Below are 72,089 nucleotides of genomic sequence, written 5' to 3' on the forward strand. Positions count from 1 at the left end.
GCAACAGGCTGTTTCCAGCCTCCAGAAGTCCTCCAGGGGGCAGGGGTAGCTGTTTTCGCCCTCCCCAGGCATTGAATTGTGGGTGTGGGCACTCACACATGCGTGATAGCACATGCCCACTCTTTTTCCAAAAAGATTCGCTATCACTGGCTTAAGTCATAAACCTGGGCTGTCAACCTTCCAGCCCACAAGTGTCTTAATTGCTGAGCCATTGCACCCCGCATCTGGTTTCAAGGCCACATAATATTGTGTAAAGAGAATCTGTCCAATTCTTCAAAATTCTTCATCTGGGGAAAAAACTGAAACAAAACCAAAAGTGATTAAAAAATAAAATGAGTGCTGAACATGGGATGGTTTTAGGTCGGATAAAAGTATTCAAATTTGATTTGTGCCACCTTTTAACCAATCCCTTTATTTAAAGGTATCAAGGGAAAATGAAATGTATGGAAAAATATTATTACTAATTTATTTGCCTAAAATTTCCTTCTGTTATCACAGATTATTGGTAAGCCATTTGATTTTATTGTTGGAGGTTTTTGCTTCATCGGTGCAAATAAACTAATAAAATCATAATCTATTAACCTCTTCAATCTGCACTATGATACCTTCTAAAAAGTATTTTCTGGATCAGATTTTATTGTATAAAAGGCTGAAAAAAGAGACTACTCCTGATCAACACTCCAGAGTAAGGGAGCTTCTTATCCATTATATTTACTGCGTTATGGGGCTGTGAGTGTTGCACATTTCTGGTGGGAGATACAGACACTGGGATGTATTTATTTATCTCTGCTACTTTTCAAAATGCCTGTCCTGAAGCTTGGACAATTAGGGGAAAATGTTACTGTGCAGAAGGAAATTTTGTTTCGTTTATCCTCCAGGAGGTTTATAGGGATAAATTCTGCCCAAAGACATTCTAGAGAATCGTTTTCACTCGATTTTCTTTGCCTTTGCTGTTGCAATCTATAATAAAACTGCATGTAAACTCCAGATGCTCGCTGTATTTAGTAAACACACATTTCATATAAACCAGAGCTACGTCAAAAGCGACAGCGCCCGAGCTGGGACTAGCCTGGACAAATACCCTCTCAGCAACCGTGGTGTGAATCCCAAAAACGAAGCAGCGTCCGCGCCAAAGAAGCGAAGCTTTTGCATGATCAATTAATTTAAGGGAAGGGATTACATCTCCTCGCGGAGGGTTACCCGTTTTTTTCAATCAGTGGACCAACCCATAAAAGCGTCCGATTGCCGAGGCGTCTTCTCGGGCATTTTGTGAACAGCTTTCGGATTGGTCGGCGGGACTCTGCAATGGTTGGCACAGAAGAGTCGGGCTCCTAGATTGGTGGCCTTGCACCCGCAATGCGTCAAGTAACGATGCTGTGGCATGAATGTGCCGGGGAGAGAGAGAGAGAGTTTTGTGTGAATGGCTGAACCCGAAGAGACGGGAAGAAGCGGGAGGAAATAGCTGCGGGCCTTGGGAAGCGCCGGCGGGTGACGGGGCGGGTTGGCCCCAAAAGCGCAAAGTGAAGTGCAGAGCCTCTCTGCGGCTGCACGGACGGGCGCGGGAAAGACCTCCCTCCCTCCCTCCCCCCCCGGGTGTTTGCAACAAGGGAGTTCGGGGCTGGGCTGCCTCCCCGACGGAAGGGAAGGGAAAGGCAGGGGTGTTCTTCCCTTCCCCGCCGGAGGGAAAGGCGCTCGTGTCCGACAACCGCCGGCAACTCCTCGCCTCGCTCCCGAAGCGGACATTTCGGAAAGCAGCCCCTTCGGCTTGAGAGCTGAGGCGGCGATTACAGACGAGGAGCAGACCCGTCTCGGTCTGCGGGACCAACCGTGGGTTGCCACGTGTTTTTTTTTTCCCGCGGAGAAAAACCGCGGCTTCGTGTTGAGAGTAGAGGCCGTGGTCAGTGTTTTCTCTAATTAATTTGGGGGGCGGGGGCGGAAAAGTATAGTGTCTGAGCGGCAGTCCCTTTGGGACTGGGCGGCACAGAAATAATAAATAAACAAACAAGCAAACAAAAAACCCATCCTGTTTTGCCTCAGAGAATTTCAAAATAAAATACTGTACTGTGTGTCTATAACAGTGAGCTCATAATAGGGCAACTCTTATCAATATCAAAATGCCACTTAAATAGTTGAGCTAGTTTCAAACTAGATTTTGATTTTCTTTCTCTCTTCCTTACTCCCATTCTTTTTCTTTCTCTTTTCCTTCCTCTCTTTTTTCTATCTGTTTCTCTTCCTCTCTCTCTCCTTCCCTCTCACTCTTTCCCTCTCGGCTTCTGGGCAGGTTTGGAAAACTGAGTTGATGATGATTTTTAAGTGAGCGATTGCTCACTGCTCAGCTTAGAGGGAACTATGGCCGTGGTGTGTGTGTATGTGTGGGGCTGTTTCTCTCCCGCGCTTGCATCTGCACAGCGCCAACTAAGAAACGCCTCAGCGTGGAAATGCTCTGTTGGTCGGACGACGCGTAACCGCGCCCGGCTGAGGGTGGCTGGCAGGCTGCCTGTTGTTCAGCCTGGAGCCGGCTGGGAATAAGACCGGACAGAGCAAGTTTTGAACAGAGACGAGGAATTAATTCTTTATTGTCCTTTTCGTTGTGCAATAATAGTTTAAAAAGGAGTCCTGCTTGTCTGGTTGCATACACAAACAGACAAAGAATCTCAGGTTGAGTAAAGGCGGGTCAGGAAATAAGCCCGTTGAATATTAAGACCTTCACTGGGGTTTTGTGACAATATGTATGTAAAACTCTTTGTATGATTAAAAAATACTTTAAAAAAACACAGTAACTGAATTTAAACATGCCTGGGATAAACAAATCCATCCTAAAATAAAATACAGGAAATAGTATAAGGGCAGACTAGATGGACCATGAGGTCTTGCCATCAATCTTCTGTTTCTAAAACAACCACCAGATGTGTTGTTTTAGAAACAACTGACGGCAGAAAAAGACCTCATGGTCCATCAGATCCACCAGATGTGTCTTGTAAATAATCCTAAATCGGATTGTACGTGTTAGGATTTATACCTTAAATGGTTCCGTGTACATATGCATAACTTGAATGTAAGTCAGACTCAAAAGATTTACTGTATTTCCTTTTCAGTATTTATTATTTGGTCTTGTCAGTTGGAAAATAGACAGCGGGTTCTTTTGTTGCTTCTCTACAGTCTCCCCCCCCCCATTCCCCTAGTAATTTACCCCCCATTCACCTAGTACAGAAGTATCATTTTATCAGTATATGGTTTAAAAGTTTAACTGTAAAGTGATCGTGGTAACACATTATTTCACTGGTACAAAAATGACATTAAAACCATAGATGCTTTTCTGTGTTGTCTTTTCCCCCCAAAGGAAATATTGATGAGAGATATAGGAGATTCCTGAAGGGCTGAAGGACTTGTTGAGAAGGGAATTGGCTGCAGTTTTTCAGAGACACAACTGCAGTGGAAAATGGGCCTCTGACATTTTTAACATTGGGTGCCATGGAAATTACCAAAATATGTTCCCATCTCTGCCAAATAACCTCGTTAACAGAATGTTAAAGACGAAGGAACGATGCTCTCTTGTCCAGTCACTAACAAAAAGGAAATGATGATAATACTGTATATAGAAGTGGAACTTGCAACAAAATTTTGCAATAAGGATGTTCAGCTATGACTTATTTCAGATAAACACCTGCTACATAGTTTGCAAGTTGAGATTTAGTCATTATATATTCAAAAGCATATGCCTCCAGAAAAACATGGAAGTATCCAATTTAATGTTTGTCATATACAGTGGAACCCCGACATAAGAGCTGCTCTACTTAAGAGCAACTCGAGATAAGAGCTGGGAGGGGAGAGATATTTTTGTTCTACTTACAAGCCCAAATTCGAGATACAAGCGCCAAGGAGCTGTCTCCTGAAGCCAAACGCTAACTTCCGCGTTCGGCTTCAGGAGACAGCTGCGAAGCGGCGCGCGTGTTTTAAAAGGTTGCAGCCGGCTTGGGGGGCTCGGGGGGTGCTTGCAGCTTTCTTTCTTGCTCTTTTTCTTTCTCTCTTTTACCTTCCCTTCCTCTATTTCTTCTTTTCTTTCTCCTTCCCACCTTCTTCCCTCCCTCCCTCCACTCATTCCTCTCTTACTCTCCCCTTTCATAAGTTTCCTTGCTTCCTTCCTCTGTTCCTGTCCCTTCCCCCTTTCTTTCTTTCTTTCTTTCTTGCTCTTTTTCTTTCTCTCTTTTACCTTCCCTTCCTCTATTTCTTCTTTTCTTTCTCCTTCCCACCTTCTTCCCTCCCTCCCTCCCTTCACTCATTCCTCTCTTACTCTCCCCTTTCATAAGTTTCCTTGCTTCCTTCCTCTGTTCCTGTCCCTTCCCTCTTTCCTTCCTTCCTTCCCACCCTCCGTCCATTCATTCACCCATTCCTCTCTTGATCGCTTAAAGCCGGTCCCTGGTGCAAAAAGGGTTGGGGACCTCTGTCCTACAGGATTGGGTGGCAGAGAAGTTGAACATATGTAAATTTAAAAGTTTAAGAAAGTTTACAAGTTAAGTGAAAGAAACTTCATTATTCATTTATATGTACATGTACATTTCTTCATTAAAAACATGTCTTTCTGCATAATTTAGACTAACTTTGTGAGTTTTTTGAGGGCTGGAACCAATTAAAATTATTTACATTAATTCCTATGGGGAAAAGTCGTTCGAGATAAGAGCTGCTCGACTTAAGAGCCCAGGTCCGGAACGAATTAAACTCGTATCTCGAGGTACCACTGTATTTGCATATAAAAGTTGTCACAATTTAGAATCTGCAGATTAGCTTGAATTTGTTTCACGGGAAAATAATTGAATGATCAAACAAAATTCATGGTAAAGTGTATAAGTATAAGATGTACCTTCATTGTGTCAAGCTGGTGAAGAAGTTGGAGATAAATTAATGGCTTGCCACACTATATAAGGCCTGATGTTTATGGGAACTTGGGAGGGGTGATTTTCATGAGGGAACAGATGCATCCACAAAGCATTATTTCAAGTGGTTCAAGGGCATTCTATGCCCACCCACCTGGGCAAAAGCAGAAGGGAGACTTGCCACACTGGCACAATCTGAATGGGTAACGTGACATGTTTATGGATGGGGGACAAGGGATGTGAACTTTCAACTCAGATTCAGGTTTTCCAGTGTAGGTGCCAGGATGGCTCCAGCAATAAATTAGAACTTTGAGGAGTACTTTGACTTGGACTCTGATTTAGTTTGGATGATACCTGGAACGTTGACATTTATTAGATATATGTAGCGCTACCATTTTATGGAGGCTGTTTCTGTTTGGTACTACCCAAACAGAAAATATAACAATAACATCACAATAATCCATTTATGATTGTCATTGGGTGGTTACTGGAACTTTACCCCCTATTTATGTTTTCAGAAAGATAACTCAAACTTCAGATTTTAGCATGAATGTTTTATGTGTTTGAATATCTTTCTTTGAATGCAATATTATCTTGTATATCAGAAGACTACAGTTCTTCAAAAATAATTGGTATTCAGTATTTTAATTTTCACAGTAAGAAACATTTTTGTAATAAAAGAGCTTTAAGCATAATGTTATAAAGCTAGTAGATATGACATATTATTTTGATGATCAATACAGTATCTGGATTGAGGAAGGTTTCCATTTTAAAGTGCTGAAGTTAGAGCTAAGTCTCATGAGTTCAACTGGCAATTATTTGACTCAAAGTTTTGAAAATTTCATAGTACTGAATAATATTTGCAATATATCCCGAAGAACTTAAGAAACAAAATTTCTTCTTTTTTTGCTGGAGAGGATATTAAGCACTAGCCAATTTATTTTAAAATATTTCATCTAACAATATAAAGTAGCTTTTCTAATATTAGCAGATTAAAATTCTGGAAAAAATGTTTTTCCTGCCAAAACAAAGTTTGTGCTTTTCAAAACTAAATCAAATCTTTCCACATATGTATGCTTCTCAGTAAACAACTATGCAAAGTTTTAAAAAGAAAAGCACAAATCTCACTAATAACCAAGAATGAAAAAAATGTGAAAATTAATGTTTAACTACCACAATAAAATGCAAAAATAAAAATGAAAAAGTGAAATCATCCAATAGAATCTTCATACAAATTTGCACCTTTTTAAAAATTCTATTTTGGCAGGGTCTGACTAGATATGATACTTTATTGTCTCATAATAGTTATTAATTTACATAGATATACCAAGATGATTGCAGTAATATCAATCATTGTTGTAATTGTCATTTTATACATTTAAGTTTTAACTGAATTTTCATAGATCACTGTTTTAAAAATTGCATTGCCTTTTAACTAACCATTACATCCCCCCCCCCCCAATTTAAACATGCCACGTGCATGCTCTTTGATTTTCTAGGGCCAGTATATACTGCTTCAGATATTTGGTAGCAAAAAGACTTGTCTGGTATGCGAAAACTACATGCATTTGATGAAGTAAATACTCTCTTTACAGTAGCTGTTTCTGCAGCAACATAATATGGCCTTTCCTCTCTGGAAACTACAAGGTCATGGCCCCCTGACATAAAAATTCAGAGTTGTTCTTTGCAAAGCAAGACAAATGGCAAATGTATTCATCTGGTTCTTCTGACAAGCAGTGGTAGCTAAAATTAATCTGCAATAATAAACAGTGCTTCAGAAACCTGAGGTTTCTGGCTTCTTGTTGCCCTTCAAAGTCAGTTTTGAATCAGGCTTATTTATGTATAAATTCCAAACTGTTTAGAAACTAAACCAGAAATCCTACTTGGGTGATCTACTACTATACATGTTACTTCCCTCCCCCACCCCACCCCAGTTTACTTGCTGATATTGTTTAAAAAGGTGAAAACACATTTGCAATGGATACAGCTTGTTTATAATAAGAAAGAATTTTCCACTGTTGGAAGAAATGTCCATCTGGTTCAGTTCCAAGTGGGGAGAAAAACACTGGAAACATGGAGACTGTTTGAAAAGATGATTTAATAATGGATAGGATCACATGGTTTTGAGGTCCTAGGCAAAAAAATCACATGGGTGTGAGAGAGATTTACTGTATACCCACTGTGGGGCTTTGAATTTGAGCTTGTATTCTGATTGGTTATTAGACTGCCATGAGGCCATGCAGGGGTAACTTTGTAGGTTATCTTTTGAGTCGCAAGCTTGGTTGAATCTTGCTGGGTTATATAATCTCCCCAGATGCCATGTGAGTTCTGTTGTTAGATGGGTAGAGGGCTAATCCTGCCTTTGTTGGATCTTGGGTGAGGGCATTTGCTTATGAATAGATTTAGCTATCTCTTAAGTGCTGACATCTGCTGTGGGCTATTGAGGGTGGGGACTATTACAAGTGTGTCTGCTTCCTGCTTAAAAAAACCCATGTTTCTCCATTTCTCATCCAGGGAAATATATTCTTCCTTTTTAATATTTTCTAAAATATTTCATTTTCCTAAGAGAGGAATGAAACTAATTTCCTACACCAGAAAATAGTCATTGTATCCACTCATCCCATATTTCATTAGAGGAAGATATTTTATTTTTTAAAATTGAATAAAACAATTTAACCAGTTATGAAACTAAGGACAAATGAGCTACAAATGTACATGTAAAAAAGCAAGTCCTTCTGAAATTCCACCCATTGGGTACAAAAATAATTTTCTGAGTCTGCACTCGGTGAACTTCAGAAGGAAGATTCTAGTTTCTATGCCCCAGAAATTTTTTGGCACTTTTCTTCTTCCCTCTAGCTGCATCGCAACCATCTTGGACATGCATACTACAATATGGAAAAGCTACTTTTGGTCTGTTTTCCCCACTAGCAACATTTGTTTACTAGTGACCTTTATCAGAACCCTGTGTTTGCTATGGTGATAGAAAGAACTGCCAACATAATAAAATACTGTGTTGTCTGTATTGAGTAGTAGCTTGCACTAAAAAACAAGTAGGATATAGATGTTTAAATCATAGCTTAGGGAGGAACCAACATCGCATTGTTTGGATGGAGTAAAATTGATGCTGGCAATCTATCCCAGTGACACTAAATAACTAATAAAGGGCAGTTTTTCAGGCATATAATTCTTTCTTAATGTGCAATTTATTCAAAAAGTTATTCAGAAACATCAGAACTCAACCTGAGAAGCATAAACTAAACCTTTAGGTAGTTTAGAAGTGACTTGTTTGTCACTTTCTACAGTTTCCTATACACCTATATAGAATGTTCCTGAATATATGTCTAAGCCAGTGTTTTTCAACTGTGGCAATTTTAAGATGTGTGGACTTCAACTCAGAATGCTGGCTGCAAAATTGGGAATTAAAGGCCACACACCTTTAAAGCTGCCAAGGTTAAGAAACACTGGTCTAGTCATTCAAATGAACTAACTTGAATAACATAGCATGTATTGTATATGCAGGAAGATTCTTGGCAGATTTGAATTTATATTTGACACTTCTGTCTTTGACAAGAACTATCCTATATTAGCTGTCTTTATAAACTGGTTGGTAAAAAAATTATATGACATTGGGCACAATTTCTTGTAAGATTGAAGTTAGCCTTTTAAAGTACACAATGGAGTAACTCCTAGCATATGGATTCTTAGAGTTAACTTTACAACCAAGTCTTATTTAACAACATGAACTCTTATAAGCTTTGTAATTGGTGGAGCTGTCAGTAGAGCAATGCTGGATTTTCAAGGCCTCAGAAGGCCATTCTCATCTGCTTCTCAAAAAGAAAAGACTACACTATCCCCCCTCCCCTTTCTCTTTCTGATGTTAGGGTGGCAAGTGTCATTGCAATGAACATTATGAGTGCATTTTGAATCTAAAATACAGTATAACTCATTTCTACTCCTTAATCCTTAGCTCCCCTTCATACTTCAAGGTTAGCAGAAAAGATGGCGGACACCATACTTATCATAGAAAGTAGAATTAAGAACTCTGGCTCAATTTCTGTCTCCATTTATGCTGATTAGGAAAATGAAAATAACTTATTTTTGACCCCCTATCAAGGCATGGAAATATACTTGGAAAAAATGCCCAATAAAAATCCTTCACAATTTATTAATCAGAACAACTGAAAATATATTTACAAGAAAACACAAATCACTACAGCCATGTATTTCAATAGCTCCCTATAATATAGCCAAGTGCTGTACATCTGTATAAAACATATTACTCTTAACAACAGCCAAACTGAATAAGGTAGATTTTTTAAAAAAACTTTACTAATTTACTAATCAAATAGTGGGAAGACAATGCTTGAACAAACCAAAAGCACAACCAATAATACCTAAAAGTATCTGCAGGGTAGGGCCCAAAAAGGTGAGGTGAATACTGATCAAAGTGCTTGTCTATTCCTCAGGAGATGTGTTTTTACTAATTATTTTACTAATTACTAATTATTATTGGGATAATGTTTCATTCTAGATTAATTATGTTTTAAATGGTTTTACTATCTCAGTTAATTTGGTTGTACAGTAGGGAGAATGTTCCATTTCTGTAAACTATTATGAGAAAATCTTACAAGAATGTTGGTCTAAAAATCTAATCAATCAATATTTGATGGTCAGATATATCAAAAGTGTCATCAAGTCTAAAACTATAGCAGTGATATAAAGTATTGAGATTTGCTTTCTAGGGATATCTTAGAAATAGTGCTGTCTCAATTGAATGGGCTGCCACAGACCTGATTGAAATAGATTGTAAGGTCATAGGAAGAGAACTGAGGAATCCATTTTATAAGAGTAATTGTCTGAAGGACTTTAGAATTAAAAAAATGAATTATGGACATTCGCCAGTATCTTCAAAATTAAGGAAGATCCAGAGAAGTTTTCTTCCACAAAGGCTGGACAAAAACATGCTTAAAACAATCTGGAAATCTGCCAGTACATAATGAACAATTCATCAGGTAGGTAATACAAGTCAGGACAAGAGGTTAACCGATTAGGATAAAGAGGGGAAAGGGTCAGTCCCCCATCAATACAAGTAGGAGTGGAAAAAATACTAAGACAACATTGAAATTATTAAAAAGAATATGTGCAGCTGGTAAAGAATGGATATGAATACTTAGCTACTACAAACACATGAAGGACAGTATGGTAATAAAAATTCATATAGCCATATTGAAAACTTGTAGAATTAAATGTGAAATGGATACAGGATGCAAATAAATAGAGGTCTCAAAACCAAGTAATGGTGACTGATGCCAAAGAAATATCACCAACGAGCAAACAAGCAATAAAGCAGTGTATTTTCTTGCTCCCTGAGCAAGCATTCTGTATCAACCATTTCATAGCTGGGTGCATAGCTGAGCAATAAATACTGTTGGAGGTTTAAAACAAAAACAGTGAAGAAGCTGCTCTCTGGCAGAGACCAATATGCTTTGGTAAAGTCACCTTGCTGCAAGCTTTATCTGCAGGAGACTTAATTAATATAACTATAGTAGCATCTTACTTTCTGACCCTTTTGGTATCATCTTTGCTGTACACAATTATCTAACTAATGCAGCAAAACCAAAAATAAATGCAAAGATTGAGAAAGCAAAGTTGAAGAGATTCTGACTGTGTGTAAACTTCCAATAGTGCAGCATTTTAGGGTTGGGGGGGGGTTGAGGGGAAGGGGGATTAGCTCAATGATTCTAATATGCTCCCCAACTGCATCTTCCCAACTTAACTTTCCAGGATACTAATGAAGTGAACATTTCCACCCAAAGTCTCTTTATCCTAGCCAAAAAGACTGGGTAAAAAGATTCTAGATAGGAAACATTTGTCTTATAATACATTTTGTATACTGCTAACCTAAGGAAAAAAACCTAATTATATGTTGAAAAAAATGCGGAATCCACTAAGGTCAGTTATATGAAACACTTCCTGCCCCAAAGAAGAAAGTTTAACCAATATAAAAGATTAATTGTTACATAAATAGATTGGAATGATATATTCCAGATGAATATCCAAAGCCAAAATAGTTTAATTTAATTGCAATTTTGGTAACAAAATATAATTAACAGTAACAAAACAGCAACAACAATAATAGTATATATGTGTATAGATAGATAGATAGATAGATAATATGTGTATGGATATACCATTGATCACAGTTTATGTGAATCACATAAGGTAATTTCTATTTTATTTCAGATGCATATATTTGAAATATATCCAGTTGGCCAACTTAACTGTTGACTCAGTTAAGAGCTAAAATATTAGAACTGTTTAATAAAATAGCTTGGGGGGGAAAATCACCAAGACTTTCAAAAAGCTGTTAGGAGCTTGTTGTGGATGCACAGTAATATTCAAATTAATTCTTTCTCTGCATTACAAATTTATGCCAGAAAAACATGTACTGCAATTCATTTAAATAAACCAAATGTACAGTGGAAAATAATTAAAATGTAGCACCAGGAGTGGGTCCCTCCTGGTTTGGACCAGTTCACTTGAACCGGTAGCAACCTGCTGGGGACATCACGATGATGTCACTGACTCAGTTTGGTTGGTGCCACTCTGTGGACACTGCATCTTTTTTCCCAATTCTTTTCTTTGAATTTTTAATGCACAGAAGCCGAGTTTCCAGCACTGTGCATCTGATCGCCATTTTGTTTTAGGCTTCCCCCTTCCCCGTTTTATTGGCACTGCGCATGTGCGCCCACGAGGTGCACCCACGCAGCATGGGAAGAAGTGAGCCACCAGCAAAGTAAGTAGGAACCCACCCCTGAGTAGCACCCTAAATAATAAATACAACTTTGCAATTGTTAATGTATTGTTAGATAGGAATTTTTTGAGCATAATAGCTAGTACAAAATTGTATTTTCAAAGGTAGACAGATTACAAAAAAAAAGGAATTTTACTGACTACCACTGATAATTTACCTAGTTTGGGTATTGAAACATTTGCAAGAAAATAATCATGCACCAAGAACCTCTCATTTCAACCCTGAGCTACACACATTTTCCTTTACTGGAAAGAACTATAATTTTATTATATCAGTCCCACCAGGATTTATTTATTTATTTGCATTTAATAGAGTAACATAATTGGAAGTGACTGGAGGTTTCCTAGTCCAAACTCTGCTCAGGCAGGACCCTATACCATTTAATACTAATCTCTTCTTAAAAATCCCCAGTGATGATGGAGAACCAACAACTTCTGACGGCAAGTCATTCATTCCACTGATTAATTGTTGTAACTGTCAGGAAATTTCTCGTTATTTCTTAGTTGCTTCTCATCTTGATTAGTTTTTATCCATTGCTTCTTGTTCCGCCTTCAGGTGCTTTGGAGCATAGGTGACCCCATCTTCTTTATGGCAGCCCCTTAGATTTTGGAAGGCTACTATCATGTGACCCCTAGTCTTTCTCTTCATTTTACTAGACATACCCAATTCCTTCAACTATTTATTGCTCTTCTCTGAACTCTTGCTAGAGTCTCAGCATCTTTTCTACACCATGGTGACCAAAACTGGATGAAATATTCCAAGTGTTCTATTACTATACCTTCTTTTTTATTATTTCTTAGATATATTTTACTATGAATATTTCCTCTATAACCTTCATCATGTATTTTACTATGTGTATATAGATATATACCCACTAAAATCCTCATTGTGTATTGGACAAAATAAATAAATAAAAAATAAATAAGTGTGGTCTTACTAAGGCATTACAAAGAGGTACTAAAATTTCACATGATCTTGATTCCACCCCTTTGCTAATGCAGTCTAAGATTACATTGGCTTTTTTGGTAACTGCATCACACTGTTGGCTTACCATTTCTTTGACATACAAACAGCTTAATTGTTATTTCCTAAGGCGCTGGGAAGTTTTCATTCCAGTCCGACAGGGAAGTGGAGTAGGAAAATTCTGATTGGTTCCTTGCCAGAATGGCTCCCTATTTAAACCCCTGCCACTTTTATGCCTTTGCTGAAGTTTTGCTCGATGTAAACAAATAAAGAGTTGAAGTCACTCCACCTGTCTCCTGTCTCTCAGTATCGGAACTCAACATTTATTTTAATAAACATTAATTTAAACAATACTATGCATTGAGCATTAGCTAACCCCAAAGAAAAGAAAAAAGATTTTAAGGCAATTTATTTTTTATTAAATGAAAATGGAGCTAACAGTGATTTTATTTTTTATTTTTTCTCTCCCATAGGTATAATATAGGTACAAATAATATATATATAGAATTCCAATATAAAGAAGAAAGGGTAAATTGCTGAAATGTAAGCCTAAAAACCTCAACCAATGTCAAACATGTTTGTTAATTATGTTTATTTTAATTGTTCAATAAAGTTTATGTTAAAAATTTATATATATTCAGCAAAAAAAACATGTGATATATATAATTCCATACAGCCTTAAGACATATTACAAGAAAAATGTAGTCTTTTGTGATCACACTTCAGAGAATCCAAAGCCTGAGCAACCCTCAAATTACTTATCCATTGAAGAACTGAGGTGCAAAGATATTCAAGCATTTTAGGCATGCTTATTAGGCAGGAAGGACTGCAAGGGCAGGCATACACAGTATGACTGCCTTTCAAAGAATTTGAAAGTAATCCTCTGGAGGGCTTAAATTTGAATCCACTGTAGAAGTTCCACACAGGCACAGCATTCCTAATTTGCTAGATGTTTTCAAGGATAGAAGTATTACTTCTTTCTGTCATTTTCCTGTCTCTTTTTAAACATTCCTTTTAAATGAAAATTGGGTGTGACACTTCCAAAACTGTGGGTATTTGGGTGTATTTTGAGAAGAAGCAAGCTATTTATTAAACATGTATAAATATTCATATCTTCCTTCCAGGAATCGTGACTGGTCTCCAGTCTCCTCTCCCTATCTTCAGAAATCTCCTTCAAGGGAGAATAGCTAGGAGCAAAAATAGTGTTTTTAAGAGAGGTAAAGGGGAATTCTGGGAGTTGAAATTCTCACATCTTAAAGCAGTGGAGGTTGAAAAACACAGCTATAAACAATGGTCAAAATGCCCATAGCTTTTATTGGTATTAACATGTTGTGTGGAAAGGGCTTATCAATGATTGGAGGGACAAGTGTTATGAAATGTTTAATTCATGATAGCAGGTATAAGTCACAAATGTCTTATTTGAAGAGGTCTGTTGACAGACCAGAAAATGTGCAAAGAAAAGCAATAAAGATGAAAACTGATGAAAAGTAGTTAGACCTCCTAAGCCAGGGATGTCAAACTCACAGCCCACGGACCAGATACGTCATACGCTGGCCACCGCCCACCCCCATTTAAGTGAAGGGGGAAGAAGTTGCAATACTTCACGTGACAATGTGTTGTTGTGAGTCTTCCTAAGCTGAAGAGATAATTAAGGGGTGGTCTGAGATCCATAAAATGGGGGCCCAAATTGTTGGGGGCAATATAAGTAAACCGCTTTAAACTCGACTGCAGGAAATACGACTTTTGTAACCCGAGTAGTTGATGCATGGAACACACTATCTGACTTGTAGTATCATCACCTAACCCCAAAAACTTTACCCTTAGACTATCCACTGTTGACCTCTCCCGATTCCTAAGAGGTCTATAAGGGGCCTGCATAAGTGCCTTTCGTCCCATCCTAATGTTTCTCTTTTACTAGTATCATGTATGTAAATATTATTATATCTCTGTATACCACCAATACATTTTGAAAAAACAAAATAAATAAATAAATAAAATATACTGATATTGTAAACCACCTAGAGTGTGTTGTAAAACATATGGGGTGGCATATCAATGTAAGTGCTATTGCTATTTGCTCATGAAATTTGCCCACAAATGAAAAGGAGCAAAAGGATTGCATAAACTGAGCAGGTGCCTAGGTAAGCAAGCTAATTTCTTATTATGGGGTGAGAAGAAATGACAAAACAGGTGTAAGATGTTATTTCTTCCATTATACTATGGCTACTAAAGACGGACCCCGATTCCCTATTTTTTGAAGTGTAAAACGTATCTCTGGGTTTTGGTGTTACTGATCAGAGCAGCATAAGAGTTTTATTCTTATAGCTTGAGACAGAGTTTGTCATAAATTTGAATTATGCCAATATGCGTAAAATGCTTTTGAGATTATTACTCTAAAACTGTATTTGGAAACAGCTGATAAGGAGATTTAGTCAAGTGTCATACAGCATTGCAGTTTTAAAAAATGAACTCAGCAATTTAGTGATTGCAGTAAATGCATGGGCTCCATTCCAAACCTTGAGGACTGCATCAATTGCAAAAGCTGAAAGGCAGGAAGCGCAGATGTATGAGTGCTCAAACACCCACAATATCTGACACGCAGGTTACACACTTTTCTGAGAGCCGGTTGATTTGGGAAAGGTCAGCAGCTGTTTTCTGATGGTAAACATAATGCTAATCTGTGGGCTGGTGAGAAACTCCCAAAGCTCCTGTCTGTATTTTTGGGGGCAATCATCCCCTTTGGTGGTCTAAATTACCAAACTAACAGTTAAATCTTATGATGATGTTTGGATGTAGTGGAAGCCAGGATGGTTTATGCAAGAATTAAAAAGTATAGAGAGATGTGGAGTGTGCAGTTGATGTAAACCAGATTTGTTAAGCTTCTTACTCTCTCCTTCCTATATGACAGTGATGGCGAACCTTTCTGTTGTTGTGTGCCAAAAATGGCAGTGCATGCATGCTATTACACGCACATGTGCCATTACCCATAATGCAACATGCCCCTCACATCCGCACGCAATGCTCCTGCCACCGAACTGTGCATGCACCCCACTTAGAATTTGCTTGATAAAAATTGCGGAGGTGCAAAGTGAATCGCAGCCGGTGCGACGCCCCCGCATAACCCCCACCATGCCTGCCGCCAGATGATCCGAGCCGGGGAAGGAGCAGAGGGTGGGCCATACAGCCACCCAGTGAACAAATGCTGCCACCTGCGCCTGAGCTGGGTCCCAGTGTTCCTTGTGTGCAACCCCGTCACCCCAGAAAACACCACCATGTGCAGGGGGAATCATAGAAACATAGAAGATTGATGGCAGAAAAAGACCTCATGGTCCATCTAGTCTGCCCTTATACTATTTCCTGTATTTTATCTTAGGATGGATATGTTTATCCCAGGAATGTTTAAATTCAGTTACTGTGGATTTACCAACCACGTCTGCTAGAAGTTTGTTCCAAGGATCTACTACTCTTTCAGTAAAATATTTTCTCATGTTGCTTTTGATCTTTCCCCCAACTAACTTCAGATTGTGTCCCCTTGTTCTTGTGTTCACTTTCCTATTAAAAACACTTCCCTCCTGAACCTTATTTAACCCTTTAACATATTTAAATGTTTCGATCATGTCCCCCCTTTTCCTTCTGTCCTCCAGACTATACAGATTGAGTTCATGAAGTCTTTCCTGATACGTTTTATGCTTAAGACCTTCCACCATTCTTGTAGCCCGTCTTTGGACCCGTTCAATTTTGTCAATATCCTTTTGTAGGTGAGGTCTCCAGAACTGAACACAGTATTCCAAATGTGGTCTCACCAGCGTTCTATACAGCGGGATCACAATCTCCCTCTTCCTGCTTGTTATACCTCTAGCTATGCAGCCAAGCATCCTACTTGCTTTTCCTACCACCTGACCACACTGCTTACCCAGAGAGAGGGAGCTGCAAGAGATACCTTCCATCTCATGCATACCTCCTCCTCCTCCCTCACATCCCCATCTTGTTATCAACTTTTGCCGATGCTGCTGCTGCTTCTACGAGCACACACGCCTGACTCATAAAAAAAAAACCAAATCAAAACACGAGGGGCGGGGTAGCCAAGCCAGCATTCTCAAAATAATAATAATAATAATAATAATAATAATAATAATAATAATTTATTAGATTTGTATGCCGCCCCTCTCCGAAGACTCTTGGGGCGGGTGAGTGGGGAGGCCAACCGGAGTGCTCTCATTTTAGTGGCCATGGTGGGGTTTGGCAGTGTCTTCCCACCTCAGGAGCCTGACTAGTGAACACAGCTTTTAGGGTCCCTTCTACTGGGTGGCAGCGGTGCTGGGAGGAGGAGGAAGGTGGAAGTGGCGGTGCAGCTCTGGCTCCATTTTCAGGCCAGCCGCCACCTCCTCTCCCCTTCCTGTCAGACTTCCAAGCCACCAAGAAGATGAAGATCAAAATCTGGGCTGCTAAGCACTGCCTGTGCTGTCTCTCACCTTCTGCTTCTTCCTGGTTGTTTTGCCTTTAGGGCTGGGGTTTCCACAAAGATGTTTATTTATTTATTTATTTATTATTTATTACTTAGATTTGTATGCCGCCCCTCTCCGAAGACTCGGGGCGGCTCACAACATGTAAAAAACAAATCATAAGCAATCAGACAGATTTAAAATATTTAAATATTTAAAAAGCCCCATATGCTAACAGTCACACACACAGACATACCATGCATAAATTAAACGTGCCCGGGGGAGATGTTTCAGTTCCCCCATGCCTGACGGCAAAGGTGGGTTTTAAGGAGTTTACGGAAGGCAGGAAGAGTAGGGGCAGTTCTAATCTCCGGGGGGAGTTGGTTCCAGAGGGCCGGGGCCGCCACAGAGAAGGCTCTTCCCCTGGGGCCCGCCAACCGACATTGTTTAGTTGACGGGACCCGGAGAAGGCCCACTCTGTGGGACCTAATCGGTCGCTGGGATTCGTGCGGCAGGAGGCGGTCTCGGAGATATTCTGGTCCGATGCCATGAAGGGCTTTAAAGGTCATAACCAACACTTTGAATTGTGACCGGAAATTGATCGGCAACCAATGCAGACTGCGGAGTGATGGTGAAACATGGGCATACCTAGGTAGGCCCATGACTGCTCTCGCAGCTGCATTTTGCACGATCTGAAGTTTCCGAACACTTTTCAAAGGTAGCCCCATGTAGAGAGCATTACAGTAGTCGAATCTCGAGGTGATGAGGGCATGAGTGACTGTGAGCAATGAGTCCCGGTCCAGATAGGGCCGCAACTGGTGCACCAGGCGAACCTGGGCAAACGCCCCCCTCGCCACAGCTGAAAGATGTTGTTCTAATGGGAGCTGTGGATCGAGGAGGACGCCCAAGTTGCGGACCCTCTCTGAGGGGGTCAATAATTCCCCCCCCAGGGTGATGGATGGACAGATGGGATTGTCCTTGGGAGGCAGAACCCACAGCCACTCCGTCTTATCCGGGTTGAGCTTGAGTCTGTTGACACCCATCCAGGCCCCAACAGCCTCCAGGCACCGGCACATCACTTCCACCGCTTCGTTGACTGGGCATGGGGTGGAGATGTAAAGCTGGGTATCATCCGCATATTGATGATACCTCACCCCATGTCCTTGGATGATCTCGCCCAGCGGTTTCATGTAGATGTTGAATAGCAGGGGGGAGAGGACCGACCCCTGAGGCACCCCACAAGGGAGAAACCTAGGAGTCGACCTCTGGCCCCCCACTAACACCGACTGCGACCGGCCAGAGAGGTAGGAGGAGAACCACTGAAGGACAGTGCCTCCCACTCCCAACCCCTCCAGCCGGTGCAGAAGGATACCATGGTCGATGGTATCGAAAGCCGCTGAGAGGTCAAGGAGCACCAGGACAGAGGATAAACCCCTGTCCCGGGCCCACCAGAGATCATCCATCAACGCGACCAAAGCGGTTTCCGTGCTGTAACCGGCCCTGAAACCCGACTGCTGGGGACCTAGATAATCGGCTTCTTCCAAGGACCGCTGGAGCTGGAGTGCCACCACCTTCTCGACAACCTTCCCCATAAAGGGAAGGTTGGAGACTGGACGATAGTTGTTAAGTACGGCTGGGTCCAGAGAGGGCCTCTTGAGGAGGGGGCGCACAAGCGCTTCTTTATAGAGTGATGGAAAAACTCCCCTCCCCAAGGAAGCGTTGGTAATCTCCTGGGCCCAGCTCCGTGTCACCTCCCTGCTGGCCGAAACCAACCAGGAGGGACACGGATCCAGTAAACAGGTGGCGGAACTCACAGCTCCGATGGCCTTGTCCACTTCATCAGGTGTCACCAGATCAAACTCTTCCCAGACAGGTGGACAAGTACGTGCCCCAGTCACCTCGACTGACTCGTTGTCAGTCGACTCTGTTACACAATTGGAGTCGAGATCGGCCCGGATCCGAGCGACTTTATCAGCGAAAAACGTGTTAAAATCCTCGGCACTACTCTGTAAGGGCTCCCCAACTCCCCCCTGGTTGAGAAGGGAGCGGGTCACCCTAAACAGAGCGGCCGGGCGGGATTCCGCTGATGCAATCAAGGCGGCATGGTACGCGCATCTTGCCGCCTTGAGCGCCACTTTGTAAGTCTTAATAAAAGCTCTTACAAGTGTTCGATCGGATTCAGACCTACTCTTCCTCCATCGCTTTTCCAAAGGAAAAGGGAAAAAAGGAGCCAATTCTCCCAGCAAGGAGAGTGAGATCTGACAGGCAGGCAGGCCTGGCCATAGCGTTCCCTTCTTCCATTGGCACCAGGTACTGACCTTTCGGATCTCGCTCTCCTTGCAACAACTCTGGTGCAGACAGGCAGACAAGCAGGCAAATAAGCTGGCCAGTGGTTCCATTGGGGAAGATCTCATACCAAAGGCAGCCGAGCCTGGGAAGAGCTGCCTCTCGGGAGCAATCAAAGGGACGCTTGGACCAGAGACCCAGTTTAGTGGGTGGGGGAAAAGCGCTGGGAGCAAGGTGTGCATGGCAGAAGCGCTGCAGGGGCTGGTGGGGCCAGAGCAAAGCACAGAGGGGCTGCTCTCCAACAGACCCCAGCCAAGCCCTTCAGTTGGGGTGGCTGAAATACTCCCTGCTTCCGCCAGCCTCTATTTTTAGCAACTCCAGAGGTGGCCAGCAATGAGAATGGAGGCTTCACCCAGCTGGTGGCTACTCTGGCCCCATGGATGCAGCCAGGGCACTGGGCAGTCTGGAGTGTGACGCCTCCCACCTCACAGGCGTGGCCGAGGCAGCTGTCAATGCTCAGTGCTTTTTGCTTGGAAGAGGCTGGCTGGACAGCCCAGATGCATCTCAAGCGATGAGTCCAACTGTGACACGCGTGCCATAGGTTCGCCATTACAACTATAGTGGTATCACCTCTACTTAAGAACTATTCTAGATAAGAACTGGGCGTTCAAGATTTTTTTGCCTCTTCTTAAGAACCATTTTCTACTTAAAACCCAAGCACGGAAATATTTCCCAGGAAATTTGAGAGTGGCACGAAGGCCCGGCCAGTTTCCTGCCATTCTCATTTAATCCCAGCCATCTCGGGCTTTCTGGGCTGCCAGAGGAGCCTTTTGGTGGCATTGAAGGAGGCTTTGGCAGCCCAGAGCAAACAGAGCACTTTCCTTTCTCTCGGCGCTTGGAGAGGGAATAAACCACTTCGCTGTGCTGACTCCCTCGTGCTGACTCCCACACACCTGGCATGAGGTTGCCTCCTGGAGCATCTGGACGCAAAAAGGCAAATCACCCCGGCTGAATCAACTCAGCTTCAGTCAAACCGGAGGAGTCACCACAGTGAAGGAAAGGCGTCGGCTACACAGCAAGCGAGTGAAAGAAGAGGAAGCAGGTAGCAGCAGCAGCAGCCACCACCTTTCGGTCAAAGGAGTGGGAAGTCCGCCCCTGTCACCCGCCTGGGTTTCTCTCTCTGGCGCAATATATGGGAGGTAGCCTCGCACCGGATATATGGGAGGCACATGCTTCTCCTCGCTGCTTCTTTTTTTTAAGCCTCGGTTTTGAATTTTTTTGATTCCCCTCACCTCACCTCCTTTGGCAGCGACTGTCCTCCTCCTCTTCCTCCTCCTCCTTCCACTCAAATTCCAAGCTTTTATTTCTTTCCTAATGGGCTTGCACACATTATTTGCTTTTACATTGATTTCTATGGGGAAAATTGCTTCTACAGTACTTACAAACTTTTCTACTTAAGAACCTGGTCATGGAATGAATTAAGTTCTTAAGTAGAGGTACCACTGTATATGATTTTATTTCCTACAATTTATTTATTTCTCTATGCACTGCATAACATTATTTAGCTTGCAAAGTAAACAGCTTTATGGATGTGCATATATAATAAGTTATATTATATACACTGAATACTTGGGAATCAGTCTATTGCAAGTTTACAAAAGAAATGGAAGAAAAAAATAACTTAAAATCTGAAACAAAATTTAAGTTCAAATCTATTTTGGGGATAGGGGGATTAGATATGCCATGAATTACATGCTATATATAAGGAAAATACTGCATTTGGGTAGAAAATAGTAAAAGGAAAAGCAAATTAAGCTTCAGAGTGAAGTAAAGGGCAATGTCAATGTTAAATGGAACAAAACAAGAATGGCATTTTGAAAAAATGTTTACACCTTTACATCGAAGAGAAAATTTGAAATATGCCAAAAAAGTTTAGCATTTTGAAAATGAAGTAATTTATGAAATCTAATACAGTAATACTGGAAGAGCCACCAAATTTTTAGGCCTTGAGTTAATAGCTTCGCTAGACCCTCTTTACATAATCGTGTGTATTATTTCAAATGTGAAATATCCAATTAACATAATTCTCCCCTTTCCTTGCCAATCTACTTCACATCAGTGATGAAAAAAAAAATCCTAGGCATATTGTTTCTCATTTTAAAATCCCTTTAATTATGGCATCATTATTTTTATCCTTTGTAAAAGCAAATGTGTGTGTGGGGATTGCTTCTGCTGTTCTGACCCTAAATACATTTACATTGTTAAATGTTTGCTGCAGAAAAGGATAATAAAATTAATAAAAAGAGCATCTGCTATCCTACAAGTCTGGCTACTTGCCAACTCTACTTTTTACACCTCTCATCAGTTGATATGCACAGCCCACTGGTTTACAACTTCCATGTCCACTTTTCTGATCTGCCTCAGTGCTTGGTTCTACAACACACTACATTGTGTAGTTTTCACACTGCACTGTGTAACTGCAGTCAAATTTACCATATTACATCTAATATGCAGATAATAGAGAAATGTGTGTAACATGCACTGTGTCAGAAAATTCTGGCTTAGACACCTGATAATCTGAACATGTTGTTCACCAGTAAAAACAATTTTCAGGCTTTCCCTTTAGTGAAAGTGAAGAAGCGGCTTAGGGTGGCAGATGTCAGAAGCAGAGCTCATTTAATCATGGTAATACCCATAATAAAATACACACAGGGAATCTAAGTAGTTTGTTCTATAAAAAGACAAAATTTTAAAACACAAGAAAGGAGACTCAGCAGATTTTGGGTTTTGTATTTGTGTAATGTAGCCTCCCTTTTTAAATTTTTTACCAAAGAAAAGGAAGTTGACAGCTGTTAATTTATGTCTAATATAAATATTAATGCAAATAGAAAAATCACTGGAAGTCATAAAGGCCTGACCTAAATCAGTTTTGTTGTTCTAACCTGTTCTGGGTTGTTGTTTTTTTAAAGTATGTATTTCAGAGGTGTTTTTTTTAAAAAAAGGTGTTGATTCTTGCAGAAATTTTTCCATTTTCTCAACACCTCAGAGTGATTTGTTATCACACTACAGTATACATTATTAAAGCTCTAAAAGTAACACCTTCATGAGCATAATTTTATATAGAAATTAATTCTTTCAAATTATTTCAACTGGATGCCGTCTTCTAACCTGTTAAACTCCTCTTATATACACTTTCGTTTGAAGTTGTTTAAAAATTTAATGTTACCTTCCCTTTAAAAGAAAAAAATCGATTTACTGAAAATTTATTCAACAATGTCCTTTTGATAAATCAGTGTCCTTCAACAGGCACACACACAGAGATTATAAATTATAGCAAAAGGATAAAGTTAAAAGTTTTTAATTATCTTAAGTTTTGCAATCCTGGTAACGTTCAACCTTTTTTAATACTCAAAGTTAAGATGTTCTGCTTAAATATATACCGATTTCCATTCACATAAAATAATTTGAAAACACGAAATTCTGTAGTTTTAGAATTCTACTTTAAACCCACGTTGCACGTAGGGAATACGAAGACTCTTCTCACGAATGAATGGAGCAGCGCCATTTTAAGCTCGCCGCTCAGCAAAACTACATTTCCCAGCATGCTCAGGAAACTGGGTTGGCGCCATCTTGTCGCCTTCCTTGCCCTATGGCTGAAGGCGGCAGCGGAAGTCATCGTTCTGGAGGTTTTTCGCGGCCTCTACGGTGATGGCTCTTTTTCCTGCTTTTGCCGATGTTGCTAACGCCGAGGACGTACAAGCAAGCGAAGGCTCGAGCAGAGGTAATGACGTTTGCTCTTATTGCCCTTAGTAACAAGCGGACAAAGAGGCTCCTCTTCGTTCGGACGCTTATTTTGTCCTTTGCAGCGTTCTCCAAGCTGAGGGCTTTCCGAATTGGATAGAAATACAACTCCCAGAATTCCTCACCGCTGAGCCAGGCTACGGTTACTCTAGCCGAGATTTTTGGGAGTTGTAGTCCCGACGCTTCTGGATTCCTCTGTGCCTGATAATTCCTTGGTATGTGCAGACAAGTTCCGAAACTATTAATTGACAGTACAGTATATTGAACATATAGAAAGGCCTGTCTGCTGCATCAGCCCAAAGTTACAATTAACTGGATCTGTTAACAAAGGAAACGGGCAGTTACAGCGTGCATAAGCGCACCATTGTGCCTACCGTCCCTGTCTTACTGCCCTATTGCTTAATTTACCTGTACCTACCTCGCTAATGTTTTATATTTATACCAATACCTACTACCTTGTATATGCTTGACAAAATAAATAAATAAAATAAATACTCTTTCCCTGTTAAGGTGTCAGAAAAGATCTGGCTCTTTTGCTGAAAGAGTAGTAGATGCTTGGAACAAACTTCCAGCAGACATGGTTGGTAAATCCACAGTAATTGAATTTAAACATGCTTGGGATAAACATATATCCATCCTAAGATAAAATACAGGAAGTAGTATTAGGGCAGACTAGATGGACTATGAGATCTTTTTCTGCTGCCAATCTTTTATGTTTCTAAACAGAAAACATGCAATGGGCACTTTATATTCCTCTGTTTTGTAGTTAGTCTATTTACAGGACTGCTCCTGCCACATATCTCCCTGAGACCAATAAGATTTTACAGAATCGGCCTTCTCTGGGTCCCGTCGACTAAGCAATGTAGGTTGGTGGGACCACAGGAAAGGGCCTTATCTGTAGCTGCCCCAGCTCTATGGAATCAGCTCCCTGCACCCTCCCACTCTATTAGCCTTCTGAAAGGCTGTCAAGACCTGGCTTTGCCGGCAGGCCTGGGGGCCCGTGAATCTTAACATCTATGTTTGAGTCATGTTTGATTGATAGATTGGACATGGGTTTTACAAGGTTTTTTAAAATATAATTTTAGTATATGAGTTTTGTACTGTTTTTTTAAAAATAGATTATTATTAATATTTGACTTCTTTTATTACTGTATTATATTTGTATTATTGTAAGCCGCCGAGTCCTATGGGATTGGGCGGCATAGAAATCAAATCATAGGTAGGTAGGTAGGTAGGTAGGCAGGCAGGCAGGCAGGCAGGCAGGCAGACAGACAGACAGACAGACAGATGAGTGAGAGCGAGACAGAGAGAGTGTCTTATAAAACTGTCACACGGTGAGACTTCTGAAAAATCCAGATGGCCAACTTCCACATACTTTTGGATTCAGAGAGGGCTTTTTTGAGAATTGGGTGCATTGCTGCTTCCTTAAAGATTGCTGGCTGCATTTCCTCTCACAATGAGCCAATAACAGCTGACAAGTTCGGGAAAACCATCTCCCCATCCCAACTGCATGAAGGAGCCTGGAAAGACAGGGTTTCAGTTCATAAGTCGCAGAGGACATCCTTACAAGTTCCCTTAAGAAATCCCTGGTGATCAAGCAGGAAGATATCCTAGTTGCCCTTGCCCAGCCAGGTCTCGAATACAAGCTCATGCATAGGCCTATAGGCATTGAGAGTGCAAGGGATTTGCAGGTTGATGCGTGTCATAAACAAGGAGCAGTACCGTGCAGAGCAGCATTGCTTTTTCTCCACAGATTTGGGGCTTCTTACTGTATCTGAAAGGCGCATACTCAGGTGATTGTCAGGGGCAACAAGGGCCCTGTCTTTTGGCTGTCAGGATACAGCAGTCCCACTAGCCAGATTCATGAATGGACATGAGTGGATATGATATTATTGCAGACTGAAAAACATATTTAGAATTGCTCCCTACCTTTGGTAAATCATAGCCTCACTAAGCTATCAATCTGTGCTGAAACAACTTAGCATTTAAGAGGCAAAGGAAAATAATAAAGATTTATCCGTAACTGTAAAAAAAACACAATGGGAGTTTTATTGTTATATTAACTATCTGTCTTTCTTCTGAATCTTTAGATTTGAACTGGCTGACAAATCAAAGTTTCTGCAATGAAGATGCACTGAGATTGCACCAAAATGTTTTAGAAATTACCCACTGTGCTTCTCCACTCCAAAGGTAGTATGATCTTTAGCTTTGTTGTTCATAAGGTACTTTTAAAACAGAAATGTATGATTAGTTTTATCTTTCAGTTTGGTTTCTTGTATATTAATAGCAGCATCTGCGGTGGAGAGTTGGGTTGTTCATCATGTGGGTCAGTCTGAGAAAAAGAGGATTGTGACATGTTAAAAGTGTCCATGCCCATGCTTTTATAACTGCTGTAGCATTTTGTATTTATACACACTAAATCACAAAGACTATTATTTTCAATTCTCTCCTTCCTTTAAATAAGATGATCAGTTCTAATTCTTTGGTGAAGATGGAACAATATGATCATTGGTCACTGCTGCTCAGATTAATGTTTTCTTCACTCTTAAAATGAACTCTAAATTTCATTTAAAAAAACCCAAAATCTTGTATCTTTGTTCCAGAGGTGAGACAAGTTTTAGAAGATTGGTGGGTGGAATAATTGGATTTCAGGTCTCTCAAATTAGGTCTCTCAAATATAAGATATAAAGACATGATTTTATTGCTTTGTATGAAAAAAATTGTTATGTAACCTAACTGTGAACTTTATAATTGTAGCCTAAATTTTCATATTTAACTTGTTTTGTGTTTGGAAAGAGAGAACTTTAAAGTATGCTGTGTAATCTGTGCCATCTTTTTCAGATTTCATCTTTTATTTAAAATATATATTTTGTAGCACACCTCCTAGATGTTTCTGTTTTACAATAGGTATAGGAATATCATTGTGATTTTTATTTGTTTTATAAGCAATACAGCCACCAGTTCTGAACTCCCCAGAGAAAATGAAGCCTACAAAAGTGTTCAAGCGTCACCTAAAAAAAGAAAGAAAAAGAAAAAGCAACGAGATCACAAGAAAAATAAAAAGAAAAGAAAGAAAGAATGGACCACTAGTGGTTCTGAATTAGAGGATGGGAGAGATGATAGAAATAATGAAAAAAGAGGAACAGAATTGAAGTACGTAAGTACATTTCATTTCTGAACTTGCACTTCTCGTAGGTCAAATCATTTCTTCCGTTTTCTGAATATTAGTGACAAAGACGATTCAGATATGAAAATAATTTATGCATATTTTGCCTTTTTGAGTCTGGTGCAACTTACTATTTCGGAGTATAAGACAGACCATCCCCGTCCCCAAAAGATGGTTGAAATGTTGGTGCCTCTTATACACTGAATACAGCCATTTTTGGCCTCCCAAAGGTCTGTCCCCGCATCCTATTTTTGCAAAACGGAATGCGCAGAGTTTGGGAGGCTTGCAGAGTGCTCCTCACCCCATTTTTTTGTTGTTGCAAAAAATGGGTAAAAAATTGTCATTTTTGCAAAAACTGCATTTTTATCTTTTCCCAGCCCCCAGGAGCACTCTGCAGGCCTTCCAAACCTTCTGCGTACCCCGTTTTTCACAAAAACAGGTAAAAAATGGGCCCATTTTGGGGGGAAACGGGGCAGGCAGAGAGTTTGGGAGGCTTGGAGAGTGTTCCTAGGGGCCAGGGAGGACAAAATGGTTTTTTCCTACTTGCCTCTTTGAAATCTTGGTGTGTCTTATATACCGGTGTGTCTCCTAGTCCGAAAAATATTTCCAAGTAAATGTGTACCAGATTGTGCTTCAAATCAATCAACTAAGCATGCGTTAAAATTATGATGTCTCCTATCCTTTCTTTTAGGGATGGATTGTAATGGAGTCAAAGTAAAAAAGGCAGTTTGTTTTGTTATTACATGTATATCAAGTCTTTCATCTGGGAATTCAAGGCATAACATTTAGGAGCAATCTGTTGCTTTTTGTCATCAAACTAACAGCTTTGTGATGTAGGATAGACTAAGATAGAGTGACTGGCCTGAAGCCAGATAATGTGATCAACAGTCAAGGTAGTCTCCCTAATCCTTAATACTTTTATGTGGAGATAGAAGTCCTGTTGGAGTTTGGAATTACTAGAATGGGAAAGAAAGAATGCAGGTTTAAATGAGATCAGTACATTCTTTTCAATATTTGGAGATGCTACTAGCAGTGTCTGTCCTCTGTTCAAAACGTGGAGCTTGGGGTTATTTCTCTCCTTCTCTCTTATTGCCATTGTGATATGAATAACAAATAGACACAATACATTATTATAAACTGACTTGACTGTCGAGATCAAGCTGTAATGATAGCCATTTAAAATAAGTGTATGCTGTATTATTAATGTTTAGAATAACTGGCAGCCAGTCTCCATACCACTGAAATCAATGAGTAATTGGCTGTAAATTTTTGAGAAGCTGTAATTTGATTAATATTAGTTAATCATTTAGGCTTTGGAATGAGGCACTATCATAATACTAAGTTATATTCTGTGAATAATAATTTTGGATTATTCACATTTTTGTGGTTATTCATATTAGGCAGAAATTTGCCATTGTCACAAGCAATAGAACTAAATAATAGAATGTGGCATTTATCATCAGCAGAATCTGAATTCCTGGTTGGAATTTTAAGAAATTGTTTTATCTTCTTTTGCTAACCAGAAATATATACAAGTGTCTAATAACATGTCTTACATTCTTTTGCAAACTCTTCAGATTAATATGAACTGGAGCAGGAAAAGTTTCTGAACAGATTATTTTGGATTTCTTAATGTATTAATTTAGCACTCATTTTAGAATTTCAGAAATTTGGATGATCTTTAACCTGCCTTTCTTTTCAAACTCTTTTCTGTAAATGTACTCTTTGAATATTTTGAAATGCCACATTTTTCACCCCATAAGATGCTCCTGACTATAAGACACATTATTATATTAGATTTATTAGATTTGTATGCCACCCCTATCAGAAGACTCGGGGCGGCTCACAACATCTAGGTTAGAGGCGGAAACAAGTAAAAAATACTGACTCTGCCTCCTAGTATCCATCCGGTATTCATCTGGTTAGTGTCCTTGCAACAAATAGCAAACAGCCTGTTTCCTCTGTGTCTGCTGCCTCCGCCAGGGAACACTGGAGCCTTCGCCTCTAAGCAGCTACTTGAGGGTTGGATCAGCATCCCGGAATATTGTCAATCAGCTGTTCCAAATGGTGGGGATCACTGCTGCTGTTCGCCACTGTTGCCTGTTGCCCATATTCGCTCCATAAGACCCACAGACATTTCCACCCACTTTTGGGAGGGGGAAAAAGTACATCTTATGGAGCAGAAAATATAGTAGTTTTTGGCACAATACTGGGAATGATTTCAAAATAAAACAAATACTTTCCATCAGTCATTTTATTCATGTTAAATGCATATGTACTATATATCAAGGTAATATCTCTTAATATTTCTGTCTTTAGCTTTGTGATCCTTTTGTAATATGACATTGAGTTGTCTCTTGTATTTCTTAGCTCTTGTTAATAACTGATTATTTATAAAATATTAGAAAAAGGTGTTGTGGTACATATTGTCCTTCTGCAGTTAGATGCTTCCACCCCCCCAAAAAATAATATATATTGATGACTCTAGATATATAATAACTCATAAAGAAAATACAGGGGGCCTTAAAATGCTAAGCCCCAGTACTGTTTTAAGTAACAGCGGAGGGAAGGTAATTATATTTGGAGCACCTCAATGCAAATCCAGCTAATTCTAAATAAGAGAATACAGAAATACCTACTTCTATTAATTTGCGGCACATTCCACTGAAGCTGATGTGGCTTTTTTCTGAGATACCGATAAATCCTACTGCTGACATGATGTGTAAAATTTTCAGTAGTTTCTTTCCTCTTTTCATTGGTCTTGAGGGATAAGAAAAAGCCAACATTTCAGTTGGTTTAAAATATATATACTGCTTACATTTTTTTTTAGATTTGTTTTGATTGGTACTAGAGGCAATCCTCGACTTATGACCACAATTGAGCCCCAAATTTCTGTTTTGCTAGACTAGTCAAGATGTTAAGTGAGTTTTGCCCCATTTTACAATCTTTCTTGCAATGGTTGTTAAGTGAATCGTTTCAGTTGTTAAATTAGTAGCACAGCTATTATGTGACTCTCGTTTCCCATTGACTTTTGTTTGTCAGAAGATGACAAAATGTGATCACATGTCCCTGGGACACTGCATTCATCGTATATACATGCCAGTTGCCAAGTATCTGAATTTTGATCATGGGACCGGGGTGTCACGGTTTGTAAATAATTAAAGTCCGTTAGAACTTTAATCACCGCGGAGGCGATAGATGTAAGCCCAGTCATTTGTTCAAAACAAGATTTCATTTATTATAAAAGTAGAAAATAAACATGTCTCGATGGACAACATAATAAAACATGTCTTCACATGATAGAGGTAGAATGGAGAATGAAAGTTAGAGTGAAGAAGAAGGATGTGATGTTAGATGTGGCAGGATATTACATCATAATAGGAGGATCTTAATAAAACACACACAGTTAACTATTTAATTACTGAATGTCTCTGGGGCTGACAATATTCAGTGTGTTTCAAGGGTGGTGTCAGCCTCCAAACTGCCTGCTTGCTTTGGCTGCCGTAGAAACGGGGCATGGGGGGGGGGAAGCTTAGGTATTTTGGTGGGGGAGCGGGAAATGTACTGGAGATGGCTCCACTTGTGTTTGATTAGGACAGTGATGGTGAAACTTTTTTCCCTCGGATGCTGAAAGAGCATAAGCGCGCACTATCATGCATTCATGAGTGCCCACACCCATAATTCAATGCCTGGGGAGAACAAAAACAGCTTCCCCAGTCCCCCGGAGGCCCTCTGGAGGCTGGAAACGGTCTGTTTCCCAACTTCTGGTAGGCCCAGTAGGCTCGTGTTTCGTCCTCCCCAGGCTCCAAAAACTTCACTGGAGCCAGGGGAGGGTAAAAATGCCCTCCCCCATCCCCCCGGAGGCTCTTTAGAAGCCAAAAATGCCCTCCCAATGCCTCTGCAAGCCAAAAACCAGCTGGCTGGTACACACATGCACGTTGGAGCTGTGTGGGCAACAGCTAGCATGCCAGCAGATATGGCTCTGTGTGCCACCTATGGCACCTGTGCCATAGGTTCACCATCACTGGATTAGGCGATTAGGGAGAAAAGTTCTCTTGGCATACTGCCAGGGTACATGGAGATGTTTACAGTCTATTCAAGGTCAACGACTGGCGCACCCACCTGAAATCATGGGACATGGGGATTGGATGAATTGCCCAGGGGGGTTATGAGGGAGGGTTTTGGGATTCTTTGTGAATGCATTTACCCGCCTTTTGCCTCAGAACTTGCTTGCCTTTCGTCACTATCAGTTCTTGGTTAGTAAAAGCACTCATCTCTATCAACATGGAGTTGGGCTTTTTCTTTCCTGGATTTTGAATGGAAGCGCCTGACAGGTGGCAAGTGTGAAAACAGGTCATGCCACTTCTTTCAGTATTATTGTAATTTTGAACAGTCATTTAGCAAATGGTTGTAAATCAAGGACTACCTATACTTATTTTCCCCTTCCCTCTTTTTTTTTTTTTGCAGCTTAGAAGAAAAAAACACAAATGTGCCCTATTCCTCTACTTGGCTTGATGACGTTCAGGGTTTGACAAACGAAGGATTCAGAACTGATAAGAAGCCAGACCCTGCAAATTGGCAATATAAGTCGTTATATCGAGGCAACATTGCAAGGTAATCAATCTGAATTGATTAAACAGTAAACAGTTTATATAATATTAGTGAGTTAAATATAATTTAAGAATACTAATAATCTCCGTTCAGGAAGAACTCGGGCCTCTTCTTTTTTCTAAAAATAAACTTTATTAGTTAAAATTACATAAAGAATAAATGACATTAAACAGAGAGTAATAAAATAGACAAACATAACATAGACTTCTATGGTGCATTTTTACAGAATATCATAACGTCAGTGAAGTAAGATTAGCTAGATAGGTAGGTATTTAAACAAATATTTATCCTATATATAAAATATATAATTTTAATTTTAAAAATTTCTATGATACATGTAGGACTAATATGTCAATTATATAGTTGACGCTTAATGGTAGTGACTTTAGTTGCGGAGTTTCTATGACTAATTTGCGTAATTCATAATTCTGTATAATTGTGTTAGTTATTGATCGTATATTTTATGGTTTATCATAGGTCCATATTTCACGATTTTCTTATTTGTATCTACGTTTTTTCTTTTGTCTTTTTGGAATTGAATGAGTAAAATCTATTTTTAGTTGATCATTTTTGGGGCCTCTTCTTTTATGCAATTTGTAGAAGGCTGAGCGATATTCTCTTCCTTTAGTCCCTCCCTCACTTATTTTGGCTAGATGCGAGAACAAACAGCCCGTGGGCCCTGCTCAATGTTGTGAAACAGAGAAGCTCCATGATCTGGCAGTGAGAGGGGAAGTTAGGATTTGGGAGTTTGCTCTGTAGTCACAATAGGGTTCTTGGCTGTGATATTTTTCGGTGCATTGTCCTGGTTAGTACTGATATTTAGCTGACTGCAGAATTAAAAATCAAAGCTAAGCTGCTGAGCATGGGGATGTTTTAAAAAGGATTGTTCTTTATTTTTAAAAAATGTACAACTTTTCTTTTAATAGGCAACTCGTCTTGCACATAACACAATCCCCCGAGAATCTTTCCAGATTTGTAATAGGCCCTTAAAAATGTTTTGAAGCCTGTTGTCACAGGAAAAGACATTTGCTCTTTAGTGCCATAATTCTGCCCAGTGAGTTCGTTTACTAATCACCACCTGAGTCCTGTTTTAATTCTAATTTAATAAGTTCCGACTCTGCAGAGACAACAGTCGAATGGATTTGCACCTGGCCATTCTAGCAACACAGTTGACTTGCCTGACTCTCACATCGAAGGGAGTCAAGTTGGCATCTGGGAATTCTCTATTGTTGATTGTTCAGCAGCATTTTGCAGCATTTCTAGCCTGGCCTTGTCCTGTTTTCCCTCCCCCACCTAATATGCAGAAGGGTAGGTCCTACTTTTTAATAGTGGGAGGATAAACAGTGGACAAGAAAAATGCCCTGAAAAATTATACTCAAGAATAAAATCTTAAAGCTACAATCAGATTTCAAGTTTGTGACCAGGCAATTAATCTGATGGAGTGATAGAATAGAATTTTTTTTTAATTGGCCAAGTGTGATTGGAAACACAGAATAGATCTATACTAGTCTCCCTTGCTTTTCAATTATCAGCAAAAAATATGTTACACATATATATTATATTTTTTTACTTTAAAACAATTTATCTGCCTTGTATTTGGCCCTAAGGGGTGCCGAGAAGCAAAAGGAAAGCAAAATGCTTTGTCCCATATTTGGGTATATCAGGTGATTTGACAGAAAACAAACACACACACACACACACACACACACACACATATGAAGGTCTTGGCATATTCGGGTTTCTTCCAGTGTAGGATTCAGAGATTTCTGGCGACGTTTCGACGAGGTCCCACTCGTCGCCAGAAATCTCTGAATCCTACACGGGAAGAAACCCGAATATGCCAAGATCTTCATACCTGTACCCGTGAAAATCTACAAAAACATACATACATATATGTATACACACATACATACATGTGTGTGTGTGTGTTTGTCAAGTCACCCACCACACCCAATTATGGGTGGGAGCTCACTGCTTCTTTTTGGCTTTTCAGCCCCACTCCAGGGGCCATACCATATTTTTCCAAACTTGCAAAGAGGGAAAAATCACTGCCTAGCAAGGCTTAAGCAGCCCAGGTCCGAATCCTAGAAGAGTATGGCTGGCTGATGAAACCTAATAAGCTTGAAATAGATCTATGCCAGTCTCCTTTATTTCTTTAATCAGTTCTTTGCAAGTTTGGAAATATAGCCTTGTTCTTTTGTTGATTTCTATACGTAATGAACTTCCTTATTTTTAAAATATAAAAATAAGTGATATTTCCTGCTTCTAAGTAATAAATGGCAAGGCATAAACTTAAATTATCGATAGTTTCATTTTAATAAGGGATCCTAGATAATTGCAAAAATCAAGCAGCTACCTACTAATGATTAACCGTCAGGTTTCTGAGTGGGCAGTCCTAATTTTTGCCATTTGAGGAGCAGTGCAGAATTTGTAGGAGTTGCTTTACTTTTTCATAGTTTGGTTACGGTGAATGTCAATGTCTTACAGGTTAGAAGTCTCTGACGGAGACTCAGAGAGTTTTTAGGGGAAATACTCAAGAATAAAATCTTAAAGCTACAATTATCATGGTCTGTGAGACTTTTCTCCCTTGGGAACAGTCAGTTTTAATTATTATTTTTAAAGGTATAAGAGACGAAGCAACTTCTGCCTTGGCCTTCAACCTAAGGAGCAACGTATTATTTGGGAAAGCTCAGCAGCAAAAAAAACTTCATTGTATAAGCGACCAGAACGCTACTTCACAAAAGGTGGTCGGAAACTGCTGAACGAAGAAGGCATTCATGTCAGCGGTAAAAATCAGAATTCCTCATCTGGCTCAGCCTCCTGGATACCAATTTTGCAACTAGATCCAGCAGAGGCTCCTCCGACATGCTCGGTAAACCCTCTTGGAGTTTATGATCTGCAGACCACACTGTGGCTACAAGGAAAAGGGCCCTCTGCTGAAGAAGGCTTACCAAATAAGCAAGACCCTCAAGAAAACTCCCAGAATGTAAGCTCCCCACTAATGGCAAAGGTGGAAGAATATAACTGCAAAGTCAGAGAGAATCCCAGGGATGTCAAAGCATGGATGGATTTGGTTTCTTTTCAGGTAGGCATGTATGTATTAAGGTTTAAGGCTGTAATGTAAAGTTATGACCAAGGGCCATCCTTTTAGAGGAGCAGATTGGATTTTGGAATATTCTCTGCATATTCGAATTTAAATGCCCCTTTCCCCCTAATTCTGCAGATTTCCACTCTATTTTTAGAATATCAGATTGAGAAATTGGCATGTGCTTAGTATGTTTTCAGTGTAATATTCTACCAATTCCTTCACTGCTTTGCCACTCTTATCTTCTGTGAAAAGAAGATGATATAAGTAGTCCCAAAGGTGCCTTTTCAAGAGGCAACTGGCCTTTCTTGTTTTGGTGAGGGATGGAAGGAATGGAAATGGAGAATCCAGCCCGTCCAGTCAGAACTGAAGAAGCTCCTTGGATGAAAAGCAAAACGTCTTCAAAGAAAATGTTCAGTTGCCTCTTGAAAACTCCCACACACCTTTGGCACAACCATGACCTGGATGATTGAGAATTTCCATAGATACAAGTAGTTATCACTTACCAATTACTCCCTCAGTGACTGTTCAAAGTTGTGATGGTGCTGAACCAGTGATGTTCAAAGTTTCATCACTGCATCTCCATAGTGACATGATTGTGATTTAGATACTTGTCAATCAGTTTTTCACTTAGGAGAGTTGCAATGTCCTACGTATCACATGATTGCCATTTGCGATCTTCCTTGCCAGTTTTCCATAAAGTCAATGTAGAGGTGGATGGGAAGGTTGCAAGCCATTGTGCACTCCATTCTGTCCATCCTCAGCGTCACCACTGGCCAGGCTATCTGTCCCTGGCTTTCCTGTGCTCACTCCTGCAATTGGGACTCTCTCAACCCCCTGAAACACTCTGCAACACCTTTGTGCTCCTTACCTGAGACTCCCACTGCTTCCTATTTAACAACCCACTTGCCTCGGGGTTATGATAGCAACTGGGATTGCCAGGATTGTTGTTGCTAAGCGATGAAGTCACATGACATGTTTAAAAACCACATCGCTTAGCGACAGTAATCCCACGGCCAATTGTCATTGTAACCCAAGGACTCCCTGTATGAAAAAATCTTAATGTACAATTATCGTATTTTTCAGGTTATAAGACGCACCGGAGTATAAGACGCACCTTAGGTTTTGGGAAGGAAAATAAGAAAAAAGGTGATGGGGGGGAGGATGGCCTTCCTGAATACCCTCAATCAGCTAATCCCAGAGGTGAACTTTAACAACAGGTTCGTTTGTTGTGAGCTTTGTGCCTCGCTTTTTCAGCCTGTGAAGCCTCTGTTTCAGAGGCATTTTTCCAGCCTTTGAAACTTCTGTTTCAGAGACTTTTTTCCAGCCTCTGAAATCTCCATTTCAGAGGCATTTTTTTCACCCCTGAAATCTCTGTTGTAGCCAGGGGTGGGCTGCTAGCCTGAACGCTAAATTGGGCTTGCCGCGTGGCTCATGAGTGCTAGCGGGGCCAGTGCAATTTTGCTTCTGCACCTGTGTAGTTAGCAAAATCACGCACGGAGCTGCAGGTACGCCGGTGTTTTGGCAATTTTTTTCGCTTCCGCACATGCCGAAACATGGGCGCACCTGCGGTTCCGTGCGCGATTCGCGATTTTGCTAACTACACAGGTGCAGAAGCAAAATCGCGCTGGTCCCGCTAGCACTCACGAGATGTGGTGGCGAGCCCAATTTAGCGTTCTGGCTAGCAGCCCACCCCTGGTTGTAGCACTGCCCAGCCTCTCAAATGGAGGTTTCAGAGGCTGGAAAAAAAAAAGCCTCTGAAACAGGTTTCACAGGTTGTTTTCAGCCTCTGAAACAGAGGCTTAGGAGTCTGAGAAGGGCTACATTCGGTGTTATAAGATGCACCCCAATTCCCACCCTCTTTTAGGGGGGAAGGTGTGTTTTTATACTCTGAAAAATACGGTAATACGCTTCAGATATATTTCTTTAAAAGTCAAATTACCTGTTGGAATGTAACGAAGAGAACCAGACTGACTTGACTTGCACCAATTGGAAGGAGGGGATTAAGCAGGCTCGTTGCATTTGCCTTGGCCGTTGATTTCACTTCCTTCAAAACCAGCAGTTGGATTGGTTGTGAGTTTTTCCGAAGGACACTTAATTCCATTTCAATTTAATTAAAATGTCTTCTATTCTTTTTTTTTTGTTCCTCTTATTTTTAAGGATGAGCTCATGAGACATCCTAGCTGTTATGCCATCAGTGAGGGAGAACGGGAAATGAGGAAAGTATCATCCAAGCTAATACTAGAGAAGAAGCTGGCTATTTTGGAAAGAGCGATAGAAAACAACCCAAATGAAGTGGACCTGAAAATAGCACGGCTGAATCTTTGCATAGAGTTCTGGGAGCCATCTGCTGTGTTGAAGGAATGGCAAAAGTTGATTTTCTTGCATCCAAACAAGCCAGCCCTGTGGCAGAAATATCTCTTATTCTGCCAAAGTCAGTTCAGCACCTTTACGGTCTCCAAAACGCATGGCTGCTATGGAAAATGCCTGAGCACATTATCAGCTGTGAATGATGGCAGTATGTTATCCCATCCTGCACTGCCAGGCACAGAGGAAGCCATGCTAGGTAAGAGGGCATCCGAGCTTCTTTGGCTTTTTAAAAGACCAATCCTCTCTCCTGTCATGACACTTTTGGGTCATTGGGGGCTTGTATTTACTTAGGAGGCATGATGATGATAATGATGAACAAGAAGAATAGGTCTAATCTCAGTTTTTGATTTGCATAGTTCATGGTGAGGTATCATTGGCTGTTTTGGTGGTCCAATTTTCTCTCTTTTTTTAATTTGTGACCCTTTTATAATTCAAGGTGCTTTTGTAGATATTGCTACAGCTGACAGAAACTTTACTTATGAAACTCATGACTCAATCAAAAACATACTTTTTTGATATGAGGAGTGGTGGGAGAAGATGTGAAAAAAACATTGTATTTTTTGGAATATAAGATGCTACGAAATATAAGACACATCTAGTTTTGGGGGAGACAAATAAATCTGCCTCTGCCTCCCAGCAATTTGCCTCCTTGCAGCAAACAGCCTGTTTCAGTTTCAGCACAGTCTGGTTAGTACAAGCAGCTGATTGTCACCTCCCAATGATCAGCTGTTTCAGGCTGCAGGGATTGCCATAGCCTATTGCCGCCTCTGCGTGCCCCGTTTGCCGCCTGTTCTGGACAGCGGGGATCGGAATGGGGGGGGAAATGGGGTATGTGGAGCCTGAAAGGAGGATGCACAGAGGCCAAAAATGGGGTGTGCAGCAATAGGCAATGGCAATCCCTGCAGCCTGAAACAGCTGATGGTTAGGAGGACAATCAGCTGCTTGTGCTAATAAGGTTGTGCTGAAACTGAAACTTGTTGTTTGCTGCAAGGAGGCAAATTGCTGGGAGGCAGAGGCCAAAGGGTGGGAACAGGCGGGTGGGTGGAACGTCATTTGGTGTATAAGATGCACCCAAATTTTCACTCCTTTTACGGGTGTGTGTGTGTGCATCTTATACTTTGAAAAATACGGTAAATTTAAAAAAAACATATTTTGAATCATAGTCAAATGTCCTTTTGATCTAAAAGTCCCCTGTAGTTGTTTTTTCCACACAGATCTCAAGTCATTTCTTTTAGAGCGACTTTAATACAGGATGGTTCTCTGCTGTATTATGGGATCACTAATAATGATCTTGCCCTTGGCGGAAATCCTTAAATAAGCTTGCTTGTTCAGGCAAAAGAGTTGTTCCCCTGAATCCTGCACATTCTTCATTTGTTCTAGCCTTCAATTTTGGCAGTTGGGCTGTAAGACTCAGCATCGCTATTTGCCAAGCTGGTTAGTAGTTGTGGGAATTCGTTCTTCGTATATGGAAGAAGCTGTGTTGGGGAAGGTTGGGCTTATATATTTAAAACATAAACCCACTAGAAGCCAAGGAGGCCCTCTGCTGGAATTTGTTGACCTTGGACTAGAGCGTTGGACTACAGTTCCAATCACCCTCAGTATTCCCAGTGCTCTTACTAGCTGGAGTTGACAAGAGTTATGGTGTAGTAGTTCCTGGAGGCCTCAGATTAGGGAAGCTAGGCTGGCTATTTTTGATATCAGAGAACATAGTTGAAAGATGAGCTTGTTGTTAGGTTAGCAGCAGTATTTAAAAATACTTTCAGGTACCCAACTGAATCTTCTGTGAATTTTATTTCTTTTTGGGAACCACATTGGGCTCAGTCTGAACAGCATTTGCCAGGGCTGGAGTAAATTAATGTTGACAATGTATTAAAGTTGATAGACATTCCCAGATGGGCAAGTGCTAAAAAACAAGCTATTGGGTGCCGGACTTAATGAGGGCTCATTTTAAAATTGTACCTCTAAGGAGGAGTAGATCTTGCCTGATACTTTCATTCATTGATTAAGAATATGAAGCAATTGTCAGTCATTTATAACTACTGTATATAGGTTTTTTTAAAAAGTCTTGTTAAGAAGATACAGCAGACTTTGAACAGGGATGATGAAGAAAGTTACATTGAAGGCTTCTGCCACTTAGTGGTTATTTCTTTTATTGCCTGTCATAGTGAAAAGAACACAGTAGAAGGTGGATTCTCCAGGAAGTGGTTTGGGTGGGGTCACTCTGAATTGATCTGCATAATGTGCAATTGTCTATACACCAGAAGTGGGTTCGACCTGGTTCTCTGAACCAGTGGTGGGGGTGGCAGGAGGCTCCGCCCACCCACCTGGGATGCTTCTGTGCATGCGCAGAAGCGTTGCGTGTGTGAGCCAATAGCAAAATCATTTGGAACCCACTACTGCTATACACCTACTGTATTCCAAAATATTCCTTGTTGCATTCATGAATTGGACCTCTGTTCTCAAAAAAGTTACTTCTATTTGCAGTTACACAAAATCTTGGATCGTTTTAAGTTTGAGCTGAAAGAAAACAATGATTAATTGTGGTTGGCAACCTTGATTTCTTTTAAAAAGTATTACTTAAGTGGTTATATGCCTTCATTTTTTTTTAACGTGGTTGTAATTCAAACTCTGGAACTTGCTAATAGAGATGCGGTCATAAATAACAAAAAAGAAGGAAATTGTCATCTGTATTTGAACAGCTGTTACATGAAATGTTTTTTTCCCCCTTCTTCTCCCAAGCCATTTTTCTTCAGCAGTGCCATTTCCTTAGGCAGGCTGGCCATTCAGAAAAAGCTGTGTCCCTGTTCCAAGCGCTGCTAGACTTTACCTTTTTTAAACCAGATAATGTCAAAGATCTGCCAACAAGAGGACAGGTAAAAAACTAGCCTCTCCCATTCCTTCCAATTTCTCCTTCCGTAACTAATGTATTTAAAACAAGCTAAGAACCTGACAAATGTATGAATCCAGCTGATGATTTCCATTACCCAGAGGTCATGCTATTGCTTTGTTCTTTGGGTTTGTTTGTTCCACGAACATATATATATATAAATGCATATTTCTATGCATTTCTATACTGGTCTTATTGGATGTCCTTTAGGGAGATATTAATCATGATTTGGACACAATCTGAAGTTAGTTGGGGGGAAGATCAAAGGCAACATGAGAAAATATTATTTTACTGAAAGGGTAGTAGATCCTTGGAACAAACTTCCAGCAGACGTGGTTGGTAAATCCACAGTAACTGAATTTAAACATGCCTGGGATAAACATATATCCATTGTAAGATAAAATACAGGAAATAGTATAAGGGCAGACTAGATGGACCATGAGGTCTTTTTCTACCGTCAGTCTTCTATGTTTCTATGTTAAACTAGAAAACATGTTAGTGTTGAAAACACTTTAGGTTGTTTGCCATGGAAAAATACAATCATTAATTGCCTTGCTCAGTAAGTTTTTCTATAATCAAATAAGCCCAGACCAAATTGACTTGCACCTTGCAAATGGGTCGTGACCTATAGCAGGGGTCTCCAACCTTGGCAGCTTTAAGACTTGTGGAGTTCAACTCTCAGCTTTGCTGGCTGAAGAATTTTAGGAGTTGAAATCCACAAGTCTTAAAGTTGCCAAGGTTGGAGACCCCTGGCCTCTAGCTCATGGATGTGGGAAGCAATGAAAATCTGCGCCTCACCAGCTTGGAGGAGGGAGGCTTTGCTTAGCAATAAATAGTGTAATAACGTGAATGCAGTTTTGCAATAATAATAATAATAATAATAATAATAATAATAATAATAATAATAATAATAATATGCATTTTATACTTGTTTATAGTTTACATGCCCACAAGGCTTGGTTTCAAATATATTAGTGGTTGGCAGGTTGTCATAGCCAACCTCGAACAATGAAATAAAAACCAAATAAGAAATGTCAGAAAGATGTAACTGCATTATCCTTTGGTTTCTTTATTGGTTTTTATTGCTTGAGGTAATAAGGGGTGATTACAGTGCTTTATTGTCATGGTGACTCCAAAAAACAGGAAAGATTGAAGATTATATAAGCTAAGCAATTCTAAAATAATTTTTCAAGCAGGAATTGATTCAAACCTTAAAGTGGCTTCTAACCAGAATACTAGTGTAGATAGCACAGTAAATGCAAATTTCTATTTATTTATTTGGAACAGAATGTTTCTTTTATATGATAAGTATAAGTAGTAATGATGAGCTGAGATGTCCCAAGTCTATATCTTGTCTTAGCCATAAACTCATTAGCTTGATTTGTGGAACAACTAAGTTAGGGATGGTGAAGCTATGGCATGGGTGCCACAGGTGGCATGCGGAGTCATATCTGCTGGCACGCGAGCTGTAGCCTTAGCTCAGCTCAAACGTGCATGTATGTGCCGGCCTGCTGATATTTGGCTAGCACAGAAGCTCTGGGAGGGCATTTATGGCTTCCAGAGAGCCTCTAGCATAGGACCAGACTATCTCCGAGACCGCCTTCTGCCGCACGAATCCCAGCGACCGGTGAGGTCCCACAGAGTCGGTCTCCTTAGGGTCCCGTCGACGAAACAATGTCGGCTGGCGGGACCTAGGGGAAGAGCCTTCTCTGTGGGGGGCCCGGCCCTCTGGACAATTTTGAAGAAGAAAAGCTTTTTTAAAAAGTAATAGAATGTGGCAGCATAATCATTGGAAGACATTTGTCCTAACTTTTTAAATAACTTTATTTAAATAAAATAAATTTAAATACATTTATATTTAAAACCCCAGCCATATAATGGGAAACATTATATTTATTTTATTTATTTATTTAATTGGATTTGTATGCCACCCCTCTCCAAGGACTCAGGGCGGCTCACAGCATATACAAAAACAGAACAATAATATAACTCCAATTAATACTACATTAAAAACAACCATTAAATTCAATTTAAAAGAAAGTAAAACCTATCAAACCAATCATTCAACACTCATACTTAAAACATTCATTGATCAGGGGGAAGATATAAGGTTTATAGATTATAAGGACATTTTAAAGTGATTAATGAATTTTTGACTCTTCTTTAAAGTAGATTGCACTTGTAATTTTGTGTGCTTATTCATTTCCCATCCCCAACTCCAGAGGGAATTCTTTGAACCCTTTTGGGACAGCGGAGAGCCTCGAGTTGGAGAAAAAGGAGCTAAAGGTTGGAAGGCCTGGATGCATCAACAAGAGAAAGGGGGCTGGGTGCTCATCAACCCACCCGGTAAATACCTTGCATTTCAGATCTGAGAAGAGCCAGGGCACATGATAAAGTCACACTCTTCTATTGGTTCTTGTTTCCCCAAAAGAAATAGATAATTTATGAAATGTCTTCAGTCACACTGATATGATTCATTGTGTACGCAAATTAGAACAGTTAGAACAGTTCTTTGCTTTCTAGATTTATGGGATTATAAATCCCATTTTACATCAGCCAGCATGGATACTGTCTGGCTTACTGAAGAAGAATGGGAGTTGTACGTCAATATTTCTTAAGGCATAAGTTAAGTTAAGCTAACCTGGAAAATAGCCATCTGCAATCATCTTGTTGGACCTAAGAAAAAAAAAATTCAATCCCAAAGGATTGATTTGAAAAACAGAAGAGTTGCCCACATTTTTTTGTTTTTCAGTTTCCTTCTGATGTTGGTGAGGATTGAGTTATGTACATTGCTTTGGAGAGGGGCAGCATACGGAGAGGGGCGGCATACAAATCTAATAAATTATTATTCGGATAGGAAAAAGCCCTTGGATGATTAAAGTCAAGATATTGACGCAATTAAAGACTTTTAGCAATAACATTTATTCAGCTTGTAAATGACAGGTATATGAGCATGTGAATTGGAGGACTAAGTTTCTTTGTTTTTTGTCATTTATTTGGTGAAGGACAAGGTTGTCACTGATTATGAACAGTGAGCACTTGTTTTACTGTGATCTTGGTTTCTTTCTTTCTTTCCTTTTTGTTCTTTCAAGTCAGTGTTGACTCCTGGCAACTGCCTGGACAAATTAATGCAATTTTCTTGGCAAGATTTCAGAAGCAGTCTGCTTTTGTCTGCTTCCTGGGGCTGAGTCAGAGGACTGGTTTTGTGCCTCAAGAGACTGACACAGTCTTCTGTTTTCTAGCCTGGTGCCTTAACCACTAGAGCAGGGGTGTCAAACTCAAGGCACACAGGTTGGATCCGGTCCACGGGGTGCTTAGAAATGGCCTATGGGGGGTGGCCTGGAAACAGCAAAGGACTGGGCTGTAGTGTTTCTGCCAGTGAAAATGGAGCTTGGGTGGGCCCAAGCTCCATTTTTTCTGGCAAAGGGCTGCATGAGGATCCCCCGAGCCCTGCCCGGGCCACCACAAGTACCCCTGACTCGAGTGATGTTGAGCTGGCCATGCCCACAGTAGTCACGTCTCCTGGGCATCAAACATAACTCTGATGTGGTCCTCAATGAAATTGAGTTTGACACCCCTGCATTAGAGTCTCAGGAGAAGGGCAGCCTAGAAATCGAATAAATAAATAAATAATAAATTAGAGCAAACTGCCTTTAAAAAAAAAATCCTGAAATACAAACACTGTATTTCTTGACTTTTTTTAAAGCGTGAAGTAATTCAAAACATTATTCTCCTCTAAGAACACTCTTATTTAGGTAAACCCGTTTGCCCAGGCTTGATCTTATCATTCTCATTGTCCCTTTGGCATCATTTCTTTAAAGATGATTATTCTATGGGAAATTCCAGGACAGAGATGTTGAAAATTGAACTTGCATGCACCCTCATCCTTCTCAGTCTTAGTTACTATGAGCAGGCGTGGCCATCTTACAACAGGTCTTTTTTAAATTTGAAATCAACTTTTTAGACCTTACATATCCACAAATGCAATTTTCATATTTCACAAATGCGATTTTCAAATAGATGAAGATGAGGAAGATGAAGAGGATGGAGAAGAAATAAAGGATAGATCTCTACCAAAGTGGCAAAACTGGCTTCATGTTGAACGTTCCCGGGAAGCCAGACACTGGTTGCCCTGGCGTCCAGAAAAGAACAAGAAACAGTCATTAGAAGATTGTGAAGATCCAGAGAGGCAGGTTGGTATGATGCAATATGACCCACATTTATTTTAAGAGAAACTTTTTATGGTGCTGGTAGACACACCCGAGTCAAAGATGGAAGCTGATACCGAATGATTATTTTCATCTGCTTCTAGGAAGAGGTGGGCTGGGCAAATCTTCAAAAACACATGACTTTCATGGAAAATGTGGAAGTATCATCTCCCGTATTTCAAAGTAAAAAATACAACGGATCTACCCCATTCTTTCTATAGTGCCTCGCTCATGTGTTTTTGACTGATCAGCATACATCCCGATTTTGGAAGGATTGTGTACCTAGTGCTGATTTTGTAATTGTGTGCCAACTTGTTTTCTGGTTTCCTCTGATAAATGTTAGGTTCAGGCCTGCTTTTGTTTAAAATGCATTCCTTACAATAACAAAGCTTTTATATATTTTGTAGGTCTTATTTGATGACCTTGGACCATCATTGATAAGACTTTCCAGCCCTGAGCTTCAGTTTCAAGTACTCTCCTCATTTTTGCAATTCTTGGGAGTTCCATGCAGCTGTAGACTTTTGCCACCTTCTTTCTATATAGCGATGGATGAAAATAACTCATTTGACACTGGGTATAACAAGCAAGGAATTCTGACTTCTTTAGATATGCCTGTATTTGGAGTCAGTAATATTGGTCATATGGACTCAATGGCCCAAGGAGAGAAGCATGTGACTCACTCTAAGGAAGGAGAACAATTTATTCAAAACCTTTTCCATATGATGCTGCCCTTATTTTCAGGCAAAGACAGATCTAACCTATGCGTTTTTTGGCTTCAGTATGAAGTCACTAAGGTAATGTTCTTTCTCTTGTTTTATAAGATATTAGATCAAATGTATACATTATATCTACAAATCTGCTTTTTAAAATTGACAGTTTTGGATAGAAAAGGATATCCGACATATGATATCTCAGCCTATGGTGTAGCATATAATATGGTAGGTTGTGAATAGGATGTTCTGGATGTGGGTTTAGAGCAGTGTTACTCAACTAGTGCCCTGGGGGGCACGGAGCAATGCCAAGGGGGGCACGAGACCCCAGAGAACGTGCTTTTTTTTGCCACAGGAAGTAGGGATTTTTGCACCGAACAATAACACACAGCACAGAGCAGGAGATATGAAGTGCTGATAACAAACTCTTAAGAGATACCATGGTAAAATATTTAACAGAGATGAAAAGAAAGGAGGAGAGAGTCGGAGATAATGAGACAAATGTAAGCCTCCCGAAAGCTAAGATGATGAAGCATATGTAGCGCTTGGCTTCACTGTGATTATGGTAGGAGACAAGGAATTCCCATTATGTTTATTGTGTCTAAAAATGTTGGCGGAGAACAACATGAATTAAGGCGACAGTTAAATATATTACACCCCAATCATGTTAATAAGCAGCTTGAGTTTTTTCAGCAAAAACATGCCAAATAATGTAAGCAATCGTCCCGACTGAAAGTTTGGGGGGGGGGGGGGACATGTTTACTTCTTCCTAGGAGGGGCGTAACAGAAAATAATTGAGAAATACTGGTTTAGAGTAAGTGATGAATGTAGAGGTTATGTAGAACAATAGTTCCCCAACCTTTGTGCATTGGTGGCCTGGTGTGGGGGAGGAGGAGGGGAACTGGACCACATGAACAGCCAGTGTGCACACATGCTCACACAGTTCTACTCACGCAAGAGGAAAGAGAATCCTTTGGAGGACAGTCAGACTTATCCACGCAAAAACATTTTGCAAAGGCAGTGCAAAATTGCTCCCCCAAAGCCTTTTGTCCACGGAAAAGAGAAACATAGAAACATAGAAGACTGACGGCAGAAAAAGACCTCCTGGTCCATTTAGTCTGCCCTTATACTATTTCCTGCATTTTATCTTAGGATGGATATATGTTTATCCCAGGCATGTTTAAATTCAGTTACTGTGGATTTACCAACCACGTCTGCTGGAAGTTTGTTCCAAGGATCTACTACTCTTTCAGTGAAATAATATTTTCTCACGTTGCTTTTGATCTTTCCCCCAACTAACTTCAGATTGTGTCCCCTTGTTCTTGTGTTCACTTTCCTATTAAAAACACTTCCCTCCTGAACCTTATTTAACCCTTTAACATATTTAAATGTTTCGATCATGTCCCCCCTTTTCCTTCTGTCTTTAGGCGTACAGTCTAATGTTCCTTCAAACTCACCAAGGCTGCCCAACCCTCCAAAAGCAGATGGGGTGTCCTGCACGGGTAGCCTCAGTGAGTCTCGATGAAACTTGGGTGCACTCGTCCCATTCAGCCTCTGTTCTCATTGCTTCAGTTTTAGAGCATTGGGAGCAGGTGTTTTGGTGGCTCAGCTCTGGGTGGAGAGGGGAACAGGGCCAGGTGAGCGATGGGCTGGCGCTCCCGCACAGTTCCACTCATGCAAGAGAGAAGCCTTTGGGGCGCTGCTTGCGCGAGTGGGACTGTGAGCACTGGAGCTCATGTGAGTGGGACTCTGCTCATGTGTGCCAGCCAGGGGTGGGCTACTACCCGGGGGGGAGGGGGAAACGCAGTGGGGTAGCAAAAATGGAACTCCACCCCAGAGCACCCAATTTGTACTGAAAGATGTGGAAAGAAAATGCAGGGCGTCCTGCATAAGCCATGCCCACAGTGTGATAGTAAACATGTTGGTAGCCCATCACTGGTACCGGCCCACCATGCACATGACCCAGTTGTGAATAGGACACAACCCGGAAGTGAACCGTCGCCCAGAGGTTGGGGATCCCTGGTGTAGAACATTTGTAAAAATACAAAAAGTATATGAATATAGCAAAGATATATGGCAGTTGATTGGTGGACCTAGATAGAATGCATAGAAATAAATAAAATCGTTGTATACATTACATTTTAAAGCTGTTTCTTCATTTGATTGTGTTGACTTTGTAGGTCACTCAGTATTTGAAAATGGAAAAGAAAAAGAAACTAAAATTAGAAGGCAAGAAAAGCAAAAAATTAGCTAAAAATCTTCTTAAGGCACCTGACAACAGAAATAATGTTTCACTTTGGCAACTATATGCTTACCTGGAGTGGCTACTTGGCAATATAGAAGATGCTAGAAAAGTTTTTGATACAGCTTTGGGAATGGCTGGAATTAGTGGCATCCAAGACCCCCAATTCTGTCATCTTAGCCTTCTTTATGCTAAACTGGAAGCAGAATTACTAGTCAATCTAGAAGGAGCTGTAGAATCACGTGCAACATACATATTGACCAAACTGGCTGAAAAGGGACCTTACGTTCCCTATAATGGACAAGTATCATCAGTGAATGTTCTGAAAGCTCGGAAAACATATGAGCACCTACTTCAAGATTGTTTAACTGAAAACCTCACTTCTGATCAAGAATGTGCTAGTGATTCCAGCCATCTGATTGGTTTGGTTGGTTGTTATAGCCTTTTCCAATATTTAACTCTTGGGATTGACTCTGCAATGTCAATATATCATCAGGTTTCTCAAAAGCTGAAAGACAAGGATCCTGGAGAAAGGCTTAGTGGTCAACATTTCACTACTACGCCTCTTGAAGCCCTCTCCCTCATGCATGTAAGCTTGCTCCGGTTCCACATGAAAATCAGTGTGTATCCTTTGAGTCTTCTCCGTGAAGTACTGTTGGAGGTTTTAAAGAGGTATCCCAGCAACCAGTCTTTTTGGAGTTCATACATCCAGATCCAAAGCAAGTCTCACAATGCTAGCAAAGCCCGGCGTTTTTTTGATGCTGTTACAAGAACGACACAATTGGTGGAGCCTTGGCTGTTTGCAATCCAGCTGGAGCAAATGAGGAAAAAACTAATTGAAAGGGTCCAGAGGTAATGTCATCTCCATAACGATGGTCAGGTCAGTTGGAGAAGAGCTCTGCATGAAATAGAAAAGATGCTTTGTTTTGAACCTGAAACAACCGCCTTCTGTCAGCCAGCCCTTTCAGATTGGATGACTGAACCTAAGCAACCATAGCCTTTTGGTTGCTCCCAGGTTCTGGCAAGACAAATTCTTGAAAAATTTTACAAGTAAATAGAACGATGCTGTTGAGCCTATCCTCTCTCTTTGTGCTTTGCTACTACTGCCCTCCTTTGACTATCTGATTCATCTGATCTATCAATTTACCTAGATTTGGGATGGTCAGTTGTGTTGAATATGCCCCATTTGACTCCAATGCAGTGGCACCTAAGGGAGATGAGCAATATATAGGCAAGTACAGGAGAGGATGGTATATGTTGGCTCTAGCATATCCAATTGGCATGGTTTAACTGGTCCAGCCACCAGTTCTGTTCTTACCTTTGTTGTTTAGTTGGCTTTCTTCCTCTTAGGAGCTGATGACTAGCTTTTCCCCCACTGCAGTCATTGCCAAGAAAAGTTATTATATATACAAAATGAAAATATGAACATGGAAAATAAATATTGAATACACTGCTCAAAAAAATAAAGGGAACACTTAAACAACTGAATATAACTCCAAGTGAATCAAACTTCTGTGAAATCAAACTGTCCACTTAGGAAGCAACACTGATTGACAATTTCATTTTGTTGTCAGCACATTCAACTTTGTACAGAACAAAGTATTCAATGAGAATACTATACTCTCTAACTCCACATGAAGACTTCGGCCTGACAATTTCATTCATTCAGATCTAGGATGTGTTATTTGAGTGTTCCCTTTATTTTTTTGAGCAGTGTATATTTATTTTATATTAAATATAAAGCGAGATATCCTATGCAGCTTATTCTAAAGCCCTCGGGAGAACCTTAGTCACATATTGCCCACTTTTTCCTATGTGCTAATGAAGATTCTTGATTCTCTTGTGACCATTCAGTTTTTGCTTTTCTTCAGGGAGCCGACTGGAGATGTGTATGCCACCATTCCTGAAATTGGGTTAACAAATCGAATCAAAGCTTTATTTGAACATGCAACTCAGACTGAAAACGGTGCCCATTGTCCATTGCTCTGGAGGTTGTATATATGCTTCGTGGTAAGTGCATCAACATTTGCCTTACATTGTCTAATCCTGTAGGTAACCTCTGAATATATTACTGATTAAAAACTTTTGGAACGGTACAATTGGTTTTATGCCTATGAGTACAGTGGAAGTAGTATTTGGATTGCAAAATCGCTGTAGAAAGTTGTTTATATATTAAATATATTTGTTTTGATATTTTGTGTCATCTTTGTTAAAGTAATATAAGGGACACTAAGCTTGTCAGCTAGAAAGCTGATGACCTGGGTTCAAGATCCAAGTGCCGCCTGTCCTCTCCCCAGCTTCTGCCAACCCAGCAGTTTGAAAGCATGCAAATGCGAGTAGATAAATAGGTATCACTTGGTGGGACTACATGATCATGTAAAATGTTTTTGGACAATGCTGGCTCCTTCAGCTAAGAAACAGAGATGAGCACCACCTCCTTCGAGTCAGAAATGAGTGGACCGAGGAAACCTTTATTTAAGTGAATCTTTAATTTTCCATTAATTTGCCATATTATTCCTAGATCTAGGAGCAGGTTGTCAGGAGGAAGCAGTTACTTGTAAAAGGGGGAAAAAAAGAAAATTTGCTTCCTCATCTGTGAAAGTAAAGATTAGATTGTCATTTTTTTAATATACCTATACAGTAATGAAATTTGTATATTCTTCCTTTACCAATTACAATTCTAGTAATTGATAGGGCAGGGATGGGTAGCCGGTGGGCCATGTGTAGCTTTTCTTAGTAGCCCAAAATTGTGCTGCTCAAATCATAATTTCAGCCGTGCAGTATTTGGTTTAAATTTAAGTGAATCTGCTCTTTACACTCATTTTTTTTTCTTTACATCCCCAAATGTAGGTATTTGTGGCCCAACTTCAGCCTTAAATTCTTTTAAATTAGGGTAAAGCAAACCATCCCATACTCTTAGAACATTCAGAGATTCTCAAAATGATAATTTAGATCTGTCTTTTGGGAAGTGGGATTAGGACAATTTTGAAGATGGTTATGTGAGTACTTTTACTTTCTACCAGAGGTTTCCTAATCCACGCTTAAAATCCTGAGTGTGGGGACACCATAAAAGTTCACTGTGGTTCCTTATATTTTGGGATTATTTCCTGCTGCACCCATTTGGAAAGTGAGGAAGTTAAATTGTATTCCTTACCACAACTACTACCAGGCCAGGGAAGGCTCTTAAGGGCAATTCATAATGTTTGTTTCCTTGACTTTTTTCTGGACCAGCTGCACAGAGCTTTTTGAAAATTATCACTTCCCTTTCGTTGATCACAACTGGTTATGTTCATTCATTTCTTTCTTAATCTCTAATTTAAAAATACATACTGTAAATCATAGCTTTTCTAAACGATTGCCCCTTTAAAATGCAGGTTTTCTCTTCCCTTTGCAGGTTTCTTTGGGAGATAAGGCAAAAAGTAAAGGCATATTTTACAGAGCGCTTCAAAACTGTCCCTGGACAAAAGTAGGTTTCATTACTTTGTAATAATGATAAATGATACTCCCCCTCTCCCACCCCAGCTACCATTTTTATGTGTAATTGATTTTAAATTCTTCATTGTGGCCACCCAGAATTGTTGAATCAGGGAGCATACACATCTGATAAATCATTGTTGCATACTTGTTCTTTTATATAATCAGAAAACTAGGTCTGATTTATCAAAGCACTGAGGTGAATTGATGATTCTTTATTGACCTCTATATTTACAGGTGTTATATATGGATGCTATAGAATACTTTCCAGATGAGCTGCAAGAGACCCTCGATCTAATGGCTGAGAAAGAACTGCGAGTACGGGTACCAATAGAAGAATTGGAGCTGCTACTTGAAGACTGAAGAAAGATACAAAGACAAATGATCAGCCTGTTGATATAATGAACCTTCAATATAGCTAGGGAGAAAATGTTTATGATTAATTTAGCATCTGTAAAAATATATAGAATAAGAGTTTATTTTTTTATCCAAACATGTATTCCATTAAGTGCAGGTATGGGTAAGACTCTTTAGTAACACTCGCAACTGTCTCATTGTTAAAAATACTAGTCCAATTATATAAGCCAAATACATTTAGGATAAAGTCCAGTTGAATGGGAAGTTGTTTGCTTCCAGTTGATTCTGATTTTATGGATGACTTTTTATTCCAGATTGAAATTCCTTGGAATTGTACAGGTTGTTTAAACTTGTGGAAATATGCAGCAATTTGAGAGTTTAGTAGAAACCTTTAATTAATGAAGGAACCTGTAACTGAAGGTTTATCAGTTTATTGTGACAAAGGACCGGTGAAATGTAAATATCTTTGTAAATATATATAAAAGTTCTATTGGAATGTGGAATCTTTTAAAAATGTTTTGTGTTTTGACTTGCCCTTTTTTACTGTATTGAAATGTATTGTTCATTAACTAACTAGAAGGGAAAAAAAGGATTTTCTAATAATACTGTGAGGAACTGTTGCAATTAGCTTAGGCAGCTGCTGAAATAGGTTGAAATAACAAAAATTATAACAAAGGCATGCATGCATATGGATTCTAAAATTTAAAGTCTTCTTTATTGTTTACAGGTTTTAAAAAATTAGAAGCGTAGCAAAGCTAATCACAATGGGAGAAAATTCTAAGTTTGCAGGGCTGATGTGAGTAGATTCTAGTTTGTATAGAAGCAGTTTTTGTTTGTGGTGGTGTGGAGCTGTGGGTGGCACAGTGGTTAGAATGCACTATTGCATGTCCACTCTGCCTGCAACTAAGAGTTTGAACCTGACCAGTTCAAGGTTGATTCATCCTTCAGAGGTTGGTAGAATGAGGACCCTGATTGTTGGTGACAATGGGCTAACATTTGTAAACCACTCAGAAAATGCTGTAAAGCACTATGGAGTGATATATGTCTAGATACTGTTTATTCACATCAGCAGTGGCTTTCAAGGGCTTTTAGATTCAGCCTAGCCAGAGAACATTTTTAATTTAAAGCAGCGTCCAGTGTACTTGGAGATGATGGGGCTGATAAGCCATACTTGTTCTGATACAAGGCTGAACAAAAAGTCACCATAATAGTTAATAGGTGGGGATAAATTGAAAGATTTTGCCATTGCCTCCTTCCTAGGAATGAGTGATCAGCCCAAGGTCACCCAGCTGGCTTAATTCCCAATGTGGGAGCAGCATAGTCACACACACACACACACACACACAATTTCCCTCCCTCCCTCTCTCCCTAAACAGAGTACAGTGGTACCTTTACCTAAGAACGCCTCTACTTAAGAACTTTTCTAGATAAGAACCAGGTGTTCAATATTTTTTTGCCTCTTCTTAAAAACCATTTTCTACTTAAGAACCCGAGCCCTGAAAAATTTCCCAGGAAATTTGAGAACGGCATGAAGGCCCGTCCAGTTTCCTGCCATTCCCCCTTTAATCCCGGCCATCTCAGGTTTTTCTGGGCTGCCAGAGGAGCCTTTTGGTGGTGCTTAAGGAGGCTTTGGCAGTCCAGAGCGAATGAAGTATTTTCCTTTCTCTGGGCGCTTGGAGAGGGAATAAACCTCTGCCAGCACCCAGAGAAAAGAAACGCTCCCTTCACCCTGGGCAGTCCCTCTTTTTTTCTTTTAAGTCTTAAAAGTTTTGGATTTTTTTGATTCCCTTCACCTCACCTTCTTCCTTCAGTAGCGACTGTCCTCCTACTCTTCTTCCTCCTTCCACCCAAATTCCGAGCTTTTATTTATTTCCTAATGGGTTTGCACGCATTATTTGCTTTTACATTGATTCCTATGGGGAAAAACGCTTCTATTTACAAACTTTTCTACTTACGAACCTGGTCACGGAACAAATTTAGTTCTTAAGTAGAAATACCACTGTATTTAAAAGTGTTAAGTTTCCACAAAAAGGAAATCTCTTCCACATTTTGGGTTACTAGTTTCTGGCTTTCAGGTAAGATGAGAGAAGCACCATGTGCTCAAAGTTAAGGAAATCCAAAAATAAGAGTTAATTTGAAATTAATCCTCCATTATAGCTTTCAGCTCAATGAATAATTGAGGGCATCCCAGCCAGCCTATTTTACCACTGTACAGTACAAGTGTTTGTCTGTCAATACAGGAATGGTGAGCAGTGCCAAGTCTTCGCTGATTTTGTACAGAGGTTTTGGCCCCTTCAATAACAAGCCTGGGAACTCTTCTTTTTTTTAAACATCATACTTCACTTGAGAGCAATGGTAAACTTTCACTTGCTATTGGAATCACAGCAGACATTTCATATACCCAGGCACTGAAACAACTCTGCTTTGAACGTAGTAAAACTTCTGAGTATAATTTAGATTTATAACCATGATAGAATAGCAATTGTGTTTGTTCCAATTGGGGAACAAACTGAAACTTTTGGTTAATTATTCTTTATCCTGAGAAACAGTTTCTGCCAAGTAAAAATTAAAACGAACTTGCATGCTGTTGATAGTTGATCTTGTGAAAATATTCAATCAGGCTGTTATGAGATCCAGTCATAAACCCTAACCGGGCTACAGAAAAGCCAAAATAGCCAAAAAGAATAGTGATGTTCTTTTGTGGGAAAGGGAGTTTGGTTCACCAAGATTTTTTAGACGAGGGTTCTATAAATAATTCTCTTATGAGCATTTTAGCTGCTTGGAGAAGTGCTTGCATTATATATTATCTGGGCTTTTTGGCCTGTAAATAATTCATAAAATCAATCAAACACCTACATTCAAGTTAAGTTCAGAAATTCATTTGGCACCTATAAATAATTTGGGCTACACCTAATGATGATATTGCCAAAGTTAAACAGTTCAATCTGTTCAGCTGTATCCACAGCCAAGGAAACTTGAGCACTGAAGAAATCTCTGGCATTTGATCCAGTTACGCTGGTTTAAACTTGCAATGTCGATATCATCCTATACATCTGCTACGAATATATGCAAATAGAAGATATTTACCATGCTTCTACCCCTGCAATTTTTAGGAAGCAAATTAGTGAGATTGCTTCCACCATTACCTCATTTTCCCAGACACAACATCCCCTAGATAAGGCTATTTTAAAATAAATCACAGACATATAATCACTTGCCATCTTTAAATCATGGCTGTAGGCAGTGAAGGACTACCAAAACTTAATACCACTGTGGGCATGGCTTATGCAGGACGCCCTGCATTTTCTTTCAACATCTTTCAGTGCAAATTGGATGCTCTGGGTTGGAGCTCTACTTTCACTACCCCACTGCGTTCCCTCCCATCCGGGCAGACGACCACCCCTGGCTGTAGGGCACCTAGATTTTCCTCGCAAGGTAAGGTTAGGAGCTGGAAATTTATAGCAGGCCAGTTCTTTTATAAAAATGGAGACACTAAAAGTAGATTGAGTAGAGATTCTAGGATTCTAGAAATAGCCAAGTGGACATCAATGGGCACCATGCTTTGTACAAAATAATGGGCAAAGAAAACTGGCCAGGAAGACCACAATCAAATTTGATCTGGAATCTAATTGGCCAAAAAACACACCTATTTATGACTGTACAAGACTCTACCGGCAACATTAGTTCTGGTCCCCATATTGACACAGGCTGCCTTGTTGAGCTTGACATAGTTTGAAAGCACCATCGGTCATACATGGTTTAAATAGTTCCTGTTAGCTACAAGAACTCCCCCTCAGGCTTATAACATTCTTCATTCAGAAACAGAAGGCACCTGTTATATTTTATCTACTGTATGACACGGACACAAATATGACCTCAATTGTTTTGAATAATATATACTTAACATTGGTGCGCTGAACAGCCTGCTACACTTTCATTCGGAGTTCATTTCATTCAGTCTTCGGAGAGGGGCGGCATACAAATCTAATAAATTATTATTATTATTATTATTATTATTATTATTATTATTATTATTACTATTTTAGATTTCAACCTGCTTTTATATTTCCTAAGGGGAAAAAGAACTCTATGTCAATGATACCCACTACTATCAGTAACAGAGAATTGAACTACCAATGTTTTACTATTCATCTAAAGCAGAGTGATTCAACCTGGTAAATTTCAGCTGTTGTACTATAAACCCCATTCCAAGCAAGCATGGTACAGTAGGAAAGATAGATTTAAGACTACTCTCTCAATGAAAAAAATCAGATTACATAGTCCTCTATTTGGAAAGGGCAAGATTATGCATTGCTTAACTACTAGCAAATCGTTTCAATGAATAAGCAGAATTGGTACCTACCAACAAACCCCATTTATATTTTGAAGGACAGATTTTTTGCTTCATTAAATCCATGAAGCTTCTTTTGGAGCATACCAAGTATCCAAAACATAATACAAAAAGCATCATTTTAATGGTATATAAGAACCTTCCAATATTGAATTTGTTCTGCCAGTTTCTCATTGGTAAAATGGAAATGAATGTTAACCACTATTACAGGGATGGACAATTAATTTTCCCAAGAGGCCACATGAGAATCTGGCGGAACCAATGTAACCTGATTTGATGTCCTCAAACTCCCTCACCTCAACTCCTCGTGTTGCTCCAGGCAAAGGGTGAGCGCTGTCCTGGCGCAGAAAAGCACTTTCCCCTTGCTCTCCGATGGCTGCCAGCTGACTGAAGGAGTGCATGATGACTGTGCAGAGCTGGGTCTGACTTGGCGGCTTCTGCTGTCTGTGATCCATGTACAGTATTTACATTTGATTTCTAATTTCTGACTGGCCTCACATGAGTCAGACAGGAACAGCTAAGGGGCTGGATGTAGCCCAAGGGCCATAAATGCCCACCTCTGTACTAGAATGAATAAAACTTTATGAATTGAGCTGGGAGTTTAATCAGAATATCTCATTTAAAGATAGAATGGATGTTTAATTTTCCATAATTAAATTTATTTTCATAATTTTACATTTCCCTGTCAAATTTGGAAAATACAATGGCTACTTTCACTTCTTTGAACAAATTGTGATTACAGTATCTTACTTGCAAGAAGTGAATCAGCACAATTTGACTATAGAGGTGGGAGGAAGGATTGGCTCAGTTTTTAAAGATGATTTACCTTATTTGTCCAAATAATTTTGGCAATGAAATCTCATTGTTTATTATGTATGTGTGATTTGGCAAACCATAGCCTTAGGGGACTGAGAACTAAATGAAACGGAACAAGAGTCTTCAGACACCAAAACCATTTTCGCTGCAGACAGCAGTTCTATTTCAAATTTTTTCTTTCTGATAACTGCATGAATTTTCAATGAATCAGGTCCTTTTGCAGTATTTCCATCACTATATTTTTCAGTACCTTTCTGGATATATATGTAAATTCAAGGAACGTACATTCAGCTGCCCTTTAGACTAAGTGTCACAACCATTTACAGAACATTTGCAGAGTAGGCTAAAATGTCAATTTGTAGATTCAAAGGCGACAGAACAGCTGGGCCACACATTAAAAACCCTTCTTTGCTTAAATTCTAATCCAATCATCCCAATTCACTTGGAAATCAATTTTTAATGACAAAGTATTTCACAATGAACATATGCCACAATACAGAGACATTCACAGTAAGTGAATGGTCATACTTTCATCAGGAAAAGCTTTTTGTATTCACTAACACCTTGCTCACTAATGCTTTTTCCACATTCTGAAGGGGGGAAAAAGGGTTCAAGCAATTAACCCCAACCCGGGACCACAGCAAAAGTAGGGAAGTTAAAGGTAGAGGCCTTCCGGAGTGCCTTCCTGTTTCTTATAAAGAACATTTTCTTTTGATTTTTTGAAGTCTTCGTTTGTTACTTTCATTCTTCGTTCTCGCAGAGCCATCAACCCAGCTTCCGTGCAAATGGCCTATTAGAAATGGAAGCATTTGATTAGAAAATCAGGAGTCTGACTTGAATGAAGTAATGTTCAGTAAAGTTCCAGTAATGTTCAAACAGGCTGGTGGCCCTTATGTATGCTAGAAACCATAGAATAATTAGAAACACAGGTGATTTGACTGTGATGCACAGCAATCATTACTAATGTTAGATTATTTAATTCTTCCTGATTGTAATTCCCGTGAAAGAATGTAACATGCTAGTCACACGTTACAACAGAGGTCCATAACATTTAATAGATGTATAGGCAAACCTCCTTAGCTACCAATAATCCAAGTGAAACTTGCCCCACTAATTCTTTACAAGTTTTCTACATCAACCATGCAAGTCTCATGACAGGTGGCCAAATGTTTATTTTCTTTTCCAGTAATGTTGTTTTCCCTCCCAATAATGACCATTAATGGCCTTCCAAATATTTATTGGGGGGATAACGACAACACATCCCCTTCCCTCAGAAAAGATTGCCGTAACAATGAAATATTTATTACAGGTAGTTCTCAATTTATGACCAGAATTGAGCCCCAATTGTGTTTTGCTATGAGAAACAGTTGTTAAGCAAGTGCTTGTCCCATTTTATGACATTTCTTGCCAGAGTTGTTAAGTGAATCACTGAAGTTGTTAACCTATTAATAAGGTTGTTAAGTGAATGTGGCTTTCCCATTGACTTAGCTTGTTCAAGACTAACTGTATCAGAAAGTGGAAAAACCAGTGTTTTTTAAAAGAAATGGGTGAAAAGGAGAAAGAGCTTTTTAGAGCAACAATTTCTTTGATGATGGGTTAAACAAATGACATATGTAGGAATGACATTGGAAAAGGATGCAATATACTGCATGACACAAATTCTCAATTAGTTTCTGCGGGGAGGAGGGGAAATAATTTGTTATCAAGGTTTTTACCTTTATATCTGCCCCAGACAGATCATCTTTAGCCATTATCAACTCATCTAAAGTAACATCATCTGCCAAAGTCATTCTGCTGGTGTGAATCTGGAAAATGCGTTTCTTTGTTTTTTCATCTGGCAGAGGAAATTCTATCTTCCTGTCAATACGTCCTAGAATTTAGAAAAAACAATTAACAGTTTCAGATTTTTGCCTGTGGAATCAAAAATAGAAAGCTTTCCTTGGAAAATATCACCATTATTTAGCCTTGGTATTGCCTCAGAAAATACTAGTGCATTTTTGCACAGTTATGTTAGTTGTGTAGAACTTCATTTTTATTTCTTCCCCACTTCACAAATACAATTTTACGCTGAGAGCATCTGCACCAAGACAAATTCCTTGTGTGTCCAATCACACTTGGCCAATAAAATTCTATTCTATTATTTCCTCCTCCTTGATGGGCCAAAACATTTCTTCCCTAAAATTTCATAAGCTACACAAATATTTATATTTGAAATTATTTCATATACTGTTCAATAGCAAGATACACTGCTCAAAAAAATAAAGGGAACACTTAAACAACACAATATAACTCCAAGTAAATCAAACTTCTGTGAAATCAAACTGTCTACTTAGGAAGCAACACTGACAATCAATTTCACATGCTGTTGTGCACATTCAACTTTGTACAGAATAAAGTATTCAATGAGAATATTTCATTCATTCAGATCTAGGATGTTATTTGAGTTTTCCCAGAGCCGGGTTGGCGCAGGAGGTAGAGTGCTGTACCGCAGGCCACTGAAGCTGACTGTAGGTCAGCGGTTCAAATCTCATTACCAGCTCAAGGTTGACTCAGCCTTTTATCCTTCGGAGGTGGGTAAAACGAGGACCCGAATTGTGGGGGCAATATGCTGTCTCTGTTTTTTAAAAAAGTGCTATTGTTACCATGTTGTAAGCTGCCCTGAGTCTAAGGAGAAGGGCGGCATAAAAACCGAATAAATAAATAAATAAATAAATAAATAAATAATAGGCACTCCAGAAACTTACTTTCTTTATCCCAATCACATATTAATTTAATTAGTATTAGCTGTCACACCATGCTTTTTCAGCTTTGGCTGCAGAAGTGGCAAATCGATAATTGCCCCCCCCCCCCGACTAATAATTGTGATACATGGTGTGATTGTACCGTTTGAGTAATACCATAGGGTTTTTAGCTATAGGTTTTAAAAAATGTATTAGATTTGTACTGTACACTGTGTTTTTATATTTACTCTGTGAGCTGCCCTGAGTTTTCGGAGAAGGGCGGCATACAAAAAAAAGTTTGGACAAAAAAAAATCTCTCTCTTACTCCCTTTTGCTCTATTTCTCCCTCCCTCTTTCTCTCTCCCTTCCTTCCTCTTTCTTTCTCTTTCCCTCTTTCTTTCTTTCTTTCTTCTTTCCTTCCTCTTTTTTTGCTCTCTTTCTCTCCCTCCTTCCCTCCCTCTAGGTCTTTCTCTCTCCCTTCTTCCTCCCCTCTCTTGCTCTCTCTCTCTCTCTTTCTTTCTTTCTCTTTCTTTCTCTGTCTCTCTTGCTATCTCTTTCTCTCTTTCTTTCTCTCTCTCTTGCTAGCTCTCTCTTTCTTTCTCTCTCTCTGTCTCTCTTTGTCTCTCTTGCTAGCTCTCTCTTTCTCTCTCATTACACCATGCTGGCAACAGCGGTATCGGGCAGTACCCAGGGGTAGTGGCAGAGCGGTTGACTGCAAACGGGACCACTGACCGTGGCGGCTGGATGTGCTGCTGGACACCGTACATGCTGGTGCTGCGCTGGGCATGGGCGTTGGGCTGGCACCTGCGTCCCGGCCCAGCCAGCGGGCCAGAGTCAGCCCCACAGCGCCAGCATATACGGCGTCCAGCAACACGTCTAGCCGCCACCGTCGGTGCCTCTGCCCTGGAGCTCCTGCTCGCTGCCGCCATCCCCCAGCTACTGCCTGGTGCCACTACTGCCGGTGCCCTCCCACTCCCACTGCCAGTGCCCTCCTGCCAGGCCCCAAACCACACTTGTCACCGCCTCTGCCAGAGAAGCTCTAGCTGGGCAGGGTGGTACCGGTGCCTCCGACCTGGAGCTCCCGCTCGCAGCTGCCACCCCCGGCTACTGTCCAATGCCGCTGCTGCTGGTGCTCTCCCCTTGGGCCCCAAAACTCACCTGCCGCAAAGAAGGAAGGCGCAAAAAAGGAGGCGCGAAAAATGAAGCTCAGCTTCCGATCTCGGAAGCTGAGATTTGCGGCACACCTGACGATATCTCGCGGCACATTGGTTGAAAAACACTGCTCTAGGACATATAAGGAACAGACCCCATTGTTCTACATGAAACTAATCATTAGAAGCAGTTAGATTTTAAGTAGTTAAATATAACCATCACACTTTTACCTGGTCTGATTAAAGCTGGATCCAATGTTTCTATTCTGTTAGTAGCCATGATCACCTTTACATCTCCACGTGAATCAAACCCATCTAATTGGTTCAGCAACTCCAACATTGTTCTCTGGATTTCTCTTTCTCCCCCTGAGTTAGAATCGTACCTTTGGAATAGGAAAAAAAATACCTTAGTTGAAGTTAGAATACCCATAGAACACAATCTTTTTCTTTACATACAGTAATCTACTGAGAAGCCACAGGGCAATGAATTACATTTTGGTAGAAGCAAGGAATACAAAGAACACTATTTGCCCAGAATAAGATATCGTTTCTGAAGTTCAATTAAAAACTTTTTGATTAGAGTATAATAGATTCTGAAGCTGAAAGAATGCTATAAGCAGCATTTCTTAATTTCCAAGTTAAGATATCATAACACTAATCCATAATCAGTTTTGTATTTGTAGTTATTTTCCTGCTACAAGTGATTACTGTTCAAAGATGAACCTTCAAAAATTAAATATTAGATAAGAAATTATTATAAGCACATACAGAATTCATCACCTATGCTCACTCAGTCAATACTAAAGATTAACTTTCTTCAAAAAACAAGCACAGACGATATATTTTTATTTATGTACATATTTACCATAAACTTCAAAAAAGGACAAAGCTGTAAAAATTAAGTCAAAATTAAATGAATCGATAACAAATTAACTGTAAGATAAAGTGTTTACAGTGTTCCCTCGATTTTTGCGGGTTCAAACTTCGTGAATAGCCTATACCACGGTTTTTCAAAAAATATTAATTAAAAAATACTTTGCAGGGTTTTTTTCTATACCACGGTTTTTCCCGCCCAATGACGTCATACATCATCACCAAATTAATAATTTTTGCAAATAAATAACCAAAAACAAAATTATTGTTAATAAATAATTATGTTTATAAATATCAGGATCACTAAGTGTCTTATTCAATGGCGAGTACCAGTAATAATGGTGAGTAAATGGTTGTCAAGGGAATGGGAAATGGTAATTTAGGGGTTTAAAGTGTTAAGGGAAGGCTTGTGATATTGTCCATAGCCAAAAATGGTGTACAGTGATCCCTCGATTATCGCGAGGGTTCCGTTCCAAGACCCCTCGCGATAATCGATTTTTCACGATGTAGGGTTGCGGAAGTAAAAACACCATCTGCGCATGCGCACCCTTTTTTTCATGGCCGCGCATGCGCAGATGGTGGAGTTTGCGTGGGCGGCAGGGAAGACCCAGGGAAGGTTCCTTCCGCCGCCCAGCAGCTGATCTGCTCGGTAGCGCAGCAGCAGCGAGCAGACGAAGATCGGGGTTTCCCCTTTGCGTGGGCGGCGGGGAAACCCCGATCTTCGTCTGCTCGCTGCTGCTGCGGCCGCCCAGCAGCTGATCTGCTCGGTAGCGCAGCAGCAGCGAGCAGACGAAGATCGGGGTTTCCCCGCCGCCCACGCAAAGGGGAAACCCCGATTCGGCTCCTCGCTGCTACCGTGCTGCCGAGCAGATCAGCTGCTGGGCGGCCGAAGGAACCTTCCCTGGGTCTTCCTCGCTGATGCCCCCGCTCGCTCGCCCGCCCGCCGCCAGCAAGAGGGGGAGAGATAGAGAAAGAGAGAAGGAAAGAAAGAGATGAGAGAGGGAGGAAGAGTGTGTGAGAGAGGAAGAAGCAAGATAGAGAAAGAGAGAGAGAAAGATGAGGAAGGAAGAGAGTGACGTCATCGGGTGGGAAAAATCGCGATATAGCGTTTCGCGAAGAACGAGATCGTGAAAATCGAGGGATCACTGTATTTACTTCTGCATCTCTACTTCGCAGAAATTCGACTTTCGCGGGCAGTCTCGGAACGCATCCCCTGCGAAAATCGAGGGAACACTGTATTCTTAAACCTGTTCTTCCATCTGTACATATACATGAACAACTCTCCCTTCCACACACATATTCTGCCTCCTTGTAGCAGCAGAAAAAAAAAGAGAGGGAGGAAACAGATTGAACATTGGCTATGGGAAGAAAGGAAGAGAAGAAAAATAGCCATTGAAAATTGATGCAGACTTAATCTGTAGTAAATGTTATTGAAGTGAATGGTTTATACTACTAAGTGTGTTTTGGATTTCTAATCCCCCAGAAATGTTATGAAATCCAGCCACAGTCTTTCTACATTCAAGCAGCAGGATGGAGTGATGCCATCAATAAATGCATTGATTGGCAAAAGTAAACACAATGGGATTTCCCTCTCTCTTGCCTCCTCCATTCCAGCTATTCCCTTTATGGAAGAACATCCAACAAAGCATTTCCCCTTCCTTTTCAGGCCTATCTCTTGTCTCTAATACTTTATGCTTGGCAAATATAAAATAATATTGTCAGGATTCATACCTGAGGTAATATTCCAGTTATAGTGAAAAAGGTTGTAATTAGGGTAAAATAAAAGGAAAACTGAGTCATGGTGGATCAACAGAATATGTTACGGCCTGATTGGTCAAGATCTGTATATACTGTAATGCACCTTGGTATAGCTGTAGCTTGTGGCCAGTGATGGTTTGTTGTAGTTTATAGTTAGTAGTGGTAAAGTCGTCTTGTAAGATAGTTTGGTGTTCAGTAATATAGAATAGAGTGTGTAGTTTTGATACTAAGAAGTAAAAGTCTTCTGAAGAATTCCTGCTTTAGTGTTTCATTCCGAAACCTCTCCAGTTCCTGATATCCGTTCCAGTTCAGGGTGGATAGCTTCTAAACTCAAATACAGTGGTACCTCGAGATACGAGTTTAATTCGTTCCGGACCTGGGCTCTTAAGTCGAGCAGCTCTTATCTCGAACGACTTTTCCCCATAGGAATTAATGTAAATAATTTTAATTGGTTCCAGCCCTCAAAAAACTCACAAAGTTAGTCTAAATTATGCAGAAAGACATGTTTTTAATGAAGAAATGTACATGTACATATAAATGAATAATGAAGTTTCTTTCACTTAACTTGTAAATTTTCTTAAACTTTTAAATTTACATATGTTCAACTTCTCTGCCACCCAATCCTGTAGGACAGAGGTCCCCAACCCTTTTTGCACCAGGGACCGGCTTTAAGCGATCAAGAGAGGAATGGGTGAATGAATGGACGGAGGGTGGGAAGGAAGGAAGGAAAGAGGGAAGGGACAGGAACAGGAACAGAGGAAGGAAGCAAGGAAACTTATGAAAGGGGAGAGTAAGAGAGGAATGAGTGAAGGGAGGGAGGGAGGGAAGAAGGTGGGAAGGAGAAAGAAAAGAAGAAATAGAGGAAGGGAAGAAGGTGGGAAGGAGAAAGAAAAGAAGAAATAGAGGAAGGGAAGGTAAAAGAGAGAAAGAAAAAGAGAAAGAAAGAAAGAAAGAAAGAAAGAAAGAAAGGGGGAAGGGACAGGAACAGAGGAAGGAAGCAAGGAAACTTATGAAAGGGGAGAGTAAGAGAGGAATGAGTGAAGGGAGGGAGGGAGGGAAGAAGGTGGGAAGGAGAAAGAAAAGAAGAAATAGAGGAAGGGAAGGTAAAAGAGAGAAAGAAAAAGAGCAAGAAAGAAAGAAAGAAAGAAAGAAAGAAAGGGGGAAGGGACAGGAACAGAGGAAGGAAGCAAGGAAACTTATGAAAGGGGAGAGTAAGAGAGGAATGAGTGAAGGGAGGGAGGGAGGGAAGAAGGTGGGAAGGAGAAAGAAAAGAAGAAATAGAGGAAGGGAAGGTAAAAGAGAGAAAGAAAAAGAGCAAGAAAGAAAGCTGCAAGCACCCCCCCGAGCCCCCCAGGCCGGCTGCAACCTTTTAAAACACGCGCGCCGCTTCGCAGCTGTCTCCTGAAGCCGAACGCGGAAGTTAGCGTTTGGCTTCAGGAGACAGCTCCTTGGCGCTTGTATCTCGAATTTGGGCTTGTAAGTAGAACAAAAATATCTCTCCCCTCCCAGCTCTTATCTCGAGTTGCTCTTAAGTAGAGCAGCTCTTATGTCGGGGTTCCACTGTACGCCAATCCCTCAGTGCGTGGAGTGATTAACAAATTGGACATAGATCCAAAATATCTAAATTCAAATCCATACTAAACCTAAATTGCAAGGTTGCGGTAAGGATAAAAGTAAAGGAATGCTTCTAGTCTTGAATCACCCACTATACATCATACTTCACAAACAATTATTGAGTCTGAATTCATTAAAAAGAAAAACTGCATTCTAGCTACACATTTATTTATTTATTTATTTATTATTTGGACTTGTATGCCGCCCCTCTCCGAAGACTCGGGGCGGCTCACAACAAGTGAAACAGTCACAAAATCCAATTAATTAAAATATTTAAAGATTTAAGAAAAACCCCATGTAATAACAGACATTCCACATTAGTCATGCTCCCTTTGTTTTTAAAAGGTCAGGTTTTAGCAACACAGCTAAATATCTTATCAATTAAAGAAATGATTAAGTTCAGACATTTTAGTCTGAAGTATGCTAGCACTAATGTGTCCCTACAAGGTTTCAATTGTATTCTATATTATTATTATTATTATTATTATTATTATTATTATTATTATTATTATTATTATTTTTATTATTATTATTATTATTATTATTATTATTTAGACTTGTATGCCGTCCTTCCCCGAAGACTAGGGGCGGCTCACAAGATACAGAAACAACACAACAACAAATCTAATAATTAAAAATTACTACTAAAATCTCATATATAATAAAAACAGTCAGCCAATTCATTCACAACCACACACTACATCTCGTAAACAAAGGAAGGGGGGCTTACAATTGAAGATGGCAGCATGCAAACCACTTCTAGTGATTGAAATTATTACTTCTGAAAACCAACGTCAAGGAAAAAGTGTTAAAAGATATGAATGTGATAACTCAGCATGGGAATGACTATGACATCCTACCTTTTGGTACCTATGGCATCAATTTCATCAATGAAGACAATCGATGGGGCATGCTCCTCAGCTACTCGAAAAAGTTCTCGAACAAGTTTTGGTCCATCTCCCAAATATTTCTGAATAAGTTCAGAACCAACCACTCTCAGGAAGGTGGCAGAAGTCTGATTTGCCACTGCTTTGGCTAATAACGTTTTACCTGTTTGATTACAAAATGCCAGAAAGTTAACACATTCTTCAATTTGCATTATACATACTTGCAGGAAGGCAACCACCCAAATCTGAATATTGACAAAAGTCGTCAAGCTCTACTACAGATCAAGTTTAGCATTTTAAGTCAACAAACAATGGGGTTATACCTTGGAAATGTTTACATGATTGAGAGACATAAACAGATTTTTCCTATTTGAATTCATTATCTGACGCGAAGCAGGAACAGAAAAAAATGATTTTCTGTCTATTTAAAAGGATGCTCAAAACATACACTTTGTCACTTTTATATTTGGAATAGGAAATTATTTTATTCTTACATGGTGAATCCATGGAAAGAAAGTAATAGAATAAACTAATCAAATCAACCATACTTGGACAAAGACAGCAGTTTCAGTATCAAAGGGCTGACAGATCTCACACACTATGCCTATGCAAGTTAATATAAGAAACATAGTTTCACTTGGGCTGCAGAATCATCCATAATGTTTTAATTTTTAAAAACATTTCTTGTAATTTTCCATAATTAATATGAGGGGAGGAATTTTAGTTCATACATTTCTATCTACTTTCTCCATGTGTTTATGTGCATGTATGCACCCTCCCCCCCACTAGCACTATCATTTTCAAACAGATAACAAAATCTGATTGGGCTTGATAAACATGGATGCACCATAGATAAAATTTGTCCCCACGCGCCCCTCCCTTTCCCCACGAAAGTTGAAGAATTAAAGCCTGATTGAGCTTTGAGAACTCTGTGGATCTAACAAGTACCCAGATGTTAATCACAATTTGATTGCCACTTTATATAAAATGAACAAGAAGCCCAAATGAAAACAAACCATCATATAGATTTACTAAGCAACATCAATTCACTTAGGGTTCCAAATTGATCAGTGATTCTAAACATCAATATTTAAAGTTTACAGGAACTGAAATGGTATTACAGTATGTCTATAGAAATTCTCCGTCGTCCAGGCCATGGATGTCCCAAAGATGCTTTTTCAATAGGCAACTGGACTTTCTGGGGATTTTTTGAAGATGTTTCACTTCTCATCTAAGAAGCTTCTTCAGCTCCAACTGGATGGTGGGGAATGGATGGATTTATACAAGTGAACTGGTAGTGGCGGCAACAGGAGGCTCCACGAACCCGCCCACACATCACCATGGATTATCTCCGCGCGCATCTCCGGACCAGTAGCAAAAGTGAAAACTATTACGGATTTATACTAGCAAACAGCTGGTCATTTGCATTGAAGTAGCATTACTTACTGAGGAAGGAGTCTTCCTAAATCTAAGCTAAAATACATCTGAATAATGGCTTTGGCTCTTAAATTCAAATTTAGGAATTTCTGCCACAATGCTCTCTTCCCTTTACCTCAGGATGCTCTACTGGATCCTGGCTGCTATACTTTTCCCCTCATGAGAACTTTCTTCATTTCTGTCACTAGTGACTCACATCACTGCTGGAGAAATATCAGTGGCTGTTGCATCACATATCCTGAAGACACCATCTGATATGTTTGCAACTATCTGATTTCTTTCTGATGAGGGTAAACAAGCTAGATGAAAATATGTTATGCTTTAGCTCTTCTTCAAACAAGTCGAAAGACCATCAAATCATAAAGATGAATTTCAAATACAGCAATAATACATTCATTATAACTTTCAGCCAATACAATGAGGCATATGCTAAGGCAGAATGATTTGGCTTTATTGATATAAACACTTCAATATATTATTCTATAATAAATGCATTGCCGCATGCTGATATAAAAATAAAAGAAAAAAATTACCTGTGCCAGGAGGCCCATACAGAATGACCCCTTTGGGTGGCTTTATTCCCATTTCTTCATAATACTCAGGATGAGTCAAAGGTAGTTCCACAGATTCCTAGAAGGAAGAAATTATATACACCTTCAAGGGTTGATCAAGCCTTTTATCAATTAAGGTTCCTCCTGGTTAGAAAATCATAGATCAAGGCACTGATCTAAATAAAGGCCAATATTAACATTTAATAAATACAATATCCTTGCCATTCATGGAGATGAACACATAATAATTTTCAATCTGAATTCCTCTGTTTCCTACCTCAATTCTAAAGTTCATTTGAATAAGGTGCACTTTAAATAATTACATTGCCTTTTTTTACACAACTCTTTCAAAAGTTGTGCTTGGCTTTCATTATACAGGTATCATATTTCAGTCACAAAATGTTTGAAAACCAAAGATAACTCAAAATGCAAATAGTGTTGGAAAAAGAAATTACAGAGCTGTAAATTATGGAAACAATAAAATTTATTTTCAGTGAGATTGATCCAACTCTAAAAAGGAGGGAAGGAAGGACTAATTCATCTAGTCACATACCTTTATGCTTTGAAGAACATTCTGAGACTTCAGCTAGTCCAAAATGCAGCTGTGAGAACTGTCATGGGCTTACCAATGTTTGCCAATGTATCTACATTACTCTGCGAGCAAGTGTTGGTTACTACCGATAAAGCTCTACATGGCTTAGGACCAAGTTGCTTACAGGACCGTCTCTAGTCTCATGTATCCCAGCAACCGGTCAAAGCCCACAGATTCGGCCTTCTCCAGGTCCCATCAGCCAAACAATGCTGGCTGGCGGGCACTAGGGGAAGGGCCTTCTCTATGATGGCTCCGACCCTCTAGAACCATCCCCCCCCAGGTGATTCGCACTGCCCCCCCACTCCTGGCCTTCGGGAGGGCCTTAAAAACTCACTTGTGCCAGAAGGCCTGGGGCCATTGAGCTGTAACATTTTGCTCTGACCATTAATTTAAAGTTGATTGGGGTATGAATGAGTGTGAGTGTATGGTTTTTAAATGGATTTTTAAATATTATTAATTGGGTTTTTAAATTATTTAATATTGGACTTTGAATTTTTGTATTCAAAGCCAGTTCTTAAGCCACCCCGAGTCCTCAGAGAGGGGAGGCAAATAAGTCCAATCAATCAATCAAATAAGTAAGTAAATAAGTACATGTTGCATGTTACTCCATCTTAGAAATTTATTTTAAAAATATTTCTCCTACCCTTTTGATTGACATACCTAGAGATTAGAGCTGGTCTTAAGAATTTAGGTTCTTAAACTGGGAAGCCTTGAAAAAGTTCTGATGTACTGGGTAGATGAAAGTATCTCAGCATGGGACCTACAAAGACTTGTATGAATGGAACATATATGCAAAAATTCCTTGGGCAAAAAAAGCATCTCACCAGAGAAAAGATTATGGCAGTGGCAATTGTCAAACTATTATTTCAAATAAGTAATTATTGAAATAAATAAAATATCAAAGCAATTTAAATAAATAAAGGTCACATGGAACAGAAATAGAAGAACTGCAAGTCTAAGGCATCATAAATAAAATATGAAATAATATGTTTTGGCATTTTTCCACTATTGTACAATGCAAAAAATATTAATACCTTGATTTCTTGAATTTGGTTATCCAGGCCTCCAATATCTGCATATGTCTCTTGTGGGGCTTTTTCCACTTTCATCACTGTAACTAAAGGATCTGTGTCATCCATCAAGACACCAATCACAGCATGGACCTATTAAAAGCAATGGGCAGAAGCATCCAATAGTAGGAAAGCATTTAATTCATTGCCCTATTACAGGTTTATCATACAGTAGAAATTGCAGAATGATAGGACATTTCACAAGGTCAAATTCAGCTCCTAAAACCTATTTCTTAAGAAACTGCCACTTTGTAGCTTCTGGTTAAATGTAGGTAAGTTGATGAATTTCTTTCGCAGACCACCAGAAAAAGAGAAGGCCTCCTGGCAAATCTAAAGGTTATGGGGATGCACCTCAAACCTTTGGGGAAGAGATGAGCAAGCACTGTGGATAAACTAGGTCACATCTCTATATAATGACTCTATTATATATTCTTTACATAATGACAAGTTCGCACAAATACAAATAATTTTACAGATTAGCAGACAGACCTGGTCTCAACTGCCACTTTGGTGTGACTCAATATGTGTCTTAGTCTGGACACAGAGTAGTAGATAAATTATGGTCATCATTTGTATTTATATTTTTTTTGTCCAAGAATGCCACCAACCTTGGTTGGTTCTGATAAACAAAAAGTCATATTTGCAACTTAACTTGCTTCATTTCATTTCCGGGGGTGGATGGGGCATTATCATCTCTCTTACTGAGGTTGGTTACATTTTGCTGAGTTTGCAGCTTTTTAAAGAAAACCATAACCAAGAGGGAACCTCCCCCCCCCCCCCCCGCAACCTTTAACCCTAGCATACAACTTGGAGGGGAGGCAAGAAATCAACAGGCCCACCATATTGGTTGGGTGATTAGCAAATTTCCATTATTTTTTTTCTGAATTACAGTATTTGAATACTGTAAGAATGTTACAATTTATGAATATAAGCTTGAGTCATTTCTTTTTCTCTGTAGAAGAGAATCTCCTATTTTTACTGGTCATATACAATCTGTTCTGAGAGACCACATTGTCTTCATCAAGACAAAAGTCTATATCTTAACTACTTTTAGTTTAATCTAGATAATATTAAGATATTCATAATATTTATCTATTTTAATGCTTGCAATTACAGACAAAGAAGCAAGAATTACCTTATGATTAAGTAGAACTGAACATCCTGGCTCTAGCAAATCCTTGTCTACAAAAGAAAGAATGCTGACATAGTGTTCTGATCCCACTGATGTGGATACAATAGCATGATTATCATCAATTATCTCCTCCAAGGTCCCTACAGACATTGGAGTCCCTCTCAGATCATCCACTTTTGACCTCTCTTCCTGAAAACAAGCACACAAAAAGAGGCTATGATTATGTATTACAAATCGTCAGGCATCCCAACAATTTATATATTTATTACACAATTAAGAAATGATAATTTTATGGCATCTCCAACAATCCCAAAACATAAAAATTGTCTAAGTATTCTCAGTATTAAGTAACTCATTATGAACATCTAAGTATTAGCATTTAATATCTTAACACTTAGACCTCATTCAAATGCTATTTCAATTACAATCTCAGCAATGATCTAAAATATTCAATCGGTATTATCTACTTCAACAGTCAAACTAGGTCTAGTTTATTTTTACCTTTCTCATAATGGAGAAATGAAAACTGAAATTCCCACAAGGGTCATTTATGAGACTGGGGCTGAGATTTAAATTATCTGTATTAGGTCAGCAAGATTATTTCGTCAAATTACTTGATGACACCAAACTATTTAAAAATTAGTCTAAAAGGAAAGAACATCTGAATGACTTTTAAATGGACATTCATTAGCTCATAAATTTAACAGACCTTTAACTATAAGTAAGCAATAAATGAAATAAACTCTGCATTATGTAATGGGATCTGAGATGAGTAAGGACTATCTTTTCTTATTTGAACAGAATTATAGAATTCAGAGATTTTTAGGTTCTTTTATGATGTTACTGCAAATATGCCACCACATTATTACTCAAACTAACCTCTATATTATATTTGTGTGTTTGTGTGTGTAACATATTTTTGATGATAACGAAAAGAAAGGGAGAATACTGTAGATATATTTTGGGCTTATTTTCCTTCATCAGGTAGCCACACCCTTTTACTGGGATTTGAACCTTGTAAGGCAGAGGTCTTAGCCATTGGGCTACAGGCGGATATCCCATATCAGAACAATTATGTGACTCACTTAACTGCAGTGATTTGATTAACAACCATGACAAAAGGTTATTAAATCATTTGTATATCTTGGTACAACTCAAAAACTTCCTTGCTTAGCAATGAAATTCTTGTCCCAATTGAGGTTGTAAGTTAGATTCTACCTTTATTTAAATTGGTATGAAAGAGTACCATGGCATTTTTGAGATTTAACATTTGTTCTTTTTTTCCATATAGCCTTTTTTCATATGGGTAAATGAAGTGAAGTTAGAAGGTACAAAATAGAGGATAAGTAGGTTAATGACAAAAAACCCCCTATAATCTGATAAATTTAAGCAGGTTTTTTCCCTTATTTAAAGCATACATACCTCTTGCTTTTCTTCCAAAGGTTTCATCTGTTCCTGGTTTCTAATGAACTCTTCCTCCATCAGAAGATAATCCTTAATCCTTTCCAGCTTCAATAATTTGAGTCTGCACTGAGTATGAGGAGTGACTAAAATTAAATAAAAGAGTTTCTAAATGGAGGGTCTGGAATAATACATTCAACTTGTTTAGATTAATTGAAAAAAAGGAACAAGGAAGTAAAATAATTTTGAAATTTCTATCTTTTGTCTGGGATGCTTCTTTTTTCTATTATTTTGGGCACTGCTTTTTTATGGAAGAATTCTCTTTTTGCATGGAACTAATGTAACAATATGTGAGTCTAAACAAAATCCAATGACACGATTTAAAGAAATTCTTTCCTAGTCCAGGAAAGATAAATCATTGTGGCTTTTCCAACTCTGTGATTTAATATTCTGGATCACTACGATAAAGAAGCCTAAAGATGAAAATATCTAAGTGTTTCCTCTATTTTGGAACAAAACACTGTATAACCTAATTCAGTACCAATTACTCTTTACCCTTCAATGTTTCAAGCTGAGAGCTTTGAAAACTAAGTTGCTTGAGTACAAAATGGGGGCTTTTTGCATGCTGAAAAAAATATCCTATATCTTAGCTATAGCTACTCAAGGATATGGCACAAACCATGCTTACCCAGTGGAAGTTTGCTGGCAGCATCTGGTCCCTTTGTTTTCTTCTTCTTTTTCCCCACTCGGGTTGGAACTGGGGGTTCATATTTCTTCTTTTTGTCCTTTTTATTTTAAAAATCAAGTTAAAAAGTAATTTATAGAAAGTAATATACATCTAAGATTCTAACACAAGTTCCAGGAGGTTTTGTCAAATATTTCAAAAGTTCTACATTGCCTAATATTTCATAAATCATCTAAACCAGACTATAAAGTCATTATATTGCTTTTGAGAAAAACTGGCATTTAACTTCCATAATTCTCCATGGCGTAGGCTGATTACTTGAGGGACTGTTTCGTACAGTGTCTGCTCGACCAATTAGACCTTGGCGTACTCCAGATTGAAATGTCATGTATTGGGAGCGCATAAACACATCTTCTTTGTAACAGCGCCTGACCTCTGAAATTAGGAGGACCTCCAATTTGTTGTTGTTTAGAAGAGGTATAGACCTACAGGTATCTCTTTACCTAGTCTTTGGCAGGGAAGAGTGAGATCACTTGTTTCATTACATATCATCTCCCTCACTTTCAATTTTTATTTAATAATTTTGTAGTTTTGAGCTGGCCAGTTACTGGGAGTCTGGTAGCATACAGGCGTAATAAATTATAGTTATTATCAGCGTGCCTACGGGGAAAGTTTGAACACTGAATTACGAACTATAATTTATCTTTAATTATGGTTATTAGAAACAAGACAGTTTCAAATTTTGAGCAGAATCATAGTTTCTA

General features: G+C 39.6%; 2 protein-coding genes across 3 annotated transcripts in view; one reads left to right on the plus strand and one right to left on the minus strand.

The window, feature by feature from the left end:
- Positions 1–23,010: 23,010 nt before the first annotated feature.
- Positions 23,011–50,801, plus strand: NRDE2 (NRDE-2, necessary for RNA interference, domain containing). Of its 2 annotated transcripts, none has more exons than XR_011559245.1 (14): positions 23,011–23,157; positions 25,268–25,367; positions 26,124–26,330; positions 30,811–30,957; positions 33,577–34,039; positions 36,200–36,605; positions 39,149–39,282; positions 41,519–41,642; positions 43,317–43,489; positions 43,912–44,298; positions 46,395–47,336; positions 48,328–48,466; positions 49,851–49,922; positions 50,168–50,801. XR_011559245.1 is itself a non-coding variant. In XM_070753640.1 (14 exons), the coding sequence occupies exons 1-14, from the start codon at positions 23,085–23,087 to the stop codon at positions 50,291–50,293; spliced, it is 3,465 nt and encodes a 1,154-aa protein (XP_070609741.1). In that variant the 5' UTR covers positions 23,011–23,084; the 3' UTR covers positions 50,294–50,801. The 2 variants fall into 2 exon arrangements, 1 of the variants encoding a protein (XP_070609741.1); XM_070753640.1 differs by having other exon boundaries at positions 46,395–47,308.
- A 5,090-nt stretch (positions 50,802–55,891) lies between these two features.
- The window catches only part of PSMC1 (proteasome 26S subunit, ATPase 1), an 18,288-nt gene continuing 2,090 nt past the window's right edge, over positions 55,892–72,089 (minus strand). Inside the window, exons 3-11 of the mRNA XM_070753657.1 lie at positions 71,329–71,425; positions 70,662–70,786; positions 69,243–69,428; positions 68,072–68,200; positions 66,428–66,524; positions 64,431–64,620; positions 59,557–59,708; positions 57,170–57,324; positions 55,892–56,244 (exon numbers count right to left, since the gene is read on the minus strand). Coding sequence (XP_070609758.1) covers positions 56,110–56,244; positions 57,170–57,324; positions 59,557–59,708; positions 64,431–64,620; positions 66,428–66,524; positions 68,072–68,200; positions 69,243–69,428; positions 70,662–70,786; positions 71,329–71,425 — 1,266 coding nt within the window. The 3' untranslated portion in view covers positions 55,892–56,109. The remainder of the gene's footprint in view (positions 56,245–57,169; positions 57,325–59,556; positions 59,709–64,430; positions 64,621–66,427; positions 66,525–68,071; positions 68,201–69,242; positions 69,429–70,661; positions 70,787–71,328; positions 71,426–72,089) is intronic.

Source organism: Erythrolamprus reginae, chromosome 1, assembly GCF_031021105.1.
Source record: "Erythrolamprus reginae isolate rEryReg1 chromosome 1, rEryReg1.hap1, whole genome shotgun sequence".
In the NCBI taxonomy this organism is placed as follows: Eukaryota; Metazoa; Chordata; class Lepidosauria; order Squamata; family Dipsadidae; genus Erythrolamprus; species Erythrolamprus reginae.

What these genes read in the sequence shown, in the direction of transcription:
- NRDE2 (XM_070753640.1), top strand. Translation starts at nt 23,085, where the DNA reads ATGGCTCTTTTTCCTGCTTTTGCCGATGTTGCTAACGCCGAGGACGTA. An exon ending in AAAAGAGGAACAGAATTGAA is followed by an intron (nt 26,331 to 30,810) that starts GTACGTAAGTAC and finishes TTTTTTTTGCAG; the next exon opens with CTTAGAAGAAAAAAACACAA. An exon ending in TGGATTTGGTTTCTTTTCAG is followed by an intron (nt 34,040 to 36,199) that starts GTAGGCATGTAT and finishes CTTATTTTTAAG; the next exon opens with GATGAGCTCATGAGACATCC.